The sequence below is a fragment of the Cucumis melo genome, chromosome 12 (assembly GCF_025177605.1).
Source record: "Cucumis melo cultivar AY chromosome 12, USDA_Cmelo_AY_1.0, whole genome shotgun sequence".
NCBI classification, from domain to species: Eukaryota; Viridiplantae; Streptophyta; class Magnoliopsida; order Cucurbitales; family Cucurbitaceae; genus Cucumis; species Cucumis melo.
In genome coordinates this window covers 27,264,263-27,319,782 of record NC_066868.1, presented here as the reverse complement: position 1 = coordinate 27,319,782, position 55,520 = coordinate 27,264,263, and the positions used below count along the sequence as shown (strand labels likewise).

Sequence of the window (55,520 nt, the reverse complement as noted above, 5' to 3'; positions counted from 1 at the left end):
CGAAACCACGACCCGGACAGATCGCCCCAACTTCAACTCTAAAAATGGCATTGGATTATTTTTCTAATTTTTAACTTTCAGATCCATATTTCCTTTTTTTCTTTTAATGTTTACATTTTCATTATATCGTACCAAAAAGATAGTTTAATACAAAATCTAATAAACGTAAAGAAAATGAGAAGAACTCTTAAGTCACTTAGAACAACGAAAGAAAAACCTCATATCGAATAACCTAACGAACCACATAAAGAGGACGTCGTACAGTTTTATAGATGTACATACCATTTTCGTTAAAACAACTCTTCAAAGCTTATGCTTAAGCCGATTAGTTTGCACTTACAAATTCACTTTAGCATCATATTTCAATATGTTATCTTATGGGAGCGTGAACGCTCTCCTCACAAAAACATATCTAATCTACTGAATACTTTTGCTAAATTACAAGAACACTCAAAATAACAAATGATCTCTACCCATGTACATAAACATATTCGTTAAAGATCTCAAAACACCACTAATAGAATAATCATGTGGATGTAATCAAGTCTAGAATATGGTATCCAAACCACAGAAGACTAACCTGAGCCAAAGCAAGATGCTTAGATTGTAAGGATTACTAGACATCCACTAACCATTGTTTATTATGGCAAAATTGAAATAATATCTAACATATCCTAAATTGGTATGTGAGGGAGACGATCTTCTTACCTTTTATATATATCAGCAAAAGGACCTTCTTGATTGCATAAATTCTCCAACCAATGTAATAAAAAAAAAAAAAAAAATAAAGATGAATCAAATATAATCTTTTGTAGTTTATCATAAACCCCATCCATGGCAGATGGTCCCAAGCCTTGGAGAAACCATATATTGATTTTGGTCTGCCAATTCCATTTTTTCACAACATAATTCTTCAAATTTCCAAACACATTGAAGCTTGTAATGCATCATCATGCACCCTTTCTCAAAGCACAACAAAATTACACTCTTTTTTATTCCATTTTCAAACTCACTTGTTGAATTACCATATAAATACATACAATTATATTATAAATAATAATAATAAAAAAAGCAACATTATTAAATAATACATTATTATATTTTCAAATTGTATTATCTTTGACAGAAGTGAAACCCCATTGATTAATTTAAAAAAAAAAAAAAAATTGGTTCAATCAATTATTTATCGACCGTACAAATGAGTTGAGAATTGTGATCCAATTCTATTTGTATTTCACTTAGTTGGTGAGTTGTAAATTATTGTTAAAAAAAGTTATTTGTTATAAAATTTAAAATCTTGTTTATATTTTCTAAATAGTTTGTCAATAATAATAATAATAATAAAAAAGACCCATTTTTTGTCCGATTTTGGTAAGTCTTTTATTTTTAATCATTGGATTAAAAGAAAAATAATTACCAATGAAGGTATTAATTTTATTAAAAATGCAACCACATTACAAGGTCTCATTTGCATGGAAGTAGACATAGGACTAAAATATTGTGGACATAGAATAGGTCAACATTGAATGTAACATTATTTATTTTTAGCACATGTATTAAAAAAAACATAACAGTAATATATTAAAACAAGGTTGTTCATCAAGTCAATATTCAATGCTTGAGGATTTGTGTCATCTATTAAAGTATACAATGAGAAAATTACATTCTCTAATCCTTATAAAACCTAATTGTCATCCTCCCAAACACAACACATAAGAGAAAGGGCTAAAATATATATATTTTTTTTATCACTTTCAATTAAAAGATAACGAAAGTGAAAGTCATTTATCTTCATATAATATATAAATAAATTGATTTTAAAAATCGTTTTTAAATCCCATTTTCAAGATTCAATAAAAAGGCTTAAAGGCCCGTTGGGCTTATAAATCGGCCTGTGCCATACATCAAAGGCTGCGGCCCAACTTGAGCTTCAAATTTAGCCCGTTTGACCCATTAACCCAATGCTCGCCCCTACTCCATTTTCCAAACTAAATACAATTATGTATTACTTATATGATTGATTTTAAAGTGAACGAACAAAAAAAAAATTGTGTCTATTTATATATTTCGAGACGACACGAAGTGGTTGACGTCTTTCAAATGGGTTATTTTTAAAATATATATTTAGAAAAGGACCCATATATTGTTAAAATAAAATGGAGTCGTATAAAAATGAATTATATTATTATTGGTTATTTTTATGTGAGAAAAGAGATGATGAGAAAAAATGTGTCCACTCAATGTGATGTTTAGTTGATATCACACAATAGTTGAAGACATGGATGACAACCCATCGTTCCAATGATAATATCTTATTTGAATCTTTCATTTATGGTTTTATGGATAATACACATTATTAATCATTGTTCTTATTTCAAGAGAGTGCTTCGTTAAGAAATTATAGTCAAGTGGTATCTTTTTAGTTTGAGTGGTTGACAATAAGAAGAATTATGTCATGACCATTTTATTTTCTTAATTTTAATGCTAATTTTAATCTACAATTAATTAATGCTCTCAAATCGGGTAATTTTGGATTAAGAAAAAGATTAAGGAAGTCAAAATTTGAAAACAAATTAAACAAAATTGTCTCTTCTCAAACACACACACAACACAAATAGGAAATAGACTCCAGAGAGTGGGTGAGATAATTGGGCCATATGGTCCAACATGCTCGAAGTTGAGACCGAAGCCAATCAAATCATCCATGTTGATGATCGTTTGACTTAAAAGACCCACCTTGACTAACAATTTTTACTAAGTGAATTGAATAATGTATAGAACGTGATAAATTCATGTTAGATAAGTTCATCTTCTTCCCTTAAACCTTATTTTCTAATCCTTAGTTAAATACTATATAACTTAAACATCAAACTACAAATTTATCAATTAAGAACACCTTATCAAGTTACATTATTTTTTCAAACAATTTTCATACCAATAAAAAAGAAAAACTCAAAAGCAAACTCTGATCATATATATATATATATATACACATTGGGAAGCAAAATAATAAAGTAAAACTGAATTGGATCATGACAACCCACCAACCAAAATCAAGATGGAAAGAAAAAATTGATGTGTAATGTCTTATTGTAGTGTGGGATCCTTGAACTTCACACACACACACATATATAAATATATCAATATTTCTATAACAACTTTATCTATTTGTTCATGCATACTCCACAAACACCAAAGCTAAAATTAAAAATCAGTCAAAAAGATGTGTATATATATATATATATATATATATATTGAGACAGCAGTAGAAGAAAGATCTAGTGGGGAAACACATTCTTCATTAACCCTTTTTTCTTGCATTGTTAGAGACCATTATTATTATCATTCCCTTATTTAACTTTTAGTGCTTTTTTTGTTCTGACTGATCACATCCAAAACTTTTCCTAATATCTCTTTTCAAATCAATATGAACCTATTAAATTCATGCATTAAACATTTTTTTCTAATATTATTCGATAATTGTAACAAAACGAAGTTCAACTAGAGAGTTCTATGATATATTTAATATAGTTTGAAGTAGTCAACATGAGTATAGGTCATAATTAAATGTACTATCAAACAAAGTAGTTAAAGATTGGAATGAGTTATATTAAATATCCACTATAATCTTAATTTTTATTGAGAATTAAAATATCAATGTTGATGTCACGTTTTTTTTTATTTCTACAAGATATAATATCGAAGAATAATACCCGTATAAATAGAAAAATATAAACAATTGTTTCATACATTAATTAAGTTCTGTTGATATATCTTGCATACCATTCGAATTTATATGCCTAATATGTTAGGACTTATAGTGATACTTAATTATAGGTTAAATTATTAAGTTAGGGTTGTGTATAAATGGTTCCTAAATATATAATTTCCACTCTTGTATTTTTAATATAGTCGATAATTATATTTATATTTTTTAATTTTGGGTCAAATAAGTCCATATATTTTAAAATCCACAAATTTACTAGACAAAAAATTTACTCAAATTTTTATTTTAATCTAATAAATCAATCTTTTTTTTTTTATATATAAATATTTTAGGGACTAAATAGATAAAAAATTTAAAGTTGATAATTTAACATTTTTAGAGGTGAAAAGTCCCTCCAACCTATTTATTAATTTCAAGTACATTCTATTTTTTTTTTTATTTTTATAATTCTTCAATTTTTTTTCATTTTTGAATAGTATATATTCTTCAAGATGTTGAAGGTGGAAAAGTAAGCACATAAAATAAATATAAATGAATGTCCAAATTTTTCCTCAAGGTTAATTGATGGTATTACATTTACATCTTTTCAATCAAAAGGAAGAAAAAAGAAAAAAGAAACATAGAGACCAATGAGATAGATATGATGAAAATCCAAACATAATGGTTTTGGTATTATATATATATATATATATATATATATATATATATATATATATATATATATTTCTTAAATTTTTGGTTTCACCACATGGAGTTTCTCTCTTCAATTATTTTTGATACAATGGATCCATCCATCCCTTTACAGAAACAATTAAATTAAATTAAAATCATAGAGAAAGAAATAATAAAAATGTAAAATCATTAAAATTGATGGAATTTAATTGGAGGGCTTGAATAATGAAAAAAGATTTTGTATTTGGTGGTGTCGACATGTGGGATCTCAAAGGGGGGGGGGGGGGGGGGGGGGGGGCTTTAGCTTTTTGTCCAAACAGGATTTCCACAACCGACTTGTCGTTCGCAATAAAACTTTGGTTCCCCTTTGTTTTTGGCTTTTTAAGTCCCTAATTTTTCTAATGTCTTATTCTATCTTTTTCTCACTCCCCAAAAGGAATTTTGTCACTTTCATATTTTCCCCCACACTTTTGGTTCTTTTTGCTAGTTCGTTCTTTAATCCTTTGTATTTTTTCCCTTTATATTATTTCAACGGTCTCATCTTTCTTAACTTTTTTACTAAATGTTTGATGAGATAATCGAACCTCTAATTTTTAAAGTTGAAAGTTCTTGTTTTATACCAATTGTACTATAAAAAGATCGAAGGTTTTTTCCCCTAATTCCCAACAACTAAAAGTTGGATTAATTTGTTGTGGTTTGAAATATTGTTAAATGGTTAATAAGTGAAATTTAATGTTTAATTGACGAGGAAATGTTTTATAGGAGTTTGAACTGGAGATATCTTGTTTTAGTATCGTATTAGATCACTAGTAAACTCAAAAGATATCCTGGATGGATTATGACAGTTTAATGTTATAGCATTGTTACATAGTTAATATCTAATTTTATTTTTTTAAAAAAGGTTGTATCTATTTGGTTTTGAAAAATTATCGAAAAATCTTATACTAACCTAGAAATTAGTGTTATTTCTACTCGAAAATTTCAAAGTTAGATGTTATTTCAAGGAGGTAAAAATTTCTTTTTTTCTTTTTTTCATTTTGTTGAAATTTGAATTACATAAAAGTTATTAACAAATTATGGAGTTTCCAAAATCAAAAGGGGAGATAAAGTTAACAATGTTGGATCAAAAATAGTTTTCACATAAAAAAAAAATAGCATCTTCCAAAAATAGATGAATATCAACAACCATGTTGTTACATGAACACTCAAAAGATCTTATTGAGGTCCAATCAAGTTAGATTATGTTTAATATATACTTTTTTGAAGATATGAGAATTGAAATTTTAAAGCTCTCTCAAAGCTAATAAAACCGGCCAATAATATTGGATTATTGAATATTAATTATGACAATGATATATCCATGAAATAATTAATTTCTCAGTACATGTATGAGAGGGTTGATTACAAGGATAAATAAATTTATAAGTATGGCTTAAAAATTAAAGTGGGAACAAATTTTGGTGATGGAAAAATGAGAGAAGAATAATTAATATAGAAACTATTAGCTAATTATTAATGTTGTTGTTCATATAATAATGATCATATGGTGTTGAATGGCAATGTTGAATAAGAACCAAAGCACAAGTCAAAGGCACCAAGTTGAGTTGATGATGCAATCATTGATCCTCCATTTCCTTCTCTCATTTCCTTTCCCTGTTCATTTAATAATTTTCACAGAAAAATCTGATGAACATTCACGATGTTTACTCACGTTATTAGATCTTTTAAACGAATGAAAAATGCTCTTTCTTAAGTATTATATTTCGACTTTTATAAAAGTTTCAACACGAACATTAAAGTATAAACAGACATCATTGTAGTGATTCAAATTTTTGTTCTATATCACCTACTACACTACATTAGATTTTAAATATTTTTACGGTATTAGGGTATTATCGGAACAAATAGAAAAGTTAAGGGTAGTTTTGTAGTTTAACTTTTAAAAGAAATTTAGTGTAGAATGTACCTTCAGTTTGTCTTCAGCATCTGCGTCAGAGTTGAAGTCATGATAGGAGCTTGCAGCTGTGAGTTTCATAGAAAGAAACTATACAAAAACAAGAACAAACAATCATTAAACAAATTATTTGTGTTGTTTTTCAAATTCCCAAATAGTTAATGTTTTTTTTTTACCTCAACTTGATTCTGCAAAGATTGCACATAATTGATTATCTCATCCAACATCACTGCCATTCCCATTGTCTAAACAAAACAATGTAAATTTATATGTAATGTTTGTTGTCATTCAAGGTTTTTTATTTTATTTACAAAACAACTTCAATTTTCATTAATTACCTTGTAACATCCAGGAACAATGTCTTGTAAACATCTCAATCTTTCATTGATTTTGCCTCTTCTTATCTGTTTGAGAATGATAATATATAATGTTTTGTATCTCCATAAATACATTTATAAAAGAAAGAAAAAGATTAAACTTTATGTTCTTCAAATCAAAGTTACCCTTTCTGCTACACTATGACTGTCTGTTGCTTGACCTCTTCTAGCTCTAACATGAACCACTTCCCTCGGTTTGTCGCCGTCGTATGTGTCGCCTTTTTTCGATCGCTTCCCTTTTCCATTGTTCTGCAGACATGAAAATACATGAAAGTAAGAACATTTCCATAAGTAATTTGGAATAGAAAACCAAAAAGGATGAAAGTTTTTTTTTTTTTTTGTTTACATTTTTTGTGTTGATCCCATTTTCAGAAACTTGAGGGGTTGAGTTGCCAGAGCTGCTTTCATATGCATCATTATTTTCAAGCTTTCTTTTCTTGATGCTTCCATGGAGGTCATTTCCAAATGGATTTTTTGGCTCAAAAACAGGAGAAGAAATGGGAGTTATGATCTGATTGGCTTGAGAGAAAATTCCTTGGAAATTTTCTCCCCAGTTTTCTAGGAATCTAGGAGAAGGAACAGCAGTTTGATTGTTAAAGAAACTGTCACTGAACCAAATTGGAATGTTGTCAAGAAAATTAAGGTTTGGGTTTTGGTTGGGATCTATATGATCCATTAGAGGGAAAGATGATGGTTTTAAGCTTTGAAAGTTCGGAGTGAAGTCAGCCATGGAATAATGTTTTGAACTAAAACTTTTTTTTTTTTTTTCAAACCCCAAGTTTGTGTTTGTGGATAATGAATTTTGCTCTAAAACTTGTATTTATAGTGTGGGTTTTAGTCTATGATTGAGTTTCTTATTTTCAATTTTTAAGCTTTTGTTTATAAGGGAAAAAAAAAAAAAAGAACAATGAAAATTAAGGGTTTGGTGTAGTTGTTGGCCCTCTAAATTAATGGACCCTTATAATTTCATGAGAGGCATATCCAATAATGATAAGCTTTTGGCTCTATACACTCTGTGAACATTCCTTTAACTTATCCACAAAAGCTCTGATTTGAGAATAGGAAGTTCTCGACCTAACAAAAGGGTTTCTTTAACAATCAAAGTGAAATTGGAAAAGAATAATCAAAGTGACAAGGGGTCAAGAAAAAACAACAAGATTCAGCCAAAGACAATACTCTTGCATTGATATAGCAATGGGGAGTAATGCTTCAGTGCATGTGTGCTCTCACCAAAAGTAATAGCCTCGGACCAAAGAGGGTCTAGAGGAACCGAGAATGAGCGTATGAAAATGACCAATGAGATATGTCTCTCTTGCATGCTCGCCTACTAAGTTGGATGGTTATCTTGAATCAACTTTGAAACAAGAAAGTAAGTTCCTTCTCGCTCTCAAACTCTTAACCTTTTACATATTAAATCACTCTCTAATTTAGACATTAAAGTATGTATAAAACAATAAGTTACGTGATGAATGTTTAAACCTTTTACTATGTCTATAGAAACTCAATGAAGCTTGAGATAATCAAGTTGTGTATGATAATAAGCACCATGTTGATGTGTAGTTTCTAAATTTACCGTCGTTTTAGTGTGAAGGATATCAAACCTTCTTGTTTGTTCAATTTTTGACATCAACAATATGTTCAAAATGGATTTTTAACCACTTAAATGGTCATCTTCCAAAACCGACTTTGAATCTATTGTCTTCCAATAACCATCACTTGAAATTAAACATTTTAAATGGAATTAATTTTAGAAAATTGTACACATATTAAAAGAGAGGAATTGATAAGGAAGTGTACTATATTTTTATAAGGTGAACAATCATTTTCCAAAGTGTATAAATCACTATTTTGCAGTGCACTTTCCTTCACAATATGTGGCTTTGTTTTTGTGCATATATGAAATGAATCTGCCCGACATTGATGATTACTACAATGAACCCAATTTTGCCATATGTTAATGCATCTTATCTCCTTGTTTTACAACAATATGTTTTCTTGTTACATTATCATCATTTGCTTCCCATAAAGTTTGAAACTTTACTTTTAAGGCTATACAATTAATGTGATTTCATTTAATAAAGTGGGAGAAGTATCAACATCTTCATTCAAAAGTTATATATATATATATATATATAGCTTCAATTCATTGTCATAACAAAGTGTTAATAGCAACTAAAGTACACCATTCTAAACTTATCTATAAGATACATAGTTCTAAAAAAACAAAAAGAAAAACTAAACTAAACTAACCCTAGAGATGAAGATAAGAATTAAAAGTTCCCATATTGTTGGAGATCGGAGATTCCTCAAATCCACTCTTTTACCGATCAAAATCAAACAAATCTATTACCAATTATTTTTCTTTTTTCGATTTTAACTTGAGCAAATATATAAATGATAAGGTACTTCAATATTACTCCGAAAGTGTTCATGAAAAATCTAGAACAAATAAAAAAATTCAACGGAAGATGTCAAATTTATATAAATATGTCAACGTTTTCATGATTTTAATATCGACAGAGGGATTGATATTAAGAAAAAAAAAACACATGAAACATTTTATTCAATAAAAATCTAGAAACATAGAAGTAAGTAAGAAAATGTTTAAAAAATTTATGAATATAATTTAGTTAGTTAAAAAAGGTAAGTAGAAAAAAGAGAAAAAGTAAATAGATGAATATAATTTTCTTCATGACTCAACTCTGACTCACAAGTCAACAATCACAAAACTCAGTCTCCCTACCCAAAATAATTTATAATTGGAAGAAGAAGAAAAAAGATAAAATAATTATTGGAATTGTACAACATCTTTTAAATTACAATGCAATAATATTTCTCAATTATGCAATATTATTTCTCAATTATGCAATATAACTATCTATTACTACTATTCATTTCTTTTTCTTTTCAAGCAGGATTTTTCATAGCAAATGGCAATTTGGGTTGATTTTCTCTCAGGTTTTAAATGGATAAATTATAAAGGAAAAAATTATATGCAAAGACCATTAGGGTTTGACTTTGACTTCAAATTGTCTTTGACTCTTGATTTTGATTAGATTATCCTTTAGGATTAGTGCAATTCTTGGGCCCTAAATTTCTTATGGCCCATTGTTGTTTCTTCTAAAAAAAATGGCCTTTTTAGCTCACTTGTAATTTGACCTATAATTTTGTGAAATAATATACAAAATTAGTCTATATTATACCATTTCATGTTCAAATCCTTTTATCGAGGTTAAAAATTTTATGTTAAACCTCGTACTTCTTATAAAATTGATGGATTAATCATCTCATTGTCAGGTAGTTTTAGAATGGAACCTTATATTATCAAATATGATATCAGAACTCATAAAGTCCAAATGAATAAACAAAACTAAGATCCAACCAAGATCAGTGAACCCAAAAAGGCACCATCTTGATCACATTGAACAACCAAGAAGATTACATTAGTTATAAGATACAACACTCTAAGATGAAATGTCATGTTAATTATCATTGAGCTAAACTCGCTTTAACATTTACATATATATATAATTGGGATTGAGTAAAAGTTTGAAATACTATAGATTTGGTAGGAGGAGTAGGTCAATTATAGCTATCACTGCCCACCAGAAATGCCTACCCTTTAAGGCTTAACAGTAAAAGATATAAAAGAAAAACTAATATACTTAAACAAGCTGCTAAAGTAAATGGTCAAACATATACATATAAAGGAGGGGAAGTCTAAGGCTATAAGGCAAATGGGTAGGCTGCTACTTGATAGGGGAAAAAGTCTATTACTGCCACATCCTTGGGAAGAATACTACATTTTAATCTTCCAAATTTTTTAATGTTAGTTTCTATTTGATTTTTAAATTTATCTCACGGATATCGTAATATAATGATTGATTTCAATCTCGTTTTTAACGTTTATAATGTTACAATTTCTTCGTCAAAATTTAAGTTTTGTTTCTGTCTGCTTCTTAAATTTCAAAATTTTATACTTTTAACCATTTTTAACAATTAATAGACCACAGTCTCTGCTATTTTTGTCTATTGATTAATTTAAAATATATATGATGTGAAAGTTTAAATTTGATTTCAATGTTAATGAAAAACAATACTGCAACTTTATTAATTATAATTCTTTTTAAATTGAAATTTTACAAGATAACAAATTTAGAAAAAAAAATTCATAGTACCTCATTTTTGCATACTATGAATATGGTAAATATGATGTTTATTATATGGTTATCAGATGACTATTAGAGGGTTATCAGAGAGCTATCAAATGGTTATCTTGTTTTAAATTTGCTACTTTTGCAATTTAGAAAATATAGTAACATGGGTTCTATTTTCATTTTTTTTTTCTATTTTTACAAAAGCTTCTTAAATTAATTTATAGAAGACATTAATACTAGTGACATAAAAAAATAGATAATTATAATTGGTAGCAATTTTAGAAATAATTAAGTGTATAACAAAATATTTAAAAAATTGCAAATACAGCAAAATCAATCATTAATAAACTTCTATCGCTAATAGACCAATATTTGCAACATAGTCTATTATTGATAGATTTTGATAAATTTTACTCTATTTACAAATTTTTTAAAAATATTATTATATACTTAATTATTTTGAACTTTTGCAACTGTCCCTAAAAAATATGAATTTTTAAGAAAAAAAAGTAAACTATACCTTAAATTGTAACAACAGAATCAAATTGCAAACATTTTAAAGTTTATAAACAAAATTAAAACTAAACAGAAAATGTAATTAGAGACGAATGAATTTGATATGTTTAAAACTTACATTCCATCACAAACAAAAACAAAGGAAGGAGTAGTAATAAATTAATGATATGATGTAAAACTATATATATATATATATATATATATATATATATATACATTTGGTCAAACATATTAATTTATGAACTGCCAACCTAAAAGCCAAAAACGATCCAATGGGATTTTGACCTCATTTATCAGCAACCATTAATTATTTTCTCTTCGAAGACTAAACCATGACGTTGAAGTTAATTATCCTCTTTTATTTCTTTTATAATTCATGTTCGCCGCCGTTGATCAAGCTCCTAATTTTTTTCTTTAAATTAATTCCCTCTCTTTAATTAATATCTTTTTTCTCATCCTCAAAATCTAACTTCTCAAATAGTTAATGGTTTAAATTTAGGGTTTAAAGTTTAAATTTTAACCCTCTTTTCTCCTTATCCGATGATATATCGTCATATGAACGTTGTTCTCTTTGTTCGATCTCGAAACAACGAGGAAAAACACAAGAAACAATGAAAGGTTTTGGTGTTATATATATATATATATATGTGTGTGTGTGTGTGTTGTTAAACTTAAGAATCAAGTGTTGGGTGAGAAGAGTTAAAACTTAAATTTGGTATGTCTTCTTTCTCTTCCTTTTATTAGAGTGGTTTGAGTTGAGGGTATGTTTTCCTAAATTTAGAGGACTGAGTCTCTATCAACTTTGGTGCATTTTTAATTTATATTAGTATAGAGCAAAGTCTATTAGTCTTCGTGTAATAATAGGTTAGCTTTTTGAATTATTCTCCATATAATTTTTTTAAAAAATTCTTTTTTATTTTTCTCGTATACTATTAACTCGAGATGACGCATTTAAATGTAAACTAAATAGTAATAATAATTTTATGAATTACCGTTTAATGATGTAATAAATTTTAATATATTGAATAAAATTTTGGTTTAAGTTAAATGCTTAGTTTTTAAATTTAAAACTTGTGTATTTATTGTCTTGGAACTTTAATTTTAATTATTTGTGTGTTAAGTCCTAAAACTTTTGATTTTGTATGTAATTAATTAATTTTCAATTTTCAATTGAATAATTAGTAATAAGTCACATTAGATGTTTGATATTTTTAAAATTTATTTATCTACTCAAGAAAAATTTGTAAAGTAAATTTTATTAAACATAAATTCAATTTCATATAACTATAATAAATCAAATAAATTTTAATTTAGAGAGTCTTGCGTAGATAAATAACATATTCCACTTAAAATTAACAGTAAGTTTAGAGATATTTGAAATATTTTTAAAGTTTTGAATGTTCGGTAAGACATAAAATTAAAAAGTTTATGATAAATAATTACATGCCCGAAACCACTAAATTACTCACATAGTCACGTCAAGGTACTTCCTCCAAAGCAGCCGGATTAGAGATCAACATATGATGGTCACAAGACTCTCGTCTTTCTTCACAAACATTAGAAATTTCAACACATATATTAATGTGGTGTCATTTCAAATTAACTAATCCAAACTAACAATTAAAAGTAATATAAAGATTTATATATATAAAAAACACATAGACTTCATTTATCTTTAAAGTTCTAACAACTACAAAATGTGAGGGATTGAACCATAATAGCAAATGGAATGGTAACTAATGTTAGATCGATTGACATCAAAGACATAAACAAAGAAACATCGTTGAAGTGCAAGATAACATATCCAAAATATTCCAACGAGTGTACATCTCTTAATTATCATCACGCTACTCTCACATATATTTGCAATACAAAAAACAAAGATTTAGACACATTTGAAAATACATAATCGTCCAAAGATGACGAAGAAGCTTAGCAAATCATAGCACAACATAAGGGATATGATAGTTTAGACTTTTCAATTTAACAAAGACATAACACACAAGCATACGTCAATTTCAACAAATCTAATTGAATAGCCCAAATCTCAGATTGATGGGATTCAAGAAAACAAAGCATACACAAGCTAGGGGAAGGGAATTTGAGTTTGAAATAAACAGAAATAAATGTCCCACTTGAAAAGAGGGTGTTTACACACAAAGATGATGAAAATATGGGATAATGTAAAGGAGAGTCCCAACTTTTTTCCATTCATTTATTCACTCATTTTTTACAACTGGGAAAATGTTGGAAGTCAAACTTAGCTGCAATACGACTTTTCTAATAAGCACTTATTTTTCTTGCTTAGGGATCAAAAAAAAAAAAAAGAAGAAGAAAAAAAAAAGAGAACTTGCAGCCCACAAAATTAAAAAGGAAAGATTTGAAAAAATGGGTATGATGTGTTGTGAGATTCCATGGAAGCTCCGAATGCCGCCACCCCACAAGCAAACATGAACTCAAACAGTTCATTTCATGAACTGAAAATCCCTTTTCGTCCCTCAATTATTATAGCTCGGATTTATATTTTGTTGTTTTAGGTTTCAACTTGTTTTAAATTTGGTTTCAATTTAGTCACTTGATTTTGAGATGTTATTGTGTTCTTGTTTTGATTTATCGTCTCTAAATTCTAAGATTTACGCTTTTAAATTCAATTTATCGCTAAATACTTATTTTAAGTTTTAATCGTTAACGATATTGTTAATGTCTATTAATTAATTTTAAATAATTATGAAGTGAAGTTTTTAAATTTAAATTTGGTAAGGATGAAAAGTGGTGGAACTTAATTATTATTATTTTTTAATTCATTTAAATCAATTATCATATATTAAACGCTACAGATGAAAAAAATGAAAATCTGAGTGTTTATAAAAAAAAAATGATTGAATTTATATGTTATAATTAATTAAAATATAAAGTACACACTTCTATAATTATGAACTAAAACTAAATTATTTTTATCCATACTATATTTAATTAAGTGGAAACATAAATTGAATTATTGAGGAAATACATCAAAATCGTTAAAAAAAACTCAAAATGATAAATATGTTTGAAAAAATAAAGTAAATGATTTTGAAATTTTCTAAATAAAAAATAAAAAATGTATTACCCAAATTAAAAAAGTGTTGAAAAAAAAAATAAGAAAAGTATAACACTTTTGTTAACCATTAAAATTATAAATTGAAAATATATAGTTTTTATTTATTTTGAAAGAAAAATTATAAAAATAAAATATTTAAAACTTGTGTAATTAATTTTGTTTTAACTAAATAGTTTGTAAAAAAAAAAAATCATATATTTAATTTTGTTAGGGAAAAAAACTATTTTTCCTAATTTTTGTTTGAAAACTACGTTATTTTTCCAATTACTAAAAAAGTGTAACGTGAACCTAAAAGGGGTTATTTTTGTGTTTAATTTATGTAAGGATATCTTGGTCAGTCAAGCACGTTTCATAGTGATAAGAAAATTAAAGAAAGAGAAAATGGAGTGTGTGGAAATTTTGAAGAAACTTAAAGCAGATGACAACCCATAATTTTTTTTGAAGATATCATCATTTTTTTAGTTTCATTTTCAAATAGGATTGTGACATTCTTCTTCTTCTTCTTCTTCTTCTTCTTCTTCTTTCTTTCTTTCTTTCTTTCTTGTTTTGGTTTTCTTTTGGGAATCAGTCCAATATGTCATACTTTTGAGTACTTTAATGCAATTTCTCAACTATCAAACTTATGTCTTTCTTTTTCTCTTTCTCTTTCTCACATGTTTGCTTTTCCTTAGTTACAAGTTCTTATAATGATTAATCTATTGTCACATCTCTCTCACTTTGTTAATGGGATTACATTTTTAGCTTTCTTTTAAAAAAAAAAAACAAAAAGAAAAACTAACTTAGAGAATAATGGTAATTTCTAAATCTCTTCTTTACGTCAATTTATAGTTAAAAAAAATGGTTGAATTTTAACTTTGATCTCAAAAGTTAGATAAAACTAAAATATAACTCGGAAACTTTGGTTTCTAACGGTTTAGTGACAATTTAGTTTTTGTATTAATTTAATGACATTTTTTCATAAATAAATCGATGTTTATTTTTATAGTATTTTTTTTTACGTCATATACTAAATTGTTATCCAATAAAAAATGAACATGTTTTAATATAGTAAAATAAACTAAAATATTTACAACGTATTGTAAAATTTTGGATTTTATCAATGATAAGCATTGAAAGACTTCTATTACTGTCTATCAATATGACTGATAGAAACATACCAGTATCTATCGATATTTGTCAATCATTAATAGAATTTGAAATTTTAGTGTATATTGGAAATATTTTGTCAAATTTATCATTTTTTTTTATAATTTCCCTAAAAAAGTAATTATTAGTTATTCCAAAGGAGAGTGGAAATTCCTTGTGGAGTTTCCTTCCCAAATCCCAAAGCAACTTCTTTTGAAAAGTAAAATATGGATTAATGTTGTAGTTTTAGTTTTCTTTTTTCTTTTATTATTATTATTTTTATTTTTACCTTTTGAGAAAATAAAAATATAATAAATTGAATGGCATTGGAATATCCAACTTCTAGAAAAAGGAATACAATAAACAAATAATTGTCTACATTGGTAAATAAATAAATAATATTGGATATTATGATCAATATGAACATGGCATAAATGTTGATGTTACATAACACATCACTTATACAATACTCATCCTAGTATAATAGGGGGAATAAATCCTTAAACCTTAAAAAAGATACATGCAACTTCCATTAAAAATTATATTTATAAGAATCAAATTTAATATAATAAATCATAAAATTTAAAACAAATCTAAAGTTTAAAAATTAATTTGTAATAAATCACTTGCAACTTATAAATATTAAAATAGTAATAGTAATATAGACTCCGATTGGTTAATATAAGGAAGAAAAAAAATCTTAGTATATATAAAATAAGAATACCGTCTTCTTCATTGATACCTTTTCTCTTTGTTCTTTGTTTTAGAGCATCTTCGTTGATATTTTAATGCAATATTTTCACAAAACGTAAAGTTGATTCATGCATTATGCATGCATAAACCTACTTTTCAAATATAATATTTATTAAGAAAAATGTTAATATAGTTTCCTTCGTTCTAACTACGTATTTGGATAAAAATTGATTATTTCCAAATATAACAAAATAAATCAAAATATTACCGTTTATTTACGAACTTCAAGTATAATTATTGGATATAGTGTACGATGTTTCATCTAAAAACTAATTGGCAACGAGAGAAATAGCCAATTTATCTTATAAGGAGTAAGAGTCTCTCAACATCTTAACCGGTTCAAAGTTCATTTGCATATCTGTTAATTGAATTTAAGATATTTGTAATTAGAGTTAAATGTATTACAATGTTTTTATCAAATTACAAATATAGCACAATTTTTAGTGATGATGGTCTATATTACTTATAAACGTATGTTAATGATAAATTGATTTTAGCTATACATTTTATCACTATATATTTGTAAATTCTTGTTGTTAAAAAACGACCATCCCACATGATTAAAATAAGTAAAGACAACTATTTTCATTGGTATGAGACTTTTTGGAATGATATTAAAAACAAAAGCATAAGGATGTATACCAAACGGATAATATCATATGATTATAGAGATATTTAAGAGGTAGGTTCTCCTAACACTTATATTATATCTATCAATATATTAGGTTGGTTATATTTGTAACATTTCCTCGGTTTAACTAATGAAATTTGGATGGGTTGGTAAGAAGCACGCCTAAGTGTGAACTATGAACAGTCCCCATCTCGTAGTTACCTCAAAGAATATTTATATATATATACAAACATACTTATATATATATATATATATATATATATATATATATATATATATAATTATTGGCACGTTTGTTTGCATCATTTATTCATTTCATAACCGGCCGAGTGGGTATTGATTTATCAATGATTGTAAATGTCTAGTTCATCTCCAAAAAGCTTCGGCAGCTGCAGTGAAATTGAAGATGACAATAGCAACAATGGCAATGAACTCCGCAGAGGCCCATGGACTCTTGAAGAAGACAATCTCCTCATCCATTCCATTTCTCTTCACGGCGAAGGCCGTTGGAATCTCCTCGCCAAACGTTCCGGTACAAATTTATTTCCCCTTTTCATTATCTACACACAAATTCAAAAAAAAAAAAAAAAAAAAAAACTTCAAGATTATTCTTACGATTAATAAACCATTGATTTCAGGATTACGAAGAACAGGGAAGAGCTGCAGATTGAGATGGCTTAATTACCTTAAACCTGATGTCAAGAGAGGAAATTTGTCTGCTCAAGAACAACTCTTGATTCTTGATCTCCATTCTAAATGGGGCAACAGGTAATTTGATTTTTACTCCGTTTTGTGAATTCTGCTCTGTTATGGCTCTGTTTTGATTTAATTTGTGGGGTTCTTTGTTGGTGGAATTAAGGTGGTCGAAGATCGCGCAGCATTTACCAGGAAGAACTGACAATGAAATAAAAAATTACTGGAGAACGAGAGTTCAAAAACAAGCGAGACATCTTAATATCGATACCAACAGTGAGGCATTTCAGCAGATCATTCGATCCTATTGGATGCCAAGATTAATTCAAAAAATCAACCAAACCCCGCCCTCGGAATTGCCGATTACTTCTCCACCGGAGATGGCATCCCAGACTTCGTTTGGTTTTGAGGCTCCGACGACGGCCGTGGCGCAACCATCGGCGGTGACGCCTCTGCAAATCGGTGGAGACTTGATGGGAAGTTCGTGTAGTTCTTCTTCTTCTTCACATATAACCCAAATTTCTAGTTTTCAGAATTACGAGAATTTCGCGCCGTTTGTGAAAGATTATTATCACGACGGTGGCCATGGCGGAGGAGAGATGCTGAACTGGGCGACGACGGCGGTGGCTGGGGACTCCGGTTATCCGGTTTCTCATTGTCACGTGGCGGAAAATAATTGGATGGAGAGCGATTTTACCGGTTACATGTCCAACGTGGATGAATTATGGCAATTTTAATTAGGAAGAAATTAAACTAAAAACAAAAACAAAAAATCTGGGTTCTTGATTTTTTTTCTTTAGATAACCCAGAAAAAAAGTTCTTCATTGATTCATAATTTTCAATTCGTCCAAATTAGAAAGAAAGAAAAAAAAAAAAAAATCACTCCCCAAATTGTAGAATATTTAATATAATAATGTTTGATAAAACATTTTGTAAATTATGATCGAGTTTAGTTTTTTAATGCAAGCTAAGTGTGGTTATTTTTGCTAATTAAACTTATAATTTTTCGTTCCATTTATTTTGATTTTACTTTTGTACTTTTTAATTTTAATAAATTACATTTTCTAATCTTGAAATCTTACACTAATTTTATGCATATGTGACAATGTTAGAGATTATAATAAGAGGGGTGTTGGGTCAGTGGCAAATAGATTTAATTATTATTCAAAATAAAGTCATTTAATTAATTAATTAATTATTTTTTTAGGAGATATTCTTAACTTCAAAAACATTATTTTAAAAAATATCTTAGGATATTAGATGATCAATTTAAATTAGATGGGTTTAATTTAGGGAATCTAGAAATAAAATTTTAATTTAGAGGTGCAAATTGGTTGGTGGATATAGTGGAAGACTTTAGAGGAGGAGTCTTGAAATTAGAATTGTTAACTTTGAAAAGTAGCTTTCAACATAGGATTAGAAACTTAAAGGATTCAATTTTCAAGCACACACACAAAATAAAACAAAACAAACAACGTTAAATAAATGTTTTTTTTCTTTCTTTCTTTTGTATTGTGTTTTTTGTGGTTTGTGGATAGGAAAGAAAGATGATTGGATTGTCTCTTTTGAATTTTCAAACCCATCTAGATAGATAGATATATCCCTTTGGATTGGGGGCTAAGCTACCCCTTTTTTTAATTTGTTGTTAGGGTTTGGATCTAATTTATATTTGTTTAACTAAAATGGTTAATAGCATTTAATATTTAAGATCTCGTTTGGACATAAGATGATACGAGTGAATAAACTTAACAAAAAATGAATGTAATTGAAGTCTGCACGTTTTTCGAACAACTTATCTTTTTGTACTTCTCATGTTTATCGAGTAATCTCATGTTTTTTTCTTAATCTATTTTTTCATATTGTATTGATTAGTTTGATCTTATAACTCTACGTATTATAATTGCACTCAATTAGAATGTAAGATTATATTCACGACATTTAGAAAATTAATTTTTTTTTAAAGATTAAAAGATGTGAATCATATGATATAATTAATTAATTTGTATAATGATAATTTTTCTTCTCTTTCTTTTTTTGCTTTTTTAATGTTTGATTTAATAGGACATAGATGTGATTAGGCAACTGAATGAAGTTTCTTTGACATTTATATAAACTTTTTAATATTATATTTTCTAATCTCATCCACTTAGCCTAACAGTCCAAAATTTAATCACATAGAAAAAAAAATATATATTATAGAATAAGTTTGATGATGTTTGGTTGGTGATATTGTGACTTCCAATCCCATGGAGAAAAAAAAGAAAAACATTACCAATTTGATATCTGGAAATTGCATTGAATGACATTTTTTTAAAAAAAAATAACCCATAGCACTTGCAAATACGACAAGTAATTAGATATATTAAACAGCTATAAGAAAACTATTAAAAAACTAACAAAGGGCTATTTGTTTTTAAATTTGCTATTTTTGTAATTTAGAAAATGTAGTGACGTATATCCTGTTATCATAATTTTTTTTTGTTATTTTTGCAGACACCCCTTTTTTAAAAGTCAAATAAAAATTGAAAATTAAGACTATTTTATTTTCATGTTTTTATAGTGAATTTGTATTTTTATTAGATACGATAGTTTAATTCTTAACCAATTTTTAGAAATAAACTACTTTTTGAAAGTTTGTTCGGTAACTAATTCATTTTTTTTAAAACAAGTTTAACAAGAAACTTATTTTTAAAATTATGAAGAAATTTTGAAAATGAAAAAAAAAAAATCTTTTAAAAAATTACATCTTCTTTTTCAAAAAATATAGAACAGACATATGACTTTTGGTTTTAGTAGACAACAAAATTTAAAATATAATTTAGAAAACAAAAAAATATAAAATTAAAATGGTTACCAAAATAGATATTAGTTTTCAAAATTTAACTTGGTTTTTTTAAATTAACGATAGAATGCAAGTAACGACGTAACATAACAGTAGAATCTACACAAATCGTTTATTTTTTTTTTAATTAAAAACAAATGATTATTAAATGAAAATTTAATAATTTTTTTCAAAAAATTAAAAATACATATTTAAAAGCCTACGAGTTACGAAATACGTGAGTATCGTAATCACTTCAATAATGAATGTGCAGCTAAGTTAGAAGATTATATTAAAAAAATTGTATAGTTTGTTAAAAGATAATGTAGTAAAGTCATGAGTCATTTGGGTTTCTTTTCTAGTCCAAGTATGAACAAACAAACTTATAATAATAATAATGATTAAATGTCTCATACAATTGGGTTTTAACTTTATGTGTTTGCATCACAATACATAGCACACCAATTGCAATTAATTTAAACACAAAGATATGTGAAGACCCCCTTTTTGTTATTTTAATAATTTTATCACATGGATGCGTGGAGTGACTAAACTCCCTCCCCACCCTCACATTTAGTTGATTAAGACTAAAGTACAAAATAGAGAGTGACGTTTGCTCATTACCCCATACAAACACATAATTTAATTTGCTAAGAAGCATTAATGATTATGAGATGAGGTTCAAAGTTTAATCTCTCCCAACTCTATAATTGTTGTATAAGAAAAAGTTATAATTTATAATTAGAAAACAAAATTATGTTTTATTTAATTAATTTTGAAAACTAATTATTTAATTAACGTTGGACATGTATTAATATCGGTTATGACTATATTTAAAAAACTCCAAACTTTTATCTTCTTATTTTTTTAACATATTTTTGACATTTATCGATAAACTCTACTATGTAACTCTAGACTACAATAACAAACATTACAACTTCTAACTCCACACTCACTGAACCAAACACCCTATTTATCCACAGTCTCAACTAAATGGATAAAAGAAAGACAAAGAATGTAATATAATAGATAACAATTTTATGGATGATAGTTAAGTGTATATATATATATTTTGGTAAAAATGCTGCAAATATTGAAAAGTCCATGAATAATAGACTTCTTTACCAAAATTTGCAATATGATTGATAAATAATAGATAACTATCACGGATAGATTTTAACAGATTTTGCTATATTTTTAAAATTTAAAAGATGTTACTATATTTTGAATCTAAATGTTATATCTGTCGTTATAAAAAATTAGTCGGGCCTTTTTATGGGCTTTCCATAATGATACCCATGGCAAAAGACCAAGTGGGCCCGTCTGGAACAACTTTCTATGTCAAGCCCATGATTACATTAACTGGGCTTGTTTGAGTAAACAAAGCCCAAGATTTCTCACTTGAGCCCAATCCATAGACATTTATTCTCATCCGTCCAATAGTTAAAAGTAATCTCAGCCGTTGCTTTCATAGCTTTATAAACACCCCTTCTCCGCGAAACCCTAGTCTCCATCGGCTTAAAATCAGATTATCATCCACTGAGTGGCCGATCGTTGCCTTCCAGCGCCGTCGAGTATGGTTCTCTAACTGCTCTATTTCTCCATTTTCCCTTTGCTATTAGTCTTCACTGCTCTGTTCTCATATCATTCTTTAGGATTTTTTAACTTTTGTACGCTCTTCATTTTCCGAATCGTTCCAGGTTTGTGATTGGTTAGTGTAGTTAGCCTGCTAGACAAAGGAGATGATTAAACTGTTACTGATCGACTTCGGCATTGTTATTTAACTTTATTTTTCTGATTGAGTCCTTGAATTTATTTATAGACAATGAGTTTTTGAAGTCTTAGATTAAGAAATTCCGCGCAAAGGCCTGAACAGGATATGTGTGTTCTATTTTCGTAATTCAATACTTCAATGGATTTCATTAGACAAGTTTGGTTAGATACTACTACGAATTTTCATTTTCACAATGTTTAACTACCTTTTGTCAATGGTTTATTGGGTTTTCTTTTCTCATCTTACGTTGTTGTTTTGTTTAGCTAGATTTCTCAAGATGTATACGGCCTTGAAAAAGATCCACAAGGATAAGGATGCTGAAGCTTCCGAGTTCGAGGAGACTGTTGCGCAGGTTGTTTTGCTAGAAAACATTGATCTTTTTGTTTACTCGATTGTGAAAGTTGCTTTACGTTCTTCTTTATTAGCGCTTCTGATGATTGTATGTATCTGCAGGCACTCTTTGATTTGGAAAACACCAATTCGGAGCTGAAAAGTGACCTTAAGGATTTGTACATTAATTCAGCGCTGTAAGTGTCATGTATTTTCGGTAAATAAACTATCATGATGAAATGGGTATATCGTTTCTTATTATACCAATACGTGCGGCTTATTTGGTTGCAGTCAAGTTGATGTTTCTGGAAACAGGAAGGCCGTTGTTATCTATGTTCCCTTTAGATTGAGGAAGGCTTTTCGCAAGATTCAGTTGAGGCTTGTTCGTGAGTTAGAAAAGAAGTTCAGCGGGAAGGTAACGGATGGTTTGTTATTGTTTCCGTTGTTCTCTTCTCACTTTCCAAAAGCTGAATCCTTTTTACAGTTTTTTTATCATTAGTTAACTTGCGACCTTATCTTGGTGACATTTTGATAAACTGTTTTTAGGTTCAGGAGAGATTTTCTACAAAATTGCTTCACTGAGTTTATTTGATGTTATGCTGCTAGGAAACGTTGTATATTGTTCTACACGATATCAGATGATGTAGTACAAATTTCTTAATAGTCAGTTAGGATTTCTCTAATTAGAAAGATGCTTTACTCTTTCCCCCCTATGTTTTCTTGTTTACAAATTGGTGGTCGCGCATACAAGTAGGTCATCTCTCATGCTAATTTTCTTTAATCAATTTTTAGGATGTGATTCTGGTGGCTAACCGAAGAATCTTGAGACCCCCAAAGAAAGGCTCAGCAGTTCAAAGGCCACGCACCCGAACTCTTACTTCCGTGCACGAAGCAATGCTAGAAGATATTGTTTTGCCTGCAGAGATTGTGGGGAAACGAACCAGATACAGGGTTGATGGTTCAAAAATCATGAAGGTAAATGCATAGTTTAAAAATAACTTATTCCTCATTTCATTTATGTACTTAATGAAGTTTGAAAGACACCTGCCATCTATATTTGGAAAACCATATGTTTCTTCATTGATTTTCCGAAGAAATTGTAGCGGCACCACACAGTAGAATATGCATTGTTCATTTCTTTTAATTTGATTGCCCCACAAAATAGTTTCTATATTTTTTTCTCTACTATGCTAAGTGGATGTAAATTTATTCCCTCGCTTGTGACATAAACTGATACTAAACTAATATGTTAAAACGAAAGCTGAAATATGCTAAAAAATCTTGATCTGGCCTAAGCCGAACAAAAATGATTTTGCAACGCTTTGTATCAAGGAATGCATAATTTAGAGAGGCTGGTTGATGATGTGAGAATTATTGTTAAATCAATGGAGCGAACTAAAGCAATTTGGTAATTTTTGGTTCTACTGGGATGCAGGTTTTCTTGGACCCAAAGGAGAGGAACAACACTGAGTACAAGTTGGAGAGCTTTGCCGCAGTTTACAGGAAGCTTTCTGGGAAAGATGTTGCGTTTGAGTTCCCGATAACCGAGGCCTAATAATAACCTTCATGCAATGTGATACCGTTTTAGATGCATTTAGTTAAAAGTCATTCAAATTTTTGATGTTGAGAACGTTGAGTGATGGTCTTAGATTCTGTTTTTATATGATTTTTGATTTGCCAAAGCGAATTGTTTTTATGAATGTGGTAGCATTTGAATGCCCTTATTTATTCTTGTATTGTTATGTTTACCAATTTGGAGTAGACGTTTTAATCAGCCGTGAATTTGAACGAAAAAGGATATCAAGCTATTAATGGCGGAAACTAATTTTTAAACGTGATAGTTGTAGTTGGATTTAATTTTTGTTGTTAAAACTTGTGATTTTTGTGATTTTATGTTTCAAGTTTTCAAAGAAGAGAAAATTTGAGTAAGGGTTGAGGGTAATAGTTTGACATTGAAATTTGAAGTTATGGAGCCAAGAACACACTTCTTAAATTGAAAATTTTATTTAAAAAATGTATCAAACAATCAACATTTTTTAATTCTTCTTATTATTAGCAAACTAAGATTTAATTGGATAAAAAAGAAGAGAGAATTTGATCGATCCTTTTCGTATGTTAGTATTTCATAATTTATTTAGAATGAAAAAAAATGGAGCGAACTAAAGCAATAGCAAATTTCTACGTACTATGCATAACAGAAATGATCACCTGCCTTCATCAAAGGAAGAAACGGATATGGAATTCCTTGAATAATCTTCCATCAAACTATTACTAGTAGAGGCTTTGGTAACGCCACTTTGTGTACTAGTATTTGTCTTGGTGAAACCCGAAGTAGAGGTAGTTGTTCGACGTGGTGCTCGACCATGAATTCCTGGCTTTCCAGGTTTCGGCAACGTGAATGAATCACTAGAAAGCATGAGATGAGTTGTATTCATATCAGGCCTATCCGTAACACTTGCTTGACAACACAACAAACCCAACTGTATGCACATAGCTGCCTCATCTACGTTGTATTTTGTTAGGCTTTGATCGACTAATTCTAAAATCTTTCCTTCTTGGTAAAGCAACCATGCCTGTCGAAGAGATATTTGTTTAGGTACTTCATCTATTTTACAAAGAAAACCTTGTTTGTATTTTTGAAAGCATTCTACAAAATTCTCTTTCATTTTCAAACACGTTTAAAAAATGAAAGGGTTCATAATTATCGACGGTAACTTACATATCCCAAGAGGTCAATTTGTTGTCCACCAAGTTGAACGTCGTGATTTTTTCTTCCACTAACAATCTCCAATACCAAGATACCAAAACTGAAAATGTCGCTCTTTACAGATAAATACCCATGAATTGCGTACTCAGGAGCCATATAGCCACTACATTAAGCAGAAAATATAGATATTAATTATTAGAAAATTTAAAAGTAGCATAAGGATGAGTTAGCTTTGTATGCAAGGGTCAGTAAGTAAACTACTTACTGAGTGCCAGCGATCCTAAATGTATTTAAATGCGTATCTTCTCCAGGAAAAAGTCGTGCTAGTCCGAAATCTGAGATTTTCGGATTCAATTTCTCATCTAATAATATGTTGCTAGCTTTGATATCTCTATGTATAATTCTTGAAGGAGCTTCTTCATGTAAGTAGAGAAGACCTTTCACAATACCCGTAATTATATGGAACCGTGTTGTCCAATCCAAGGATCGAGACTTCTTTTTATCTGTCCATGTTTTCAATATAATTATGATTTACTGCCATACATTTGCAAGAATAAATTCCCATTGTCCCCAACCAACTAACTGCAATAAGATACATGTAAATTTCCACATAACAATTAGAAAAATATCACGAATTCCCCCCTGGAGTTAGGTTCTTACCAAAAATAAAGTAATCAAGACTTCTGTTTGGCAAGTATTCATACACAAGCATCTTTTCAGGTCCTTCCACACAACAGCCCAATAAAATGACCAAATTTCTGTGCTGAATTCTCAATAGAAGTTTCACTTCATTACTAAATTGCTTCACTCCTTGTCTTGAATCTATCGACAGCTTCTTGACTGCTACTTGTTGGCCATTTGGCATCAAACCCTGTACATTTAGCAATTCTACCCACATTAGATCAGCCGCCCTATACTCTCCTTCAAACACAATAGAGGAAAGACGAAATAGTGATCTGGAAATCGAAAAGAATCAAAGCCAGTGAACAAATGGCCAGCTTGTGACTTAATTATTTTCCCAAACAGTCTAAGGCGTTCAGGTCATAATCACTGAGAATCGTTATAGAAAACTTTTAGGTTCTATTATGCATTGGTAAACTAGTCATCATCTGGGCACTCACTCAGAAATATTAATGGTTAAGCTCCTGATTTTAAAGGATTCTCACATACAACATAACTCAATATATATCTTTGTTCATTGGGTTAATAAACAGGCCTATGTGATTGGTAAGTCAGATAACTTGAGGATTATTACAAATCCACGTGGGTGGTAAATCCTGAGAGATCATGAAAGGAGAGTCAGCAGTATACCTCCTAAAGAAAGAAAATATCAGAACCAACCAAGTAATATCACGCCAATTTAGAATCACGTTAATATTTTCGCAACAGTGCGGTCATCGATATTTTTCAAGATGAGAAAGGTTGTTTCGAAAAGGGTGTGAAAAAGAGGAAACTTTTTTCTACTTAAATTCGATATAGGACATACCCCTCTAGTTATTTTGGCCCATGAGAGAGCCGTGTAGATGAAAGTTCGTATATTTTCTTTCTTTAATAGTTGTATTTATGGAGATACACGAACGATCTTCTTTGACAGGCTTAAATATTATTAAAAAGAATTGAAAAAGTAAACAAGGAAAAAGAGGGGGAAAATAAATTTGTATTTCATATAAATAAAAGAAAAAAATCCCATCATGCAGTCATTGACTTCCATTTAGTAATCCGGATAACTCAAATATAGAAGAGTTACTTCTGGAGAACCTTGGCAACTTATAGAGCTTCGCTGTAAAGGATAATTATCTTTCTTTAACATAGCACGAAATCTTCTTAGCTATCCATTTCTTTAGGTGCAATTTCAAGCGACTTTCTTCTAAAATATATACTGAATTCACTTGAATAGATTTTTTTATTCAATCAAGAAGCAATTAAATAATGGGTCGAAACAGGTAGCACCGAACTAGAAATCTAAAATTTTCCATAGAAACCTACACTGTTCTTAAGTATTAAAGTTTTTCATTTTTAATAAAATAATGATTGGTGTAAAGAACAGCTTTCTGATTCTGTTTTCAAGTAGGATGTTATAAATAACTATTTTGAGTGTTCTGTAAAAGTGTGTGTTGTGCACTTGAAATCACTCATCACAAAAATATAAGAAGGATTACAAATATTAGTAAATAAACCATGCCATTAATTTCATTTTAGTTGAACTCAAACAAAATTCTAGAAGTTTATTTTACAAAATAGTTCTGAAACAGCTCCCTTATCTTTCTAAATCACCATCTTTGCAACAAGTAAATAAACCAACTATTTCGCTTTGTAGTCTAGAATCAGATCCAGAGAAAGGCCCGTCTTACCTTTTTGCCTCAACACGAGCAGACCCCATGATCAGAGAATGAAAACATAAATATACGACGGCCATAAATAATTTAGTAAAATAAACAGTCAACGCTACCAGACCATTGGAACATTCGTTTAGATCCGAAAAATGTCATTTTCTCAACCTTTTCTCTTTAATTAAAAAAGGACTTCAACCTTCGTAAATCAGTATAATCAATCTATAAGGTGTTATCCGGAGTGAATTCCAAAAAGTTGTGAAGTTCAGGTAGTTTTGTGCTCTTTGGCTCATGGTGCAAGAATTAATAAAGCTTGTGTTTGGGTTGAAATCAAGTTCTTCGATAAATGTTGAAAGTAGAAAAAGAGGGAAATGTGTAAATAGAGTTACTCAATAAGTATGAACAGAAGAAAAAGAGAGAAAGAAATAGTTACTTGAAAAGTAGAGAAGGATATAAAAATGAAGTACTCCGTCAATGTTTAAACTTCATTGGTGTTTTTTTCAACGAAGTTGAGGCGTTGAACACCAAAAAGAAAATAGTTGGTGCACCAAATGATCGGTAAATGTAATCTTACGACCACTGCTATTATAATATTATATAAATAATCTCTATCAAATGAATACATATGAAATGGTCTAAAAATTGATAAGTCAACTAGGCAGTGCCATGGGGACAAATGGCGACAACTGTGATATTCGAAGGTTGAAGTAATTTACTATTGGCAGCTGACACGGAACTGTTCCGAAACCCTAAGGAAAAAAACCAAGAAGAAGAAGAAAAGAAAGGGAAAACTTCCAAGCGGGCAGAATTATCATCAGTGGGTTTCATCCACCTCAAAAATCATAATCTAAGTTACTAACACTTAAGAAACAGTTAAATGAACAGCACAAATAGCTGGAGTTGCAACGCAACCAATCAACACTTGGACTTGAAAAAAAAACACCAGATTACTTTTGCATCAAAATCATCCAAGCAAAGAAGATATGTTCAATCAGAGCCGAAAATGAGAAAAATAGATCAAATATATTCAACATTCCAACTCCCAAGAATGATGCCTTAAATTCATTAATCGTACCTTGTAGACGGGTCCAAACCCTCCATTGCCGAGCTTATTCGCCTCGGAAAAGAAATTAGTAGCAATTTGCAAAGTATTCAGTTCAAAGAAGATGTCAGTGGATACATCTTCATCATCCGCTTTGTCGGCACCGGCAGAATTAGCAGCTTTAAGTTTTTTCTGCAAGCAGACGCAGAAAGAACACAAAAGCCCCATTAGACAGCATTAAAACAACGCCGCCAGCAAGAACGTAGCTGATTGCGCCGATGAGATCGTCGTGACGAGGATAAAGAAGAACCGATCGGTCAAGCTGACGCCAGAACAAGAGAGCCAATGAGAAGATGGTACGGATTTGACCTTTCTTATAGCAACCGGAAAACAGAGTTTCAAATTAATGGCAGCCTTAATATATTATGTACATATATATATATTCAAATCACACGCTTCTACTTGACTCTCTCTAGTTTTTTGACATTAAATGCTTTGTTGAGTCGAATCACCATCGTTTCTTCCATTTTTCGTTGCTTGTTGGTCAATTTTCGTTCTCTCTTTTCTTCTCTGTTGGTCATACCATTCCATTTGATGCTTGTCATACCCTTACATAATAAAAACTGATTTTCTTGTATGGAAATCTAGTTTTTTCTTCTCTTTGTTAGAAGAAAAGTGGTAGCTAGCTTCGTTGAAGACGCTCAATGGCAAAAGAACTACAATAACTTGTATAAGAAAAGAACAAACGAATAAGGCAATTCGAGACAACTCATCGAGGTAAAGATATGTATATTTACTAGAGAATGGATTAGAACACTTATTCAAGTTTAATGTAAACATATTACATTATTTATCAAAATTTTGAAAGTGTAATGTGATGAACGTCGTGAACTACGACTGTGTTTATCAAACCATTGATGGTCAATGGTAACGGTTTCTAAACACAATTGCAATTAATTTCTTTTACTACAACTTTCTAAGCAAATGTAATATATCTTCTTACCTTTAAAAGTAAAGTCATTACCATTGATTTTCATTGTAACAACAACGATATTTCTAGGTAATTTCAGCTACAATCAAATTGAACATCATTTGGTAGTGAAACCCATAGTAAGTTTTGATTGCAAATGATGATTTGAGAGAAACATGAAACAAAATTAAATAGGGTTTTATTGTAATGGTGCTTTGTAATTAGTGAAAGTACATTAGAAGGGCGGGAGGTAAAGAGGACATACCAAACGCGGGCAGTGGTAATTAATGCAAGAAGTCATTTTCCCGCAACTTACCAAAAAGCGTGTCATTCTTCCAAACTTGGAGGCAAACGATTTCACGTTTTTAAATTTCCAAAATTACCCTCACAAGAAATGCTGAAATGACTTTCTTGCCCTCTACGACGTAATTGCGTTTTTCTATTCTACCCCGCCAAGCCTGACGGCCGAATCCACCATTGAAGAACCCACGAGTCTTTGCTGTGAAGCTTACTGGTCGGAGTAATGATCTAGGTTTTTTTTTCAGATCACGGAAAAATGGTTATCTCAATTTCGGAAGGAAAGCGAAGGTGACAAACAAGACTTCTCTTCAGAGGGTAACAGAATGAGACCTTCTTCGGATAGAATCAACATCGCCGCCAGTACCCGGCGGGTCGATGTTGACAATCGATTTCCTCTTCGTTATTACTATCGTGTCGCGGATAATGTTTTGAAACAGGTGATTTCGCCTCTTGAATATTCGCTTTCTATTTTGCTCACCGATGTGAAATTGAGATTGTTTTGACGAGCGTTTTAAAATTGGAGGGTTTTTACAATTCTTTTCCATTTCTAAATATTAATCTTTTTTGGGAATTCGATCTTGTTGTTTGTTCTTGTGGACTGTAACTGCATTTAGTCCAGAAATGGAACGAGGCTGTTTGAAATCTTTTTGCAAAATATTTCTCAGTAGATTAAAGAAGTGCCTTGGGGGCAGTCAATGGACTTCTAGTTATTACATATAACAATATTCTCTGGAGTCATAAAACAATGAATCATGTAGTAATTTTATGATTATGTTGGACGAGTTGCTAAGCAGCTTGAAGTTAGGTTTGCAAAGTTTGTAACTTTTGATTTGAGAAAAAAGCCGGTTTCGGATAAGTTAAAAATGGGAATTTAGCAAAGTGGAGGTGGTTTATTTTTAAACTTTATGTCGTTACTGAATCGAGTATGTAATTCCCTCGCATCTTTAACTTCACGTTCTTGTTCTCTTGTCCAATTAATATTTTAATTCACCGCCTCACACTATTTTTACATTTCAGGCTGACATCTTTCGAGCAGAGAAGAACATAATCGATCTTTATGTCATGTTAATGAGATTTTCAAGGTAAAAATCTAAAACTAATGTCACCCAGTTCTCAAGCAACTTTGATATTTAATTGACATTTTGGTCTTCTGTATTGTATATGGTGTTATAATTATTATTTTTTATTTGCAAAATTATCACAATTGATTTAGCCACTATGTTACAGTTTGTTAGTAACTAGCTACTAAGTTATTGTGTAATCCGCTATCAGTTTGCAAGAACCTGATCTACTCTTCTGTTCAAGAAATGAAAGTTGGTTTCTCTCCACTATTTGTCGTTTTCTTGTTTGCTTGCCAGTTTGTAGTTTGTAGGCCACACATGGAAAGTTAAGGAAGCATGGAAAGTTAAGGAAGCAGGCTTTCTTTAACTTCCTTTCCAATTAGATTATTGTTGGTCTTTCATTGAGTATCAAGAATAACCCTACATACATTTGGTTTTTTCATGCATCAGTTTGGTCACTGAGACGATACCTCGTCATTTGGAGTATGGGACAACTCCGAAATTCCAAAAAAATCATTTTAGAAAGGTAAATTCTGCCTTTGGTTGTAATTACGAGCACTGCATTCATGTTGTCCATTACATCAACTTAGTTTGTTTATGCAGAAGCTATTAGATGCTTTGAGCGAGCTTGAAGAGTTGAAGCCAGCAGTTCAAAGAAAGGTGGATGAAATAAATGGGAAACAAAAATATCAAGTTAACGGGCGGGGTAATCAGCATCAAAATGTTTCATTGGAATGGCATTCTGGTGGAAAGCAATATTTTTCTAATAATGGCACAGCTAGGGTATATTCGTGTTAGAATTTGACCATTGTTCTTTATGATAACATTGTGAAGTAATACTGTCATTTATGCTCCATTAGAAAATAAAAGAATTTTTGTTTGTGATTGCCATATTCTCTGACAGGCTGGTAGATCATCCGTTCGAGAAATTGCTCGTCAAGGTTCAGGGCCTCAGCAATTTTCATATTCCAGGTCCTTGAATGACAAGTTCTGGAGTTTGTGCATGTCTAGTTGTTAATTTCTTATTTAATGCATCTATTTATGACAGTTTTTTTTCCAGCACAATTCCCTTTTAGCTCTCACTTGGCGTACATTGCTCTTTTGTTATTTTAGCTTAAAGGACTTGATAGCCCTATGGGGAAACGTTTTCTAATTTCATTGGGATTGGGTTGCCCTTTTCTGTAATTTCTTCACATCAATGAAATTGTCTCTAATCCAAAAAAAATTTCCAATTCTTCTACTGGGTAACGAATAAGCTTATAATAGATATCACCCTTTTTAATGCCGCAAGTATTGCAGAAATGTTAATGTGTTTTTTGAATTCTACATTAAGTTCATTGTTCTAATCTTGTTAAAGAACATGGTTGATATTGATGTGATGTGAATCTTTATTTCTCATTCCACATGTTTGTATCGTTGTAGATCTATTCATATTCCACTCCCTAAGGAGGAAACATTATCCCGTCATTCTATTTTGGGTCCCAGTGGGCTTCGTGGCCAGTGGCAACCGCCTACCATTGATAAAGGGGTATTTTCATACTAAACCCTTTTTCTAGGTTTCCTCAGAAGTATACTGATGGATTTTATGAATGTAGGTTCAGTATCCACGTATTTTGGATGTGTCTCCCGTTGACATTCCAAGGTTTGTCTTTAGTTACCTTAAACTACATTGAATCTTTACTATGTGCTCCAGTCATCACCTAGCAGGCTGTAGGTCTGTATATAAAATCAAGTTCTTACAGTTTCTCTGATTTCCAAAAACTTTATTGTCATGATATTTTTGTTTCGTACAGAAAGGAGTTTATGTTTACCTCTATTTTATTTTTGTACATAACATCTTTTTTCTCCATGTTCCATATAAACAGCTTACAACAATCAATAGACAAACTTACAATAGAAAAAGATCTTGGAAACTTGGAAAAAAAAGGATCTGATATAGAATCAATCTGCACCCAGAATAATGACCACGAGAATAATGCCACGGAAACAGATTCCTTGATCTCATTTGAAAAAGTTGAGATGCCTGCCCCTGTTGAAATTGTGCGACAGCCTTCTCCTCCACCTGTACTTGCTGAAGTTCAGGATCTGATACCTGCAATGTCACCGCAAGTTTCGGAGGTAGAATGTGCAAGAGACACTTCATTGTCGGATGGTTTTGTTCATCCAGAACCTTCTATGCAGTTGCACATTGTGAGTTACTGATCCTTGTTTTTGGTTCATTTTCTATGCCTTGTGCTTTTTAGTTCTTTCTGGAGTAGTTGGCAAATTATGAAAAAGAGAATCAGCTGTAAAGATAGCAAAAGTCGTACATGTGATGTTTTAAATTATGTATATATGAGATAAAGTTATTTTTTATGCTTAATGTTTGGAATATTTAGGGGCTATTTTATCTGGATGGAGGTATTAGATTGGTGTTTCATCCTTACAATTTTTTTTCAGTCAACCACGATGATGGAGAGTTTCATGAGGCTAGCCAAGTCAAATACTGCCAAGAATTTAGAAACCTGTGGTGTTCTTGCCGGTTCACTTGTATGTTTTGCTGTTTCTATCACCTGCACCATTTACAAATTTTAGCATTACTGGCTTTTTATTTGCTACTCTAGATCAACGTTCCAACTAATTATTCTCTTTTTTGCAGAAAAACAGAAAATTTTATATCACTGCACTAATTGTACCAAAGCAGGAGTCAACACCAAATACTGTATGTCTATGTGGTTTTTGTTCATTCGACTCTGTTTCATTTACATTTTTTTTCATCTAATGAGTATAAACTGTTTAAACTATTGACCATCTAATCATCTAATCATCAGTGTCAGGCGACAAATGAAGAAGAGATTTTTGACGTGCAGGATAAGCGTTCTCTATTCCCACTTGGGTGGATTCATGTAAAAATTTCTTACCGCAGTCGATTGTCTTATTATTCTACTTGGGCTTGTTTTATTAGCATGTTTTTTAGTTTTCATTTTAAAGTACTTTTTCTGATCTGATCGATGATTGGAATTCATTTTCAAGTTCAAGTCTTTAGATTTATTCCTTTCAAGCATGATACATTTTAAAAATAGACTGTAAACCATGACAACAAATGTTGTAAAAACATCATTTCTTTCCATCTTACCGGCTTCTGGTTTTAAAATAAAATTGCATGTCAAAAATTTTGCAACGTAATATCTCTCACTAGTCACTAGTTACTACAAAGGTCTGAAGTTCTATTATCAATATGCAACGAACAATAGTAGCTTGTGCTAGTTATTTATTGTTAGTCTGTTATGTTAGTTTTTGAGTTATGCACTAGTATTCATTAAAAACACGTCAACTGTACTAGTTATGATATCAAGGAGAATAGTTGTGACTGTGTGGACCAGTTGACATTTCTTAAAAAAATCATTATTGTTCTTGTTGTTGTTATATTTATGTATATCTTTTATAGAAATAAGTAATGATGATAATTAGACAACGGAAGATAAGGTAACCTCCCACCTAGCCAGAGATCACAAGAAACACTTGTTCAATAAAAATTTGTTCAACCTTTGATCATAGGAGTGTAATGTTATTGAAACAAAATTTGGCATTGGTTTCTTATAAAAATAATGGTACTAAAACAAAATTTATTTAACTCTGCAAGAAAATTATCTCCACCCCTTGAAATTCTTCTTGAATTTTCCTCCAAAAAAAGGCTTCGATAACATTACTCTACTTCATAGAGACTGCTTTCTCTGATTGATTTTCTATGGAAGTTTGAGATAGAAAACCAAGATTCCTTTTTGATCTCAATCGCCTCCGTCTTGAAAGTTGATGATGCTTAATACCAAAAGGGGCAGAAAGCCGACTGTTCTTACATGGATGCCTATTTGTTTCTGACATGTATATTGATTTTCAATGCTAATGTAATCAATCTGTCTTCAATGCCTTGATATTTGATCATATATGCCGTGCGTGAATTATGAATTTATGATACTTATGGCGATTTATATCTTATTTCATTGTTCCTGTTGTGTTACGTCAGACACATCCTACACAGTCATGCTTCATGTCGTCCGTTGATGTTCACACACATTACTCATATCAGGTATCTCATTTTCTTGCAAGACATAGTTAACTTGTTGGATATTTGATCAAGTATACTTCCCTCTCGCATGAATTATCAGTATAGTAGTTTGTAAGAGTGGGCCTCCGTTTAGTAACCCTTTGGTGCTATGGGTTTCTTCGTCTTCCCTTTTCTGTATGACGTCATTTTCTTCAACATGTGCCCTTTGTTTCTTTTTTTTAAAGGAAAAAATAAAAATAAAAATAAAAAGAATGTAAGAAAAATGAAAAAGAAAAAAACTCCACAGTTGATTGAAAAAAGCCCTACAATTAATTGTTCGTAGGGTAGGATAATTTCGGGAAGGTTCATTTGCCATTTGGCAGCCTTTTTTTTTTGGTATGTAAAAATCCTTTAATCTTAATTAATCCTTCTTTTAAATCCTTCCTATAATAAGACTATAAGAGATGAAGGCAGATAGAAAGTCACGTTATTTCTCTCTCTTTCACTTGTACTTTTCGTTTTTGATTCCTTGGTAATTTGAGGGACGTTAGTTTTGCTTAAATGAGATATTACCAATTATGATTTTTCAGAGCTTACTTCTATTGGCAAAAGAAAAACTTTTATATCTTTAAGGAATGAGAATGAAATGCACTCCTTTGATTATGTACGTGTATATAAACGTACTTTTCCATGATCTTGAAATGAATTTAATACCCATTTACTTATAAAATCTATGTAAACAATCTCCTTCCCTCTAGCGAGGGGAAAAAGGGAAGAGGGGCAGGTCGGGACACTCCAAGTTAAATCAAACGGTGGAGTGAGGAGTGGGATCTTTGAATCTCCCTCTCGTTTCCTTTGTGTGTGTGTGAGACAGGAGAGAACTTGGCGTGGATTGAGAAAAAAATTGCATATGCAAAGTCACGGGAAACTAAAGAGTGAGGAGTGAGGACATTTTGATTTTTGCAAACGCTTGGATGTTTCGGTGCAAGTATTACTAAATCATCTGAAATTATACATTTTCTTATGCTGTTGCTTTGGAAGCTAATGTAGATCCTCCATCTCCAGGTAATGTTGCCTGAAGCTGTTGCAATTGTGATGGCTCCCAAGGACAGTGCAAGGTATGATCTTAAATCAAAATCTTTGCCTAGTTTGCTTTGCTTGGATTCCATTAATCATTCTCTTGGAACATTCTTTAACATCATCTTTCTAATAATGTCCTTCCCGACATGAACAGATCCCATGGTATTTTCCGGTTAACAACCCCCGGCGGCATGTCAATAATTCGGCAATGCCAACAACGTGGCTTTCACTCGCATGGTCAGCCTCCTGATGGCGGACCCATTTACAAAACCTGTACAGATATATACATGGACCCCAATTTGAAATTTGATGTCATTGATCTTCGATGATCACAACCATTGAATCCCGAACCGGTATTTTTCTGGCATTCAATCAAACACTCCTAATTGTTCGTACAGATCTAAAGTTCTATCAATAGAGGCAAGCTTCTTTAATTTTGTTCACACGTACACTTCACCACCAGTGGCAATGATGTTCAGTCTTCTTTTAGCTTGAGCTTTTGTTCACCAAGTAAATTCTCGATACTAAAAGTAAAGAGATCACATTGAAGCAAACACGTTAGTAAAGAGATCTCATTGAAACAAACAGTTGAAACGAGTGTTACTTGTACAAACATGCTTGCATTATATAAGCGAGGAATTCTATACCTTACAAAATGGCTTAAGGATCCAATATTGAGGAAATTACTCATGTTAATAGATTACAAATGATGAATGGATGTTTCGGTTCGTTTTGATCTGTGAATATTAAGTTTTTTCCTTTTTTTGTCTTCTTTTTGAAAATACTTGCATTCTGATGACAGGCAATTTTCTTTTTCCATATTTGAAGTGTGAAATTCTTGTACAATCTTTTGAAAGATCAATGAAACAGTAAAGAATTTTGAGTATTGATATCACTAACATTCTAATGGAGAATGAAAGAGCAGAGATAGTGAAAAGATGAATGGCAGGAAAAGTTGGGAGAAGTGTGGAAAATCTCTTTAAACCTCATTTTTGAGATGCCACATTATAGTTAAAAAAATTGGTCCATTCATAATTAAAAAGAAGAAAGTTGATTCAAATGATTGGTTCATTTATAATTAAAAAGAATAAAGTTGCGGCATTTTTAGGTAGTAGCATTCATGCATTCAATATTCTCAATTCAACCATCAAATTTTAATCAACTTTAATGTCCTGGTTTTGAACACTACTTAGAAGTGCTTTGCAAAATCATTCTAAATCGACTTAGAAAACTTCTTTTGAAAATTGCAATTACAATTTACTTTTCAAATCATTGATCAAACTTGACGAAGAAATAGGCACATAGTAATTTGATGAGATGGACTAAATGCAACTTGGGATATATCTAACTATTTTTCTGGTACAACTCTTTCCTTCCATGTTTAAACAGACATGACATGTCAGAAATGGTACTCTACCAACATGGTTTGTATGATTCAATAATGAAATCAAGAACATTGATAGAGAACTTCCTTGAGAGGGGTCTCCTATTGTAAGCTCAACCACCAAAACGACACACTTCCAACACACCAGTTAAGGTTCAATCACAATCACAGAGTATTTTGATGCCTTCTTCAAAAAATTTGTTTCTGTTCTTCATGTTCATGTCCACTACATCATTGTTTTCTAAACCCATCCTCTTATTCTCTACAACTTGACAACACAAGATGAGGATATTGGTGTTGGCTGATGGGTTACAATGTTGTAGGCTAAGGACTTTTTTGTCATTTACCTCTTCCTCTTCCTTGCCCCTCTTGGTCCCCCTCAACCAAGATTGCTCAAATGGCAAGTTGCAAGGATTAGACCCTACTTCCCATCATTCTCCAACTCACACAAGTCAGATTTTTTGTTACTTAAAAACCAATTTCCATGCCTGCATCTGTATAATCCAAGAAATACGAACACTTTAGTTTGACTCGTGTCGAACATTGAACACCCCGACGCTTGTTGGACACGTATAAGATACTTGTTAGTGTATATTATATTAGAAATGTATCTATATTAAATAACAAAAGAACAACTCTTTTTGGGTATCTATGAGTAGCCAGTATTGGAGAGCTTTTTGACATGGAAATGAAAAGATTTGTATGCTTTAGGAAAAAGGAAACAGAGAAAAAGAAATCCTAATAGAAAAAAGGGGAAAAAAAGTGAAAGTTGGCTTCACTTAAAGCATTCTCCATTTTTATCATGTTCTCTTGCTGTAGCCTTTTGTCTTAACTAAGCATATTCTAGTGGAGACTGAAATATAGTAAAAGAAACAATTAAAAAATGGCAAAATCCAACCTTTGAAATGTTTCTATATAACTGGAAGTTCAATAGATCTTGTTAAGATCATTGACATATTTTCTTTATTTACTGCTTGTTCAGACAATGCCCAATATCAAAAAAGTATTACAATTTTGAATAAATCATTTCGGACAGCTTCCTCCTGAGTTAAATACAACCAAAGCACCTAAAAGTCAACCTAAAAAAGATCAGTAGTTAACTTCTACCTCAAATAAACTATAGCTATGTAAGATTGGCATTTAAGAAAATATGAAAAATGTTTAAAAACAAGAGATAAGTCATTTTTAGTTTAAACTGAGATGTAACTAAGAAAATAATTTCTCTCATTTGATAGGTTATCTTTACACCCTTTGCTAGTTGGGCTGTCCTTTTCCAACACATCTACAGTGTTGCAATTACTTTCATAATTCGGCTCAACTTTTTTAGCCAATCAATAAGTTAACATGGTATTAGAGTGAACGGTTAAGAAGATTCTAAGTTCAAACTCCTCAAACATTACTTTCACTGCTTCACTTGTTCGTTTAAACTTTTGGAGTCATAATGAGATGATTTTACGATATCCAAAAGTAAGATAATAATGCATCAAATTAGTTTATATTTAGAGGCTCTTCTCATCAATCAAACATAGTAAGATACCTAGGAAATGTAGCAGAAAGTTTAAGTACCAAATCCCACAACTGCTCTTCTCTTCTATTATTAGCCTTGTGAAGTTTCTTCCTTAAAGTTTACATTTTTGATCTAAGAAGGAAATGTTCAACTCTTTGAAAAGGCCACATTCTATAGAAGTTGGTGGAAAGAGGTGGTTTGTTACATCTAAAAATAGTAGTTTGCTGCATTAAATAAGACCAATAATCCACTAGTTTTACAAGTAATCTTAATCTATATATTTATCTATGACCAATCTAATAATTTTGTATTAGAAATATAGATGCATTATGATTTTCTTTTTCTTTTACTTTTTGCTCCACTATGAGAGAAATTAGCTTGGAGTTGTTGACAAGTTTTTCTTTACTGATTCAACATGGTGATTTCTTTCTACCTTTGATAATGGAAAAAACAATAATAATAATGTTGAAACAAGCCCACCTAATGTTTACAAATTCAGCCAAATAAAAAGATTAAGAATTATAAAATTGTTAAAATCACTTCAAAATTACTTTTATTATGTTTTAAAAACGTAAAATTTTTGTTTTGGATAAACGTAAACGTGAGAAAAGTGATTTTAACGATTTTAAAATCAGTCCAAAACATATGCTAGAATGGAAATTGTGTTAATTATTATTTCGAGTATATTCAAATCTTGATAATTTCTTAATTAAACTTTTCTAACTTTTCCCTTGAGTGATGTAATTTCTGTGTTGAAAATAATGAAAACAAAAGACTTTTTCTATGCTTTGGATTATTACTGTCCAAGTACACAATTGGCAAAGTCTATAATTCTGGTCTCTAATTCAATATAAAAACTCTACCAATTTCCATTTACTTTACCATCACTTTCAAATTCTTGAATCCATTTCCCTTCTTTCTTACTCTTCAAAGTAATCCTATCATTTTCTTTTTGCATCTTCTCACATGGGTTCTTCTTTTTTTTCTTCCTTTTCTTCTCTTTGATGCCATATCTTGAAGCTAATTCCTTACCCTTTCTCTATCTCTAGGTTTGATATGAAGTCTTGGGGATCCATTTTTTCATCTACTTTTGTCAGTTTGAACCTTCAAGGTTGTACAAAACAACAAAATTTCCCTTATATTCTTGACTAATTTGAGCATTATTTGTCTCACTTTTGAGTTCCCTCTTTTCACTGACATATAGCAGATTCCATCTCCATTTACTATGAGGAGTTATTAGAACATTGAAGCCCCTAATTCTTGGGCTTTTTGGAAGTCCATTTTCTTCTCCCCTTGAAACATGTGAAAGACAGATCTTTCTTTGTTTTTGTTCCTTTTCTTGTCTTCTTTAGTCCTTGAAACTATTTTCCCATTATTTTATTTCCCCCCCATCTCTTTTTCTTGACTTTCTTAAACTAGTCCTCACCTATTTTTCCTTTTTCTCACCCTCCTCCTTAAGGCCTCATTTTCTCCTCCTCTTACAAAAGTTTCAAACTTGGAAACCGGGGTGGTCGAGAGCTAACACCATGTGCTCGGAAGTATCCTCACCGAGAATATCGTTCTCGCATAATCTTATCTGTGAAAGTAGCTCACCCATGGATCAGTACGTCGAGTACAGGCGGCGAGACGTGTCCTTGTTGGATTCGATAGACTTTGAGTTCAACATCAGCATTGAACATGAATCTTCTTGTGCAGATGAGATTTTTAGTAATGGAATCATTCTTCCTATCAAAATTCAATCTCACAAACAATCTCATCCTTCACTTCCTCCTCTTCCTCCTTCCATAGATCATTCAAAGAAAATCACATTGGTGAATTCATCATCATCATCATCATCATCATCATCATCTTCTTCTTCTTCTTCTTCTTCAGATCATCAGTTAGAACAGAGAGTTTCAGAGTCCAAATCCTTTTGGGGATTCAAAAGAAGTATGAGTCTCAACAACTTTGAAACTAAAACACTATCTCTTTGCCCAATTCCACTTTTATCAAGAAGCAACTCAACTGGGTCAGTTTCAAATTCAAAATCCAAAAAGTTCAAAGATTCACAAAAGCAAAATTCTCAGAAACAGAACTCATCATCAATGCGAAAGTCGTCGCCATCGTCGTTAAATCAATACCCAACAATTCTAAAGCCTCAAATGTGCAAGAATCCAGGTGGGGTTTATGGAAATTATCATTATATTGGTCCTGTGTTGAACGTTCCTCCAAAGTTTTTTGGTTTTGGTTCACTTCTTGGATGTGGGAAAGAAAAAAAGAGTAAGAAATGACTTCTGTTCATCATTTTGTTTGTATTTTTCTTTTCTTGTTCAGTTTAAAATCAGCAGCTGGCTTTGATAATGTGTAATAGGTTTGTTACAAATTTCTATACCGTTTTTTAAGCTGATTTTTTGTGAAAGATATATTAATATATTATCAAAGGGAAAAAGAAAAACTAATGTAATTTAGATTTAGTTGTTGTTTACTTAATACCTTTTTTTATTCTTCATTTAGTACATATGTGACAATTCTTTTAATCTCGTACTTTCATGTTTGTGTCAAATGTTGTCTAATATTTTAAGTTTTGATGTTTATCTGATTAGTATGGTCTTTTTATTATTTTTATTGGATGTCGGAAATTTAGAATTGTGTTTATCCATTTAATGGTATGTTTTATTACTAGTGGATAGTAATTTTAGTTCTATGCCTTTTGCATTCGAATTATTATTTAACATATTATATACTAAATAACTCTTGGTAAAAAATGAAGCAATAGACTAAGTCTAACCAACTATAAAACATTTGCATGGAATGGTTGGAGTTGCTCAATCACTTACAAAACATTATAAGAATAATGTTTACATTTATAAGAATAATGTTTATATTATAAGATTTTAAATATATATATATATAAATGTAAATATTCAAAGAATGATAATTTGGTTTTGGTTCAAATCCTTTGAGAGTAAATTTATAATTCCAAATACGAAGATGGAATTGTTGTCGGAGTAAACCCTTCTTCTTTGCATTTGGTTTTGCTTAAGCTTCCTCTTTCCATTCCATGGACGGCCATGGCTACGATCCCTTCGATTCACTCGCAAAACTTTGTGTCATTTCCCACTCCCAAGAGGATATTTTACGTCACTCTTCTTTCGCCGGCGCCCCTAAATCCCTTGATGCCTCTGGTTTTCCGGCCTCCCAATTCCTTCAACGTCACCCCACTTGTGTTTCCACGGCTTCTCCTCCGGAAAGTTTGGAACAAAGAGAACAACTCATCACTCCTGATGCCTACCGGCCTCCACCGGAACAGTCCGGTGGACGCCGGCCCGTGGCTGTTGATGATCCTTCTGTTCAAGATGCCGCGGCGGCGGTTGGAGGTGGATGTGTGAGCAATGTTCCTACGGGAGTCGATTTGGGGAAAAATGATGAACTAGGGTTTCTCGAAGTTCAATCGACACAACAGACTGATGAAATTGAGATTATCGGTGTTCGCAGAAGCAAGGTTTCGGAGTCTGGTACTGATGGAGAAGCTGAATCGGCATCAAAGAGGTTGAAACTGTCGAATGAAGCTTTGGGCAAAGACTCTTCTGTACCTCTTGTCGGTCTCGAATCCGGTAGAGAATCGATACTGATCGAGAAATCGGTACCAGTCGGTGAAGAATCCGGCAAAATTGATGATGGAAAGGTCTCCAATGGGGAAGAAACTCACTGTAACAAGAATAAAGAAAAATTAACAGAGAAGAAAGTCGAAAATTCCCATCCTGAAGAACCGGGCGAGTATGACGGAGTGTTGAATTGCGATCCATGGAGGGAGACTCTGACATCAACATTGAACGGGTTGATTTCGAAGGAGAAAGATGATGATGCAAGCTCGTCTGGTGAATCCGGGAGGGGCAATTCCATTATCATGGAAATCTTGAAGATTGTGTCACAAGTAGAAAGAAGTGATGAAGACGAGAAATTAGCTAATATGGACCTTGTTGAAGTGGCAATGAGCCGTGGAATGACATTTCCTCGGCCGTGTTGGTGGCCGGAGGAGTATGGTTACAACAGATTCGGGAAGAAAAATTGAAGGTAAAATTATTAAGATGAAGAATTTATTTTGGAAACGAACATTTCTAAGATGAAGAAATGTGTAGTTAGTTCTTGAAATGGTCGAATGTTTTGTAGCATCAAATCAAATCAAAACAATGCGTTTTTGAGATGCTGTGGATAGTGAATTTATGGTTTGTGTTTTGTGAAGACTGACTGACTGACTTTGAAAGTAAATGATTTTGATTCTTCTTCCATTTCATTGGTGTTCTTCTTCATCCTTATGCTTTATATTAATGCTTTATTGTGTTGATTGTTTAAACAGGAAATGGTTTGAAATTTGTCGAACTCAATATGAATCACACATCATTGATTGGTATATTTGGTGTATTTTCTTGCATCTCTTACAAACTTCATTTCAGTTCTAACAAAACAAACATATCCCACAGCTCCATCTAGTTCTTGGTTTATAAAAATTGAGTCTTTTCTATCTAACTCCGCATTTTTTGTGTTGAATTCTCATAGACTTCAACTAGAATTAAGTTTAGGTGTAAAAAAGATGAAAACTATAGTTAAAATTAGAAAAAACTAAAAACGAAGTATAAATTGTTTTAAGCAATTTCAATTTAAACTCTCATTTGAACATTTGTAGTAATGTGGAGGAAGTTGAATGGACAGTGTGATAAATAATGGAGTGATTTTCCAAAAGTTTGATACCCAATTAGGTTAACTAAGAGCCAATATTTTGAATTGTCTTCTAAATTTCTAATCTAAAATTTGTATTCATGGACTAGAGTATAAAACATAACTTATCCTCATATGTAGAATTGGAAAGTGTCCAAAGAAATAATGTATATTTATTTAAATAATATTCAATGTTTAGATAAATCAACAAATCAGAGTGGCGCAGCGGAAGCGTGGTGGGCCCATAACCCACAGGTCCCAGGATCGAAACCTGGCTCTGATAGATTTCAAGAGTGGCTTCCGTGTTTTACCTTTTTTCCTTCGAAATTCTTTTCGAGTAGCACACAAGCCCATTTCAGTAATAGAGCGAAAACCCAAATCCGGATCATTGTCTCTTCCCATTTTTACAATTTTATGGCGCAGCTTCTAATTTTTTTTTGTTTAATTCTTCAATCTTGTCCCTCGAAATCACTGTTTCCTATTGCATAAATCGAGCTACACCGAATGGAACTGATTTAATTGATTTCTCCGATCTATCGTTCTTTCTTCAACTATGAAATTCTAGCCCAAATTCCCATCTGGGTATTGGCTACACAGACATTTGAGTGACTAGTTTCGTCTCTATCAATGGCGGGTTCATCTCTCATGGACAGTCTCTTCCAGCGAACTCTTGATGACCTTATTAAAGGCCTTCGCCTTCAACTTATTGGCGAGTCTGCTTTTATCTCCAAGGCCATGGATGAGATTCGTCGCGAGATCAAATCTACGGACCCTCAAACTAAGTCCACCGCTCTGCAAAAGCTCTCCTATCTCAATTCCCTTCACGGTATCGATATGAACTGGGCTGCTTTCCATGTCGTTGAGGTTATGTCATCTTCTCGTTTCGCTCAAAAGAAGATCGGGTATCACGCTGCGTCCCAATCGTTTCACGAAGCCACCCCAGTTCTGCTCCTCATTACCAACCAGCTCCGGAAGGATTTAACTAGTACCAATGAATTCGAGGTTAGTCTTGCTCTTGATTGTTTGTCAAGATTTGCAACTGTTGATCTTGCTAGGGACTTGACACCTGAGATTTTTACATTGTTGTCGAGTAGTAAGGTGTTTGTTAGAAAGAAGGCAATTGGTGTGGTTTTGAGGGTTTTTGGGAAATACCCAGATGCTGTTAGGGTGTGCTTTAAGCGTTTGGTTGAGAATTTAGAGAGTTCAGATCCCCGGATTTTGTCTGCAGTTGTGGGGGTCTTTTGTGAGCTTGCTTCTCAGGACCCTAGATCTTATCTTCCATTGGCACCTGAATTTTATAGAATTTTGGCTGATAGCAAGAATAATTGGGTGCTCATTAAGGTCTTGAAGATATTTAAAAATCTTGCTCCATTGGAGCCTAGATTGGCCAGGAAAATTGTTGAACCTATAACTGAGCATATGAGAAGAACAGGTGCAAAGTCATTGTTGTTCGAGTGTATTAGGACTGTGGTGACAAGCTTGTCTGATTTTGAAACAGCAGTTAGACTTGCTGTTGAGAAAACTCGAGAATTTTTGGTTGATGATGATCCGAATCTTAAGTATCTTGGATTGCACGCTCTTTCAATCCTTGTGCCAAAACACTCGTGGGCAGTTTTGGAGAATAAAGAGGTTGTAATCAAATCTCTAAGTGATGTGGACCCAAATGTTAAACTTGAGTCCTTGCGGCTTGTGATGGCTATGGTTTCTGATAACAATGTAACTGAAATTTGCAGAGTTTTGGTGAACCTTGCGCTTAAATCTGATCCTGAGTTTTGTAATGAAATTCTTGGGTCCATATTAGCCACATGTGGTGAGAGTGTGTATGAAATCATTATTGACTTTGATTGGTATGTGTCACTTCTTGGAGAAATGTCAAGGATCCCATATTGCCGAAAGGGGGAGGAAATTGAAAATCAGCTTATAGATATTGGTATGAGGGTCAAGGATGCAAGGCCTACACTTGTCAGTGTTGGCCGTGATTTGCTAATTGATCCGGCATTACTTGGTAACCCTTTCATGGATAGGATACTATCAGCTGCTGCTTGGGTATCGGGAGAATATGTGCAGTTTTCCGGCAAGCCATTCGAACTTCTAGAGGCATTATTACAACCTCGCAGTAATCTTTTGCCACCATCAGTTAGAGCAGTTTATGTTCAGTCAGCATTTAAAGTAATGATTTTTTGTTTAAATTCTTACATTCAAGAGCAAAACATTGACTCCTCTTCCTATATTGATACATTGGTAGAGAATGGTTCAGAATCTATCTCTGCCAGGGAATGCCAAGATGCTTCTGCTTTAGCATCATGTGATGTTTCTGATCAATTTGAACAGGTTGAAGTGTTCAACCCAAGGGGGTCAAATCAACCACCAAAAGTTACTTTTGCGGAAAATGACAGGGAGACATTGACTCGTGTCCAGACATGTACATCTGCATCGTTAGAGGATAATAGTTCATCTCTTGGATCAATAGTTGAGTTGTTGAATTTTATTCAGTTTTCTTTGGGCCCTTTAACGTGGAGCCATGATGTTGAATTGCTTGAGAGATCTAGAAACTTGCTCAATTTTATTGATCTAATTAGGCAACAGATTCCTGATGGCCTAAATGAAAAGGATGGGAGTGCAGAAAGGGAACTCGCTGAAATCTCCAAAATAGTTGAACTGATTCTTGATGCCTTCTCGGATGACTTTGGCCCAGTCTCAATAAATGCTCAAGAAAGGGTTCCAATTCCCGAAGGATTGATACTCAAGGAGAATCTTGATGATTTGAAAATGATATGTAGTGATATTGAGCTATCAGAAGGCTCCTATTCTTTTGGAAATTCTCTCTATGAGGAAAAAGTCGATTCATCTATATTATCCCAACAGATCCCGCAAGAGTCTGAATCATCGAATGCAACCACATCTCTTCTCTCCGAACACCGTAAGCGGCATGGACTGTATTATCTTCCATCAGATAAGACTGATGATGCCTCCAATGATTATCCACCAGCCAATGAACTCAAGGAACAAGATATTCTGGATGATGATGCTGCCCACCTTGTCAAGCTTGCAGAACGGTCACTTGCAATGAAGAAAAAGTCTACTTCAGCCAAACCTAGGCCTGTGGTGGTGAGACTGGATGAAGGAGACGAATTGCCTGTTACAAGGAAGAAACCTCAGTTGAACGACGAACAGCTATCTGATGCAGTTCGTGATGTTCTTGTGGGTAGTGATGCAAGGCCTACTTCCTCGCAAACAGACCAATCTTCCAAACCTTCTAACAGGAGAAAAGGAAAGGAGAAACAGAATGCTGGTAATCCTTCGGATTCAAAAGAAAATTTGGGCAATGTTGAAGAGCAATCCTCCAACATGGTAGATACAAGTTTGAGAAGAACACATCGGCATCATGGAAAAGATGGCAAACAAGCAAGTCTTGAAAAGAACAGTGAGAAAAAGGATCAAACTCATAAAAAGAGCAAAAGAACGAGTAGTCAGCGGCATGGTAGACATAAAGCTAAACAAAGTGGGGATACTTCATTACCTGTGGCTTCACAGACAGTTATACCCGATTTCCTTTTATAGCTTGAAAAACCCATATCAGATTTGCTGCAGAACGTTCTGACGTAATAACCAGTTTGATTTCCAAATTCTCATGTGCCATGGGTAGTTCTGCCGTAAAAATTTATTGATTTTTTTGGTGTACGTTTGGGGGTGCTTTTAGATTGATATGTTCCAGAATAGATGTCCATTTTAGAAACAGAGTTTCATATTTGGGATTGTCTGGTTTCTGGTATTGATATGAAGCATTTTTTCTTGAAAATTTGTGTATAATATATATCGTAGTGGTGGTTCCAAATTTAAGTCAAGTATGGCCAATTTTGAGCTGGTGTTAGTTGATGGCAGACGTTGCTGGATAGATTTGAACTTCTTAAATATTAAAAGCAAAACATCACTCCTTAGAAACAAAGGTATTTATACTAAAAACATGTTAGTATTGTCTGTTTTGCCTTTCTTTTGAGTACTAGGAAAGAGACCAAAAGAGAGAATAAATTGCTTCAACTTTCCTGAGTTGAGAGCTACCAATAAAGCAAGAGGAGGAACGTGGTGAACCCTTAAAACGATGGAAGAGTGTGCATGAAGGGTCTAAAGTCAACCACTTGGAAATGGCAAATCCAATGGAAAGGAAGACTTTTAGAGAGCTATTAGCAAAGTTAATCTCGCAGAAATACTCACTAATCATATATCATAATATCGAACTCGGCTTAATGGATCTGATAGCTTTGATTTTAGCTAATTATTAGTTTAACTAATCATATATCACAAACACGTTCACATTTTCATTTGGGACGATGTGTTTTGCATGCTTTTTATGCCCTTCTTGAACAAAGCCGACAGAGAAGACTTTTGGAGTGGAGATCACATGATTTCTTACTAACTTTCGGTTCAAGTTACTTCTTTTTCACTACTCATCCAACTCTCTACTCTCTTTTATCGTCTTCTTCATCTTCTTACTCTTCTTCATCTTCTTCTTCTGGTCAAAAGCCAGAACCGAAATGGCTAATGAGCAGCTGAAGCATTCTACATCTCAGTTTTCCCAAATCTTCCATGTTTTCTTCTTACTTATTGGCTTCTCCATTGGAATGGCTGTCAGTTTGAACCTCAAGAGCTTCTCATCATTCAACATCCAGCTCCCCAACTTTTCCTTTCCATCTTCACCATCAACAACACTAGTGTTTGTTAGACAGCAACAACCACCTCCGGCCTTATCGTCACCACCACCACTTCAACCGCCATCTCCTTCAGTTGACTTCTACGAAATGAATAATTTTTTCGAGGTGAACGTAGAGCCCCCTCTAATGCATAGAATGAGTGATGACGAGGTGTTCTGGAGAGCATCCATGGTTCCAATGATCAAAGAATTTCCATACGAACGTGTGCCAAAAATTGCTTTCATGTTTCTGATAAAAGGGTCATTGCCTTTAGCTCCTTTGTGGGAAATGTTCTTCAAAGGACATGAACACCTCTTCTCAATTTACGTGCATACTCATCCATTGTATAATGTTTCCTCTTCTCTGCCTCCAAACTCTGTCTTCTATGGAAGAAGAATCCCAAGCCAGGTGAGGTTGTTAAAGCCTTTCTTTTCTAATTAAATCACAACAAATCGGTGTTTTTTTACCTAAAAAATTTATATATATTTTTAGTTTAAATTGAAATGTTTAAACCTCGATTTAAAATATATCAATTGAATTATGCTTATATCGGTAATTAGTGACTTTTAAACTCTTTACGGTTTTATAAAAAATGGAAAAGTAGTTTTTCTATTAAAAACAAAACATTTAAATAATTTTAAGTTTTAATTACTTTTGTTATGCATTTTACAATTAAAAAGAATACTGCATGTTTATGTTATTGAAAAATTGGTAACAAAAACGATTAAAAAGTTTTCAAATATTTATATAATCTTGGAATTTTTATTGATGACAATAGTATTTAGTGAAAGAAAACAGATTTCCAATAATCTGAAGAGAACACTATTGATTTATGCTTTCTTATACTAATTTTTCAAATATACATTTTCTTATAAGTTTTAAGAAACTTTACGATTTGAATGAACATAGGCAGTGCAATGGGGGAGACCTTCCATGATCGACGCGGAGCGCCGCCTTCTAGCGAACGCCCTTCTCGACTTCTCTAACGAAAGATTCATCCTCCTCTCAGAAACCTGCATTCCTCTCTACAACTTCACCACCATCTATAACTACCTCATTAATTCCCAATACACCTTCGTTTCTTCCTACGACGATCCCCGAAAAATAGGTCGTGGTCGATACAACCCCCGGATGTTCCCAATCGTATCGATCGCCGATTGGCGAAAAGGGTCGCAGTGGTTTGAAGTAGATCGAACGGTGGCCATCGAGATAATCTCCGACACGACATATTACCCTATTTTCAGGGAGCACTGCGGGCCGCCATGTTACATGGACGAGCATTACATTCCTACGTTGGTTAATATTGTTTTGCCGGAGCGGAATTCCAACCAAACCGTTACTTGGGTTGATTGGTCCAAAAACGGTCCGCACCCGGGCAGGTTTGGGCGGCGGGAGATCTCGCTCGAGCTTTTGAACCGGGTTCGGTTTAGTTTTAATTGTAGTTATAATGATGGAAAAAACGACACCGTTTCACTATGCTTTTTGTTTGCTCGGAAATTCATGCCCGATTCTTTACAACCTCTACTCAAGATTTGGCCGTCACTATTGCAAGGTTTGATTTAAAGCTTTTAACTATATAATCATATAATGTTTGGTAAATTATGAAAACTCATTCAATTCCTTTTCACACAAATTGATGTAATCTTTATTTGAATTATAGTATTATACGAAACAGTTTTTATTTGGATTTCATGAATTTAATTAACGAGACCATTAATTAATTCGGGTAGATCCTACTAATGAATCATATTATTTAAATAAGTTAGAAGGTAAAACTTGTATATACTTTCGTAAAATGTACACCGTGAATTAAATTTATATCAACGTGTTACACATTTTCACGTTTTTATGAGTTTGATATCTAAACAATAAAGTGAATAGATAGTTCTATTATGTAAAACCATAAAAAAAAAAAATTACCAATAAAAAATGTCACTGATCTAAATATATCATATTATAACTTGTTTAGGGTTAGGATTCATAAATTCTAAGACGAGATCAAAGACTTCTTACTCACATATTTATATATTAACATATAAAAGCAACCATTATCACGTTGCCAATTTTATATTTTGTTTACAATACATTATTTCTTTAACTATCTAAGATGTCATAATCATTCTAATTTATTGTGGATATTTATTTTAAAATTAATTTCTCACGAGTTTTCTACACCTAAATGTTGTAAAATTAGATAGATTGTTCCATGAGATTACTCAATACGTATGTAAACTTATTCGAATACTCGTGTATATAAAAGAAAATGATTGACAATTACAAAATTTGATAAACTAGAAGAATTATATATATGTATGTATATGTATATGTATGTATTTGAAGCAATAATAAATTTATCTTGAAATATGTAATGTCTACAAGCTGCCTAAGGGGCGAAATATATAGTCAACGAGGAAAGACTACACATAATAATGATGAAAGTAAACTACGTGTTGACACAATTAATACTCCACCATGTATCTTACTCAATCCATATGGAAAAGAAATAAATAAATGTCTCCTTTTGCAATTTCTTATTTAAAATTGATTTTGTTTAGCATTGAAATAAGGCTAAATCTAAACGATATAATAAATGTGAAGCTCGACAGGACTGAAAATGTTGAGGTCTCAATTTTATGAAAATGTTGCTTAAAATGTCTATAAATATCAATGTCGATAAAAATATCGAGGAGATGTCAATATCAATGAATATTATTCATAGAAAGTTTATAAAACATGAAAATTCAAATTCATATTTAAATTAATAAGCAAATTAAGTAGACACCAATAACTTACAAATAGAATATAGATCAATGGTATAGTATTTGAGGTTTTTAAAGAATAAACAATAAGGTTTCACAATTGATTCTAATTGTCTCTAAGAATTCATCTATTCATTTGTTAGATAAATGAAAATTTCAAAGTTGATTATATTAGTGAAACAAAATATAATTAACTTAATAATTTTGATAATTTCTAACATTTTAGAACTTATTTTGAATTATATATATATATATATATATAATAAACAGATCCTTAATTCAACATCCTTCTATCTTAAAAAAGATTATTCAACTTTATTTTAATAATTAGATCATAAATTAATATTGATAATTTTTATTACTATATGATGACATAAATACAATTTAACATTTTATAATTTGAAGTACGTGCAACTTAGTTGGCCTCAACACACACATTGCAATTAATATCAGTGTTCAACTACGAAACAACATAGAGGAATGTTATTTGGGTTTCTTAAACACATTGATTAATGTTGGTGTAGCAGTATTATATATGTTGTCAATATCCAACCTTTGATAGTGGCCGCCACCTTCTTTTTTCTTCCACCATTATATTGCATTAAAAAGTGGAGTTATAACGAACTAATAAATCCACACTAATCAATCAATCAATCCCCAGACCATTTTATTTTGCTCTTAATTCCCCACACAGCCACGCTTAATCAAAATCTCAGCACATGGCGGAGCCGACGGGGAAGGTTCAGTTTCATCATCAACAACTCAGTAGCCTTATATCGCACTTTCTTGTGTTCGGGTTAGGATTGGTTATTGGGACTAGTTTTCATTTCTCGATCAGCGGTAGTTTAATTTCTTCCAGTAATTTTGAGCTGATGAGACAGTACTGGCCGGTTACTCCGCCGCAACCGGCACCGGTGGTGGTGGGGATGAGAGAATTTAGGAGCTCAAAAAGTGTGGGGCAAGAGATGATGATGAGTAGTAGTGAGGGCCCTCATCCCCCGGGGGATCAGTTGGTTCACCGGATGAGAGGGTTACCGGCGGTGAAAGGAATTATTAGGGGGAAGGTGGCGTTCATGTTTTTAACGAGAGGGGATTTGCCGTTGAGGCCATTTTGGGAAAGGTTTTTCAATGGAAACGAAGGATTATACTCAATTTATGTGCATTCTGATCCTTCTTTCAATGCAACTTTCCCATTAAATTCTGTCTTTCATGGACGTACCATACCTAGCAAGGTTAGTAACTAAAACCTACTTTTTCTCTCTTTCTTCTCTTATTTATTCATTCTTAGTTTACGTCTACCTTCCACCCATCTCCATCTCCATGCATCCTCTTTAATAACAAACTAACAACAGTCGTATTTCAAAAAGATAGATAATTTTTTCACATGAAAGTTTATATGATTTGGAAACTTCTTTACAAACATAGGTAGCAACTCTTTTCATCTTTTGATATTTCTTGAAAATCTATAAATGTTCATTTGTGAAGTAATCGTTGATGTGTTGACGAAGATACAGAACGTCTCAATTTTACAAAAATGTCATATGTTAAATGAATATTTAAGGTAATAAATAAATATTTTATGCTTTTTTTAAAATAAGTATTTTTAAAAATACCACAAATTTTAAACTATTTATAAAATATAATAAAATTTATCAAGTTACATTTAGGGTTTTTTTTTTTTTGCTATATTTTGTAAATGATTTTAATTTTTGCTATCCATAATAATTTCTCTTTAAAAAAATGTTTCGAAGGTTTATTGTTTACCTTACCTTCACATATTTTGTTTTTTTTTTTTAATTTACTTTTTTATAGTTTTTTCCATATAATATAAATGTCGATGTTGTTGAATCCATGAAAAAGAAAAATGAGTAACATAATTTTGAAGAGAATTGTTTTTGAAATAATATATACAATTTAAAAATTATTTTAAATGACAAACTGTTAAAAATATTTATAAAGATAATAAATTTTGATAGACTAATCTATAATAGGTAATGAATAGACAATGATAGACATTTATTCGTGTCTATTAACATACATCTACTAATGATTGATAATAGATAGTCTATTGTTTTTGTTAATATTTTGTTCTATTTTGTTTTATTTGAAAACAATCCTAAAACAAAATTAAGCTGTAATATATTAAAAACTAAAACAAATTCATAAAAAGCGTAAAAATTATATACCTTAAGTGTATATATATTATAATTTGAGTATTCTATTTATATATATATATATATTTAGGATAGAGTGATTTATAGCAACATTTTAATTTGAATTTTGAAAGAACACAAATAGAACTAAAAGTGGTTCTTAAATTCTTTTTTTTTTACTCGAAAAATAAATTTAGATAAACAAGTTGTAATTTAAGACATTAAAATTAAATAGGATCGATAATATGAACATAAATCAACTAGATTAGAAACAAAAACAAAAGATTATTAAAAAATTTTACCACCGTATTATTATTTCTAAAACAAATGTTAAGATCACATAAGAGAAGATTTAATCCTCATCTAATTAATTAAATAAAAGAATTACTATACGTATGATCAATTCTTAAAATAATTTTGTTAGGACGAAAACGAGAAGATCAAAACTTCAAAAACCCTAAATTCACCTAACTTTGATGTTAATTAATATCGTTGGGAATATTATTATGAGACAAAAGCAAATTGATCATGACATGTAATATTTCATGTCAACAATTCATATGTTGTCTTTTTAATTGCAATAATTAAACAAATAGTGGATATAAATTTGATAGGTAGTTGAATGGGGGCAACCAAGCATGATTGAAGCGGAGCGACGGCTCTTATCCAACGCTCTTCTCGACGTCTCTAACCAACGATTCCTCCTTCTTTCCGAGTCCTGCATTCCCGTCTTCAACTTCACCACCGTCTACACTTATCTAATGGGGTCGGCTCATATCTTCGTCGAGTCCTACGACTTACCTGGCCGTTTGGGCAGAAACCGGTACAGGTCCAAAATGCAGCCAACAATCATTGAGACCCAATGGAGGAAAGGCTCCCAGTGGTTCGAAATGGACCGACGGACGGCGACGGTGGTGGTGGAGGACCGGAAGTACTTCCCACTGTTCCAAAAGTACTGCCGCCCGAATTGCATTTCGGATGAGCATTATTTGGCGACGATGATGAGTATAGAGTTCGGGGAAAGGAATTCGAACCGGACGCTGACTTGGACGGATTGGTCGAAGCATGGGCCTCACCCGACGGGGTTCGAGAGCGAGGATGTGACGGTTGAGCTTTTGGAGAGGATACGGGACGGCAGCATGTGCGAGTATAATGGAGAAAGAAGTAGAATTTGTTATTTGTTTGCGAGAAAGTTCATGGGAAGTGCTTTGAATCGGCTGCTGGAAATTGCTTCTCAAATCATGTTCATCCATTGAATTCACTTCCCTTCTTCTTCTTCTTCTTCTTCTTCTTCTTCACTTGTAATGTAAATCAATTTTCAGTTTTTAGGCAATTATACTATCCTACAAATACCTTCAAATAATCTAATTAGCATTTTATAGATCGATGATTAGGTTTCTATCTTATATAATTTAAAACTTTACTAAAAACAATAATCTACCAAATTTCTTTTTGTTTCCTTTAATAAACGATTAGATTTTAATAACTTATATGGACGATTATCTTTCACTTTCATGAACAACTATTTTAGGATCATCTATCTTAATATTTAAGATTTTGGTTAGGTTCGATAATTATTTAGATTTCTTTTAGTAATGGTTTCATTCTTTTTTTCTATTATCCAAAATGTCACATCGTTGGTACACACTTTTCTAAAAAATCTTTTGAATTCTTAATCATATTCTCAAAGGCAAAGTCGAGTTTTTCGAAAATGTGAAGACTAATAATCCAGATAAAAAATTATAAGAACAAAATTAGAACATTGACTAAATTAAACTAAATAGTTATTAAAAAAAAGCTATTGAGACTTTTGATAAGTATTCAAGAGATCAAGTGTTGAGATTCTCGACAAATTTACATTTTTCCTTTGAAAAATAATTAAGGAAGAATCAATGGGAAGAATTAGAATGGCATTTTACCCATGGTTTATACATAAATTAAAAGGAAATGATGATGAAATTAAAGAACCTTATATCCAATTGTCATGATAAAGAATTTGAAAAATCATTTTTAAAAATGAAAGGTTGGATATATATTTATTTCCACGATTGTATATTAAAAGAAATGATTGTTAGGTTGACCAATATTCAAATTATTGACTTCTAAAATGATGATAAATTAATTTAAATTTATGGCAAGTGCTTTGGATGGATGGGCTGCTGGGAAATTGCTTCTCAACTATATGTTGTT

The 55,520-nt window shown here is 31.7% G+C and overlaps 9 protein-coding genes across 11 annotated transcripts; 7 read left to right on the top strand and 2 right to left on the bottom strand.

Moving 5' to 3' along the window:
* Window positions 1-5,705: 5,705 nt before the first annotated feature.
* LOC103497739 (transcription factor BEE 3-like) lies at window positions 5,706-7,507 on the bottom strand. Its single transcript, XM_008460089.3, has 6 exons — window positions 7,077-7,507; window positions 6,857-6,979; window positions 6,692-6,757; window positions 6,530-6,598; window positions 6,366-6,443; window positions 5,706-6,052 (listed from the first exon to the last, which is right to left on the bottom strand). The coding sequence occupies exons 1-6, from the start codon at window positions 7,458-7,460 to the stop codon at window positions 5,939-5,941; spliced, it is 834 nt and encodes a 277-aa protein (XP_008458311.2). The 5' UTR covers window positions 7,461-7,507; the 3' UTR covers window positions 5,706-5,938.
* A 9,649-nt stretch (window positions 7,508-17,156) lies between these two features.
* On the top strand, window positions 17,157-18,719 carry LOC103497816 (transcription factor MYB62-like). The gene is made up of 3 exons (XM_008460208.3): window positions 17,157-17,544; window positions 17,651-17,780; window positions 17,872-18,719. The coding sequence occupies exons 1-3, from the start codon at window positions 17,370-17,372 to the stop codon at window positions 18,440-18,442; spliced, it is 876 nt and encodes a 291-aa protein (XP_008458430.2). The 5' UTR covers window positions 17,157-17,369; the 3' UTR covers window positions 18,443-18,719.
* Window positions 18,720-21,995: 3,276 nt separating this feature from the next.
* On the top strand, window positions 21,996-24,312 carry LOC103497898 (40S ribosomal protein S7). 2 transcript variants are annotated; one of them, XM_008460330.3, is made up of 6 exons: window positions 21,996-22,100; window positions 22,564-22,652; window positions 22,754-22,827; window positions 22,922-23,045; window positions 23,423-23,605; window positions 24,066-24,312. In XM_008460330.3, the coding sequence occupies exons 2-6, from the start codon at window positions 22,578-22,580 to the stop codon at window positions 24,183-24,185; spliced, it is 576 nt and encodes a 191-aa protein (XP_008458552.1). In that variant the 5' UTR covers window positions 21,996-22,100; window positions 22,564-22,577; the 3' UTR covers window positions 24,186-24,312. The 2 variants fall into 2 exon arrangements, with proteins under 2 accessions (XP_008458552.1, XP_008458626.1); XM_008460404.3 differs by having other exon boundaries at window positions 22,024-22,100; window positions 22,568-22,652.
* LOC103498025 (cysteine-rich receptor-like protein kinase 43) lies at window positions 22,092-29,414 on the bottom strand. Of its 2 annotated transcripts, XM_051080221.1 has the most exons (6): window positions 28,743-29,414; window positions 25,998-26,208; window positions 25,603-25,840; window positions 25,350-25,500; window positions 24,843-25,203; window positions 22,092-22,252 (listed from the first exon to the last, which is right to left on the bottom strand). In XM_051080221.1, the coding sequence occupies exons 1-6, from the start codon at window positions 28,935-28,937 to the stop codon at window positions 22,248-22,250; spliced, it is 1,161 nt and encodes a 386-aa protein (XP_050936178.1). In that variant the 5' UTR covers window positions 28,938-29,414; the 3' UTR covers window positions 22,092-22,247. The 2 variants fall into 2 exon arrangements, with proteins under 2 accessions (XP_050936178.1, XP_008458735.1); XM_008460513.3 differs by lacking the exon at window positions 22,092-22,252 and having other exon boundaries at window positions 24,060-25,203; window positions 28,743-29,412.
* A 702-nt stretch (window positions 29,415-30,116) lies between these two features.
* Window positions 30,117-36,587, top strand: LOC103488847 (AMSH-like ubiquitin thioesterase 1). The gene is made up of 14 exons (XM_051080220.1): window positions 30,117-30,416; window positions 30,997-31,061; window positions 31,491-31,566; window positions 31,644-31,823; window positions 31,945-32,012; window positions 32,463-32,568; window positions 32,636-32,682; window positions 32,906-33,230; window positions 33,480-33,569; window positions 33,679-33,741; window positions 33,851-33,925; window positions 35,044-35,106; window positions 36,130-36,182; window positions 36,299-36,587. The coding sequence occupies exons 1-14, from the start codon at window positions 30,303-30,305 to the stop codon at window positions 36,471-36,473; spliced, it is 1,500 nt and encodes a 499-aa protein (XP_050936177.1). The 5' UTR covers window positions 30,117-30,302; the 3' UTR covers window positions 36,474-36,587.
* A 3,558-nt stretch (window positions 36,588-40,145) lies between these two features.
* Window positions 40,146-41,452, top strand: LOC103498161 (uncharacterized). The gene has a single exon (XM_008460702.3). It carries the CDS (start codon window positions 40,562-40,564, stop codon window positions 41,303-41,305), a length of 744 nt encoding a protein of 247 aa, XP_008458924.1. The 5' UTR covers window positions 40,146-40,561; the 3' UTR covers window positions 41,306-41,452.
* Window positions 41,453-44,067: 2,615 nt separating this feature from the next.
* LOC103498233 (AP-3 complex subunit delta) lies at window positions 44,068-47,529 on the top strand. The gene has a single exon (XM_008460804.3). The coding sequence runs from the start codon at window positions 44,358-44,360 to the stop codon at window positions 47,289-47,291; it is 2,934 nt and encodes a 977-aa protein (XP_008459026.1). The 5' UTR covers window positions 44,068-44,357; the 3' UTR covers window positions 47,292-47,529.
* Window positions 47,530-48,033: 504 nt separating this feature from the next.
* LOC103498310 (glycosyltransferase BC10) lies at window positions 48,034-50,141 on the top strand. Its single transcript, XM_008460913.3, has 2 exons — window positions 48,034-48,826; window positions 49,328-50,141. Exons 1-2 carry the CDS (start codon window positions 48,263-48,265, stop codon window positions 49,979-49,981), a joined length of 1,218 nt encoding a protein of 405 aa, XP_008459135.1. The 5' UTR covers window positions 48,034-48,262; the 3' UTR covers window positions 49,982-50,141.
* Window positions 50,142-51,912: 1,771 nt separating this feature from the next.
* On the top strand, window positions 51,913-54,664 carry LOC103498396 (glycosyltransferase BC10-like). The gene is made up of 2 exons (XM_008461019.3): window positions 51,913-52,409; window positions 53,945-54,664. Exons 1-2 carry the CDS (start codon window positions 52,050-52,052, stop codon window positions 54,584-54,586), a joined length of 1,002 nt encoding a protein of 333 aa, XP_008459241.2. The 5' UTR covers window positions 51,913-52,049; the 3' UTR covers window positions 54,587-54,664.
* The last annotated feature ends 856 nt before the right edge of the window (window positions 54,665-55,520 follow it).

Bases quoted from the DNA above. Each gene is read 5' to 3' on its own strand.
- LOC103498161 (XM_008460702.3), top strand. From the start codon at position 40,562: ATGTGCTCGGAAGTATCCTCACCGAGAATATCGTTCTCGCATAATCTT.
- LOC103498025 (XM_008460513.3), bottom strand. From the start codon at position 28,937: ATGGGGCTTTTGTGTTCTTTCTGCGTCTGCTTGCAGAAAAAACTTAAA. The intron at 26,209-28,742 runs GTACGATTAATG...CTAAATGTACAG, and splicing joins GGTTTGGACCCGTCTACAAG to GGTTTGATGCCAAATGGCCA. The intron at 25,841-25,997 runs GTAAGAACCTAA...AAACATGGACAG, and splicing joins TCTTGATTACTTTATTTTTG to ATAAAAAGAAGTCTCGATCC.
- LOC103497898 (XM_008460330.3), top strand. From the start codon at position 22,578: ATGTATACGGCCTTGAAAAAGATCCACAAGGATAAGGATGCTGAAGCT. The intron at 22,653-22,753 runs GTTGTTTTGCTA...ATGTATCTGCAG, and splicing joins TCGAGGAGACTGTTGCGCAG to GCACTCTTTGATTTGGAAAA. The intron at 22,828-22,921 runs GTAAGTGTCATG...ATTTGGTTGCAG, and splicing joins TTGTACATTAATTCAGCGCT to TCAAGTTGATGTTTCTGGAA.
- LOC103498310 (XM_008460913.3), top strand. From the start codon at position 48,263: ATGGCTAATGAGCAGCTGAAGCATTCTACATCTCAGTTTTCCCAAATC. The intron at 48,827-49,327 runs GTGAGGTTGTTA...GAATGAACATAG, and splicing joins GAAGAAGAATCCCAAGCCAG to GCAGTGCAATGGGGGAGACC.
- LOC103497739 (XM_008460089.3), bottom strand. From the start codon at position 7,460: ATGGCTGACTTCACTCCGAACTTTCAAAGCTTAAAACCATCATCTTTC. The intron at 6,444-6,529 runs GTAAAAAAAAAA...GTTTTTGTATAG, and splicing joins CTTTGCAGAATCAAGTTGAG to TTTCTTTCTATGAAACTCAC. The intron at 6,053-6,365 runs GTACATTCTACA...TTAAATGAACAG, and splicing joins ATGCTGAAGACAAACTGAAG to GGAAAGGAAATGAGAGAAGG.
- LOC103498396 (XM_008461019.3), top strand. From the start codon at position 52,050: ATGAGACAGTACTGGCCGGTTACTCCGCCGCAACCGGCACCGGTGGTG. The intron at 52,410-53,944 runs GTTAGTAACTAA...TAAATTTGATAG, and splicing joins GACGTACCATACCTAGCAAG to GTAGTTGAATGGGGGCAACC.
- LOC103497816 (XM_008460208.3), top strand. From the start codon at position 17,370: ATGTCTAGTTCATCTCCAAAAAGCTTCGGCAGCTGCAGTGAAATTGAA. The intron at 17,545-17,650 runs GTACAAATTTAT...CATTGATTTCAG, and splicing joins TCTCCTCGCCAAACGTTCCG to GATTACGAAGAACAGGGAAG. The intron at 17,781-17,871 runs GTAATTTGATTT...GGTGGAATTAAG, and splicing joins CATTCTAAATGGGGCAACAG to GTGGTCGAAGATCGCGCAGC.
- LOC103498233 (XM_008460804.3), top strand. From the start codon at position 44,358: ATGGCGGGTTCATCTCTCATGGACAGTCTCTTCCAGCGAACTCTTGAT.
- LOC103488847 (XM_051080220.1), top strand. From the start codon at position 30,303: ATGAGACCTTCTTCGGATAGAATCAACATCGCCGCCAGTACCCGGCGG. The intron at 33,231-33,479 runs GTGAGTTACTGA...ATTTTTTTTCAG, and splicing joins CTTCTATGCAGTTGCACATT to TCAACCACGATGATGGAGAG. The intron at 33,570-33,678 runs GTATGTTTTGCT...TCTTTTTTGCAG, and splicing joins GTGTTCTTGCCGGTTCACTT to AAAAACAGAAAATTTTATAT.